The sequence below is a fragment of the Tamandua tetradactyla genome, chromosome 1, assembly GCF_023851605.1.
Source record: "Tamandua tetradactyla isolate mTamTet1 chromosome 1, mTamTet1.pri, whole genome shotgun sequence".
Taxonomy (NCBI): Eukaryota; Metazoa; Chordata; class Mammalia; order Pilosa; family Myrmecophagidae; genus Tamandua; species Tamandua tetradactyla.
Genome location: NC_135327.1, coordinates 74,262,466 through 74,334,554, shown reverse-complemented (window position 1 = coordinate 74,334,554; position 72,089 = coordinate 74,262,466).

The following is a 72,089-nucleotide window of genomic DNA, read 5'->3' as shown; positions in this document are numbered from 1 at the left end:
TTCAGAATCTCTGTCATTTTTCATCTGCTTCTATTGTTGCATTCCTAGTTAAATAAAATATTAGCCAGAAAATTTTGGATGCAATATTTTCTAGAATTTAGACTTTGTTGTATGTCATTAGAATTTGTTGATTGTTTTCGTGGAAGGCAGCTTATTTCTACAGAGCAGCTTGATATTTTTAAGCTTGATTTTAGAATTTAGAAAGACAAGTTTAAATAGGCTTGAAAACTTGCATGTTCAGGATGCCTGCAATCCACACTGGCTATTTGCAGCTTCTCTATTTCTCTGAGTTCCTATTGGCTGTATATCTATTCATCTCACTGATCCCCTCATGTCTCATCTCCCTCTGACTTCACCATACTCTTTTTCATATGCAGCTAAGAATATGGTCAAAGAATTCTGGAAAATTTCATGCACATTCCTGAAGGTTTTTCTCCATTCTGCCCCTTCCCCATCATTCCGGATGCACAAATTCCAGCCAACTCAGCCTCCCAGCACTCATCTCTTCCTCTTCAGCTTAGAATGAAGAGGAGACACTATTTTTTTTTTTGGTTTTACTATTTTTAGGCAACTTCTTCCTTATGTGCCCATATGAAAAGTGCTTACCATCAGAGAGTCATCTTGATATCTTGTTGATTTCTCATATCCAAGGAGATCACATTATCCAATATCTGAAAAGGGTTGCTTCATACACTCTCTCTAGGTGCACAGTCATTGAAGCAGAGAACTAGTCTGGTAGCAGGTAATCTATTTTGGCCAGAATCAGATATCCTTCTTCAGTCGGTTTTTAAAATAAGAGTATAAAGGAATGACCCATTTTCTTCTATTGTCCAGCAGAGTTTATGTAATAATTATTTTTTCTTCTTAAAAGTCTAGTGGAATTCACTGATAAAGTGAGATCAGCTTGGAATTTCCTGAGTAGTAATTTTTCATTACAAATTAAAAAACTACAGAACAAATCATTAACAAAAAAAAAATCAAAGAACTCTGAAAAGCAGATTTTTTACAAAGGAAAAAAAAGTGACTTTAGACTTTCACAAATCCTGATATTTCCTCTGCTTCAAAACAGTTCCTATCGTGAGCCAGATATTCTATGCTCAGACAATCATTTATGTGCAGGAATAAAAGGATTCAGGCAATCAAGGACTGAGGAAGTATAACACCCACATATCCTTAAAAAAAATTATGTGAAATATTCTAGCACTTTGAGAGATGAATGAATCTACCAAATCAATGTGGGTTTTTTTGTGTGTGTGTTTCACTTAGTGAAAACTTTTAATCTTGATAAAAATAGTACAAGTATGAGGTTGCTGGGGAATATGGGAATAAGGGATCAGATCAAAGAAAATAGCACATTTATCAGGAGATAAGGTCTTAATAGTCTCCTACCCATCCTGGTCTGATGTCTGGGAAGAACTTGGATGGATAATATCTCAGCTGGGGCTATCAGGAGGTGACCAGGTAGAGAACAGTAGCATAGTCACTGACCCTAACCCCTCCCTCAATCAGAAGGTAAAATGAAGATGGCTGGGCACAAACTCAAATGTTCCCCGATACAGCCCCACCTTGTCAGTCGGTCCTAGATACCAGCCGTATCATGAAGACCTAGCACAAGGCATCATAAACTCCTTTCTCCATGTGCCTGGTCCCTGGCACAAGGTGGGTGTTTGGGCTTGTGCTCTAGCATAGAGCCCAGATTTGCCATCTTAATCAATGCTGCTCAGTGGCTTCAAATAAACTTTCACATAATAAATTAAACAGTCAGTGTATTAGTGCTGGAACCTGGAATAAGTTCCTTGGTGCCTGGAAGTCAGAAGAAATATTTCTCTTTCTCCCAGCCTTTGGTTGAGTTACTCTCCATTTTGAGGATGGTGCTGGGCTCGCCCTCTGCAGGTTCATAGGTGATGTAGCTACCTTTGTTCTTTTTTTTTTTTTTAAACTTATTTTATTGTATAATATAACATATGTACAAAGGAAAGAAAGAAAAAAAGCAATAGTTTTCAAAGCACTCTTCAACAAGTGGTTGTAAGACACAGCCCACAGTTTGTCATGGGCTACCATGCCATCATCTCAGATTTTTCCTTCTACCTACTCCAGAACATTGTAGGCTAGAAGAAATATATATTTTTATCATCACTTTTTTTTGTGAAAAAATAACATATATACAAAAAATCAAAGAATTTCGAACCACAGCATAGTAGAATAGATTTCAGAGATTGGATGGATTATAATTCCACAATTTTAGGTTTTTTACTCCTAGCTGCTCTAAGATACTGGAGACTAAAACAAGTATCAACATAATGATTCAGCAATCATACTCATATGTTGAACTCTACCTTCTCAGTATAACTCCATCATCACCCCTGATCTTTCTCCCATCCTTTAGGGGTATTTGGGCTATGCCCACTCTACTTTTCTAATATTGGAACAGCTTTCAATAATAAGGGGTCAGGAGATGGAACTAGCTGATGTTCTGGAAAGGCTGACCCTCTAGATTACAGGAATCATCTGGTCCATGGGCCCCTCTGAAGGTTGTAGTTTCTGGAAAGTTACCCTAGTGCATGTAACCTTTGTAGAATGTTATATATTGCCCTAGGTGTTCTTTAGGGTTGGCTGGAATGGTTTTAGTTGGAATTTACAAGTTATGATAGGTAGCAATGTCTAACTGAAGCTTCTATACCTGCACCTCCAGACTAATCTCTTGACTCTAATTGAAATTTCTCAGCCACTGATACCTTATTTGTTACACTTCTTTCCCAACTTTTGGTCAAGATGGCATTGATGATTATATAGTGCCATCCCTGGGAATCATCTCCAATGCTACCAGGGAGATTTTCATCCCTGGATGTTATGTTCCACATAGAAGGGAGGACAATGATTTCACTTGTAGAGTTGGGCTTAGAGAGAGTGAGGCCACACCTGAGCAACAAAAGAGGTCCCCCAGAGATGACTCTTAGGCACATCTATAGATAGGCTAAGCTTCTCTGCTACACACATAAGCTTCACAAGAGCAAGCCTCAAGATCAAGGGCTTGGCCTATTGATTTGGGTGTCCCAAATGTTTGACACAGTATCAGTGGTTTCCCCGGTGGTAAAGTTTAATAGTTTCATATTTTTCCACCCATAAGTCAAGGTACTTGACCAATACTTTTTCATTACCTACTTAAAATATTCTGGGATATATCCAGGCATTACATTAAGCTGTACATGATTAATGTAGCTGTACATTCCTCATTTTTATTGGGGGATCCATGTTTCAGTTGTTTAATGAGCTATCTAGACAGGCTGTGTTAGATTATGTGCCACAGAAAATTTAGGTCCTGGACAAAATAAATCTTTCTTCCTTTGGTCTCAAAGGGTATATGAGGTCCTAAAATAAAGATAATGTCTTTCTTGCCCCTGTGTTCTGAATTGCCTTAATTCTGACCTGATTACCTTCATTCTTATCTTTGAATACCAGGTTATACATATATAAAACAGCCTCTAAAAATCCAGGAATATTCTGGACAAAATCCAGAAATATTCTGTATAAAACATAACTGCTACAAGAGGTTACAATCTAGGGCCTTGTTTTTTTTCATAAGCATTTTCTAAATGAAACCATACAATAATTGCTCTTTTGTTTCTGGCTTATTTTGCCTTACCAAATGTCCCACAGGTTCATTTACGCTGTTGCATGCCTCAAAATTTTGTTCGTTTTTGTAGCAGCACAATATTCAATCATATGTATACACCATAATTTGCCATTCTACTTCTTCTCAGTCATTACATCCTTCAGCCACTTTACCATGGCCATAAAAATGGAGTCACACAGTATCTATCCTTTTGTGTCTGGCTTTTTCACTCAGCATTGTCCTCAAAGCTCATCCATCTTCTCATGTGCTTCAAGATGTCATTTCATCTTACTGCTGCATTATACTCCATCATATGTATATATCACCTTTTATTAATCCACTCATCTGTTGATGGGCACTTGGTTGTTTCCATCTTTTCATGATTGTGAATAATGCATCTATGAACATCAGTTTGCGAATGTCTGTTTGTGTCACTGCTTTCAGCTCTCCTGGGTATATACTGAGTAGTACTATTGCCGGGTCATAGGACAACTTGATATTTAGTTTCCTAAGGAACCACAAAACTGCCATTCATAATGGCTGTACCATTAATACATTCTCATCAGCAGTGGATAAGTGTCTCAAATTCTCCACATCCTCTCCAACATTTGTAGTTTCCTGTTTGTTTAATTGCAGCCATTCTTATAGGTGTAATGTGGTATATCATTGTAGTCTTGATCTGCATTTCTCTTATAGGTAGTGAAAATGAACATCTCTTCATGTACTTTTGAGCCATCTGTATTTGCTCTTCAGAAAAAACAGCTATTCATATCTTTAGCCCATTTTATGATTGAGTTGTTTGTTCTTCTGTTGTTGAGTTGTATGATTTCTTTATATATACAGGATAACAAACCTTTGTCTATTTATCTATTTTTTTTTTTTTTTGCTGCTTGTGCTTTAAGTGTAAAGTTTAAGAAGCTACCTCCTATTATTATGTCTTGGATATGTATCTCTATATTTTCTTTTAGATGCTTTATGGTGTTGGTTCCTATATTTGGGTATTTGATCCACTTTGAGTTAGTTTTTATGTGGGTTGTGAAGCAAGGATCATCTTTCATTATTTTGACTATTGATACCCAGTTCTCCCATGCCCATTTATTGAAAAGACTATTTTGTCCCTGTTCAGTGGCTTTGGGGACCTTGTTAAAAATCAGTTGACCATAGATTTGGTGGTCTATTTCTGTACTCTCAATGCAACTCCATTGGTTAATACTTCTATCTTTGTGCCAGTACCATGCTGTTTTGAACACTGTGGCTTTACAATATGTTTTAAAATCAGGAAGTGTTAATCCACCCACTCTATTCTTCTTTTTTTAGGATGCTTTTAGCTTTTTGGGTTCTATTTCCCTCTCAGATGAACTTTGTAACTAGATTTTACAAGTCTTCAATGTAGGTTTTTGGAATTTTGATTGGTACAATATTGAATCTGTAAATCATTTTGGGTAGAATTGACCTCTTAACTATATTTAACCTACCTATCCAAGAGCAGAAATGCCTTTAATCTATTAAGATCTCCTTTTTTTTTTTTTTAGCAATATCGTGTAGTTTTCCACTTACTAGTCCTTTACATATCTAGTTAAATTCATTCTTTGGTACTTCATTCTTTAGTTGCTATTTTGAATGGAATTTTTTCCTTAACTGACTATTCAGTTAAGTCATTGTTTGTGTGTAGAAACATTATTGATTTTTGCACATTAATTTTATATCCCATCACCTTGCTGAATTTGTTTATTAGCTCAAGTATCTTTGTTGTAGATTTCTCTGGATTTTCCAAGTATAGTATCATGTCATCTATAAATAATGAAAGTTTTACCCTTCCTTTCCAATTTGGATGTCATTTATTTCTTTGTCCTGCCTAATTGCTCTATCTAGAACTTCTAGTACAATATAGGATAGCACTGGGGGCAGAAGACATCCTTGTCTCATTTATAATCCTATGTGGAAAACTTTCAGTCTCTCTGGCCATGGATTTTTCATATATACCCTTTTCATATTGAGGACCATAACTTTGATTCCTATCTTTTGAAGTGTTTTTATCAGAAAATGATGTTGAATTTTGTCAGATGCTTTTTCAACATCAATTGAGATGATCATGTGATTTTTCCCTTTCAATTTGTTAATGTGCTGTATTACTTTAATTGATTTCTTGTGTTCAACCATCCTTGCATTTCTGGTTTAAACCTTGCTTTGTTTTGGTGCATAGTTCTCTCAATGTGTTGTTCAATTCGATTTGCTAGTATTTTGTAGAACTGTGACATCTATATTCATTAGGGAGATTGGCCTGTAGTTTTCCTTTCTTGCAGCATCTTTATACGGTTTTGGAATTAAGATGATGTTAGCTTCATAAAATAAGTTAGATAAGGTTTTTTTTTCCTAAATTTTTTGAAAAAGTTTGAGCAGGATTAGTGTTAGTACTTTTTGGAATATTTGAAAATTCCCCTGTGTAGCCATTTTGCCCTGAGCTTTTCTTTGTAGGAAGATTTTTTGATGACTGATTGAATCTCTCTACTTGTGATCACTTTGTTGAGACCTTCTATTTCTTCCTGAGTCAGTGTAGCTTGTTTGTGTGTTTCCAAGAATTTCTCCATTTCATCTAAATTGTCTAGTTTATTGGCATATATTTGTTCATAGTATTCTCTTATGATTTCTTTCATTTCTTCAGGGTCTATGCTAATGACCCCTCTCTCATTTCTGATCTTCTTTATTTGCATCTTCTCTTTTTTTGTTTTTCTGTCTTGCTGTTAACCCATCAATTTGATTGGTTTTCTCAAAGAACCAACTTTTGGTTTTATTGATTCTTTGTATTGCTCCTGTGTTCTCCCATTCATTTATCTCTGCTTTAATCTTTGTTATTTATCTTCTTATATTTGCTTTGGGGTTACTTTGTTGTTCTTTCTCAAGTTCCTCCTCAACTTCCAAGGTGAGAAGTTAAGTCCTCAAATTTTGCCCTTTCTTTTTTTTTAATACAGGCATTTAAGGCAATAAATTTCCCTCTCAACACAAATTTTACTGCATCCCGCAAGTTCTGAAATGTTGTATTCTCATTTTCATTTGTCTCCAGATAAATACTGACTTCTCTAGTAATTTTTTCTTTAACTCACTGGTTCTTTAAGAGGTTAAGAGTTATTTAACCTCCATATATTTATATTTGTGAAAGTTCTTGTTCTTTGATGGTTGTTGATATCTGGCTTCATTCTATTATGAACAGAGAAGGGGCTTTCAATAATTTCAATGTTTTAAAATTCATGAAGACCTATTTTGTGCCCAAAAATATGCTCTATCCTGTAGAATGTTCCATGAGCACTAGAGAAAAAGATGTACCCTGGTATTTTGGGGTATAATGAACTATATATGTCTGTTAAGTCTAATTCACTTCTCAAGTTGTTTAGCTTCTTTATTTCCCTTTTGATTCTTTGTCTGGTTGTGTGCTTTGTTTTGTCCAACATTTCCCATGTTGGACAAAGAGATCCAATTCAAATTTTTCCATCTTTTTTACCATTTGCTGTTGTTGTCCTATCCTCTAGTTTGCTTATTCTTTCTTCTGCCTCTTCAAATCTGCTTGTTGTGTTTCTTGAGTGTATTTTTTATTTGGTGTACAGCATCTTTAATCTGTGATATCTGCTATTTTTCTATTTATTCTTTCAAATTCCTCTTTATGTTCTTTTAGTGTCTTCTTGAGCTCTTTTATGTCCTTAGCCATCCCATTAATTTTATTTAGTCGAGTTATATGAACATCTTTGATTAGTTGTTTCAAAGTCTGTATCTCCTCCACTGTTTTAATTTGGTCATTAGGCTGAGCTGTATCTGTCTGCATCTTGACATGCTTAGGGATTTTGTGTTGTCTTCCTGGTGTGTAAATATCTTGTTTGGTTCACTTTGTAAGTTAATTTCCTTCAGTAATCTAAAGCTTTGTATTTGCAAATGGGTATGGAGCAGGATGCAGGGTGCAGGTGGGGCGTAATATGCAGTGATGTGTTGCTGCACAGGTATAGGCACAGATTGGGGATGCTATGTGGTACCTTTTGAGCTTGGGGTGTGTGTCGTGGGTTGTAGTGGTACAGTGTGGGGGCTATGTGTATGTGGTGCAGCTCAGGCAGACCTTGGAGTACAGGAGTAGTGTGCAGCATGACAGACACATAGGTAGAGGATTCCTACTCTTGGGCTCCTTATTCGTTCATTCCCGAGGGCTCCAGGCTTCTATTTGGAAAGGGCTGCACTAGGCTGTCTGCGCCAGACAGTCCATGGTTCTCTGCCTCTCAATTCTTCAGCTTTTGTAACCAGGGCCTCCTTGTGTGATGTAGAAGACGCCCCCACCCAGGTCGCTTACACCCTAGAATTGCCATCTCAGTTGACTTCCTGCCACGTCTCCAGCTGTTCTTTGGAGCAGGGGTGAAATATACCTATCTTATTCGGCTATCTTTCCGGCTGCCATTTTGCAGAGACGCTGGGTCTGGCCCTTTTGCAGTATTTTTTGCTATCCTACTCAAAAAGCTTTGGGTTTGATTTTTTTTCCTTTTTCTGTCAGCCCTGCCCCCTCCCTGCCTTTGTCCTTGTACAAGTAAAAGAAGATCAAGATCATGACCTAAAGCAGCGTAAGGAAGGCCACATTGATCTAACTGCAATAAGTACTGTGCTGGCTTCAGCTTCAGGTACAGGGCTTAGTGGCCGGCAGGATTGGAGAGGTCAGTAGTTCTTCCACTCCTGATGATGGCATGCTTAGGAGACTGGTTGTATTGGCCAGTGGATGAGCACTCTGAGAAAGAGCAGACACTTCCAGTCTGATGGGCTGCTGGAGAAGTGCCCGGAACCACTTAGTACTTCATTTTTAATTTGATGGGGTGGGATCCACAGAGATTCATAGAGGCCAGGGGAGTAGACAGTGCTCAGACTGAGAGACACGAAGCTGTAGAAAAATGCAGAGAGGCATGCAGCACACAGCGCTGGCTCTAACAAATCAATGTTTCTATAAAAAGGAGATAAAGAACAAACACAGGAAAAATGTAGCAAAATTGAACCTGAGGGAACAAACTACACAGATGCTCAAAGAATGAAGTGTAAAATGACATGATTGAATTAATCCTTCTTTAGAATTGTTGCGTATGGATCAACTGTTTAATCTCAGATTGGACCTAAATGTCAATAAGAAACATATCTAAAACGAAATGCTGCTGATAAACTTAAATAAAAGAGGTGGGAAGAAAATCCTCTAGTTGCAAATGGCACAAAGGTTATACTTCACTGATTTCATACGGGTAGAGACTGAAACCTGCATGAGACACAGCTAACGCAGTAGTTCAGAGAAAGTGGATGGGAATTTTTGTCCCTTTTTCCATTTCTACAATCTGAATATTTTTGACTGACCTCATTCTTCATAGCAAGGATGTTGACTGCTGGAGCCTCAGATGCACAGTTAAGCAATCACTACACAGAAGGATCGTCTCTCTGGGACCTCTCAAGAAGCCCTGAGTCAATCGGCTCAGCTCATATGCTCCTTCCCAAAACAATCCCAGGGACAAGAATGCTTCTTCATTCTTGGTTTGTGGCCCTACCTTGAGGACTGGAAATGAGTGGAGCCATCCTAATTCACACAGACGATGTTCACCACAAGAGAGGAGGTTGCTCGATTCAGAAAATGCGGAAAATCCTTTAAGACTGACAATATAACAAAACCAGAAAAAATATAAGGGAAATTAACAAAACTTTGATCATAATGATTCATAATTCAATCAATTTCTATTTATATTAAATAGTTTCTATGTTATAAACACACAATAAATTGTAGATTTTAATATCCATAATGAATTATAACACTTATAACACAATATAGAGAACACAGAAAATTTGAACCTGTAAGTTAAAGCATCTTGAAAACTAATAACCAGCAATAAACAGTTACTATTCGTCAACTTATTTCAGGAAATAAAAGTACATCAAAAAATAAGTTGCATTATCATTTTAATAACCCCTTAGTATTTTATTTTATATATAACATTTACTTATCTAATTACCTGATGAACATTTAGATATTTCTACCTTTATGTTTCTGTGTGTGTGTGTGTGTGTGTGTGTGCGTGCACACGCATATGTATATGTATGTATGTGGGTGTATGGGGAGAGAGACAGAAACACAGATACGCAGACCTCTGGCCTATGTGGAAGGACATGAAGATAAAATCCTATTTCCCTTTCTCATGGATTCATAATTACAAATAGGTTCGCAATAAGAATTGTAAAAGAATTGTCCTCTGGATGCATTTCTCATAAGAGTGGTACTAAACCTGAGGACTAGCTAGATGACTAAATTGGAATCACTGAATTATATTTGGTGGAAATGAATTCTGAATTATTCAGAGAAACTCCAGTTTTCTTTTCAGAACAACAACAAAAAAGATACACTTTGGTTAGACAGCCAAAAGATCCCACACAGTTCTGCAGATTATTTTTATGAAACGTAGATAATCATGCACTTATTTTTTTCTATTATATTAAGGCAACTATTTGTTTTGTCTTCCAACTTTGTCTTTTTTGCGTTCATCAGACGAGATGGGTTGTGCTCTGGGGCTACTTTGTGTGTCCACATGAATGCAAGAAACCAGGAGATTTCCACCCTGCGTGGGAGGCGGGGTAGCGTGGGGAGCTGTCACATGTCTAAGTTTAGACCTAGAATTATGCCCAACGTGGGACATCCCAAAGCATACACGAAAGCATCTGAAATGATTCATCTTTAAGGTTTTTGTTAAGTCCAAAGAACTCAGTAATAGTTGAAAAAAGATTGCAGACTACATATTGTTTGACTTTAGAAAGAAAACAAGAGAAGTTTTGTAAATGTGGTATTTTGAATATGTGGGAGTTTTTTCCCCTTACACTGGGTGCCATAGATTTTAGGGGCACTACATGATGGGATGAATCTAGATAATGAAAGATAATTAGGATGTGAGGGAGTGAAATTGTGTTATGATATACAGCGTGTGGGTGGAGGTGAACAGTGACCAAAGGGACTGAAAAGATAGGTTGAAATTGCAGGTTACATTAGTTTTTGTGAGAGACCTGGAAATCTGGTTTAAAGAAAATGGATTTCATTTATAATCAGTGAAGGAAAAAGAAGGGAATAATATGCCTAAATTTTTTCTTTAGGTAGAGACTTTACTAAAATAGGTAAAACCTGCTTTATAATATTATATGTAGCCAAAGAGTATAAGTATTTATTATTTAAGATCAATGTACACTATTCTCCTAGTTTTCTTTGCAGAGATATAGTTCAATTTCCTATTTCCTTCAGTTCTGTACAATTAATTCTGGTAGTTTCAGCTAAATTCTAAAGGTAAAAATGTCTGTAAATGTAGCCTATATTCTAAATTTCAACTTCAAGTACTTTGCAAGTAGCTTTATTTTACAATTCTCATGACTTGTATCTTTTACTGCCATATATTCTCTTAATCTTGTAGATACACTGTAGGTTTTGTATTTCTTGTAAGTAAATTATAAGTAAAGTATAAGCCAACAGTATACCTTCAAGCTGTAACTCTTTGTTAAATGACCCTGCATAACAACATTACCGAAAACGTACTATAAATTTAAGCTATTTCTTTTTTGTTGGGTTTGCAGCAGGAATACTGTAAACAATTTCTGTACAGACCTTGAGCAGTTTGGTTGATTTATACTGTTTGTCGTTTGTGCATTATATCTCCTCTATATGTTACATTCTCAGTCTATCCTCCAAGTTTCTTCTTTCCCCAAGGCCTTATTCACTGTTGCAAGTGTATCAAATTTAAGAAAGCACTTTTGAATGTTGGCCAGTGAAACATTATTTTTCTATTACTTCCCAGGGTACCAGCTCACCTTATGATTGAGTTGATGGTAAAATTTACATGTTTATTCTAAAGCTGTGAGAATTGTAGAAAAGCTGCAGGCACTAGACACATCTAGACCCATCAATCCTATGCTTTTTTTTTTTTTTTTGGTTTATTCTAAAATTTGTTTCAAAGTCACTATTTACTTTTCTGTGTTAAAGCTATTTTTAAAAACTTTAGTTTGAATAAGAAGGTCATAAAAATTAAATGAACAGACTGTGCAAAATGGGAAACTGAATAATAACTATGTGTAGATTCTCATAGCAATAGAACCTGAGCTTCAGATTCCGTCAAAGGAGAAAGAGCCATAAGCAGGCCCTTCTGACTCTCTGAGGACAAAGTGTATATCATAGATGACAATTGTTTCTGCCCACCCCACAGAGGTGACCAGGCGGGGCTATAAGTAAAGTGGAGGAGTCTGCTAGAAAAGTGGGGGAAAAAAAATCATAGTAAAGACCAAGGCACAAAGTCATTGCCAACAGATAAAAATAACAAAATGTGCATGAATCCCAGGAATGAGCCTAGCCCTAGCACTGTGAGATTGACAATGTTTTCCAGATCAAAATGGAAACAAAATGTAACAGAATAAGGTATCAGTAGTTAAGAGAGTCCAAGTAGAGTTGAGAGGCTATTCAGGGACTACTCCTATGCAAGGTTCAGCTGGATATTGCTAATTAACCATGGTTTGCCAAACCCCTGTTGACTCTAAAGAATACCCAAGATTCTATCTGAGGGTCCACAAATGTTTCACACACTAAGTCTATTTTTCAGAAACCTAAAACCTTTAGATGGTTCCTAGGCCAGATAAGCCCTGAAACATACATGCCATCTCTCCAAGAACATCAACCGGTTCCATTCCCCTATCCCACATCGTCGACCCCCCTTTTCAACATGAAAAAGTTAGAACGGGCAGCCCAAATATCCCTAAAGATTGGCAGAAGGATTAAAGGAGAAGGAGGAGTTATAACAGAGAAGGTAGGATTTAACAAACAAGTATGATTACTGAATCATTATACTGACTATTTCTTTTTCTTCTCTAATATCTCAGAGCAGCTAGAAGGAAAAACCTGAAATTTTGAAACTGTAACCCATACCAAACTTTGAAATTTGTTCTATAACTACTTGCTAAAATGTACTTCAAAATTTATTGTTTTTTTGTATCTATATCTCACAATAAAAATGTTAAAAAAATAAGTTAAAAAGTGACTATTTGCCTCAATCTGTGGAATATTTTTAACGAGAACTGTTTAACCAATAAATGGTCCTCATAAGAAGTAAGTTAATTTCCTATCATTTTTAAAAGTCAAAAAGAAGTTGTGACAACTTGCAGAATAAGTTTCTGTTATAGAAAGAAGCAAGGTTTTGCTTTGTTCAGTTGAACCAGAACTGAAGAGTACTGAAAGATACAGTTTGTGTCACTATATATTTCTTCTTTATTGAACTCTGTTATCAGTGTTATTTTGCTTTTAAATAAAACACTCCCAATAAAATACATTTTGGTTTTTCCAGAGCTTGCTGAACTTCAATATCATCCTCAAGCCTAACACTTGCTTTTTATTCATCAGAAGATGACTGTCTCCTAAATCAAAAAACTTAAAATTGCTAAGTGAGCTCCTCATGATAAGATGATGAATCAACATTTATTATTAGCATTATTTATTAGTGTCATTTTTATGTTTTTAATATTCATGACAGTACTATTTTCTAATGTTTTTTTTAATTTTTTTTTATTTTTAGAGAAACTGATAAAGGACTCTTGATCCAAAACCAAGAAACTCCTCCCATTTCTCCCCTGCAGCCTGAATTACCTCCCTAGAGCTGGTTTAGCTTGGCCATTACCTGCTTGAAATAATGTGAATCTGAGGAAGATTTTCATATTAATGTACCAACTTTCTCCTCTTAGCTCAACTGCTTGTTTAGGAAAATTGTTCATCTACTTCAGGTGTAGCTTGTAAATATAGAGAATCAGTCACTAGAGGAAGAACTTGCCAGAGTGAATCAATAATCTATCCTACTGTACTGAACTTAATAGTAGGGTGGAAGGTTGAGTGAAGAGCCAGGCATATATCTCAATATGCTAACAAATCCTTCTCAGGAGAAAGAATGGGGCCCCACAATAGGAACATACCAGTAATGAAAACTTGTCCAGAGTTCCCCACTAAATATGCAGAAGTACATTTATCAGAAGCCCCTGTCAACCTGGCATATTGAGTTTGTTGACAAGCATAAAGTGAACAGTTAATTGTTAATAACATTAAAAATAGCATGCATCCTTTCCAAAACGTTGATGAGAATCAAAGCAAAGACATCAATTAATGCAGAAAAAAGTGAATTAAAAATAACTACTGAAACATAAATCATAACAGAAATTGGCAAAAGTAAGAAAAAATGTTTGAGTCTTAATAATGAGGATTAATAGGTTACTTTTATCTATGAAAAGACAGAGATAAATTCAGTGAATGGTTCATTTCTCAGAGCCTACCCATGTAAAAAAAACAAACAAACAAAAAAATTCAGTGAATGGGAAATCAGTAGAAGATGCAAGAAAAAAATATATAATTGGATGGGAAAAAAGCCTTAATCTCTAATACCATATACAATAAATTTTAGATGGATTGCACAGTTGAATGTATTCAAAAAGTAAGGAATTACCTTGTTTCATTATTTCCAGCTGTATATTTTTATATTTTAACATCTTTGAAATAGTGATGAATCTTATGAATGATGTCATATATTTCCTCTTTCTTAATAATATGCAAAATAATCATGTATCTTACAATTAAAGTATCTTGAATTTAATTAAGAATGGAATATATCAAGGTGTATGATTATCTTTATGGTTTTGGGAGGGAGAAGAACTTCTCAAACAAGACAAATAAAAAGAAAAGGAAAGGAAAAGATAAATAAAGTAATTTAAAATTTATTTTTCAAAAAGTGAGAAGCAAACTTAGTCAACAAAAAATATAGTAATTGCTCTGTAAGCATAATAGCTAAGCAAAAAGTCTATAAAGTAATACTCGTAACCAATTTCTAGCATAAATAATATTAAAGTTTGGAAAAAAAATTGGGAAAAACTCTCCTATACCAGTGACATGTTTTAGGTCACCACCCATGTGCTAGTCAGGGTTCTCTAGAGAAACAGAACCAACAAGAGAGACTGGTAATTATGAGATTTATAAAAGTGTCTCACGCAACCATGGGAATGGAGGAGTCCAAAATCTGTAGGTCAGGCTGTAGAGCTGGCAGTTCAATGAAGGGTCTGGAAGAACTCCACAGGAGAGGCTGAAGAAGCAGTGAAAATGTCTCTGTTCTCCCTTAAAAGCCTTCAACTGATTGGATTATCTTGCTGTGGGAGGCAAGCCTTAGTTGATTGCCAATGTAATGAACTACAGACGCAATCAACTGATTTATGACTTAATAGACCAGTCCTCTGGTTTATCAACCAGTCACAAAATATTCTTGCAGCAATGGTCAGGCCAGTGCTTGCTTGACCAGACAATTGGGCATCATCACTTGGCCAACTTGACACCAGAATCTAACTATCACAACCCATAATTTACTTTTTCCATTTTGATATAATTTTATTCTTACAGAAAGCTGGAAGATTAGTATAAAGAATTCCAGAGTGCTCTTCCCACAGATTTCACAGATGTTACCATTTTATCATATTTGCTTTAGCCTTATCTATTTCTATAGAAAATATAAATGTAGATATGTATGAATAATATACATATGTATACTCTTTGAAAATAATTTGTAGATATGATACCCCTTAACTAACAAATATTTCAATGTTTCTTTCCTGAAAACAAGAAAAATTCTCTGACACAATCACAAGTATAAAAATAATGCAATTAATGTTGATAAAATTACCAATAGCTAATCTACAAACTGTTCTAGTTTGCTGGCTGCTGGAATGCAATATACCAGAAACAGAATGGCTTTTAAAAGGGGAATTTAATGAGTTGTTAGTTTACAGATCTAAGGCTGAGAAAATGTCCCAATTAAAACAAGTCTATAGGAATGTCCAATCTAAGGCATCCAAGGAAAGATACCTTGGTTCAAGAAGGCCAATGAAGTTCAGGATTTCTCTCCCAAGTGAGAAGGTACATGGCGAACACAGTCAGAGTTTCTCTCTCATCTGGAAAGGCACATGGTAAACATAGTCAGGGGTCCTCTCTCATTTGGAAGGGGACATGGTGAACATGGTGTCATCAGCTAGCTTCTTCTCCTGGCTTCCCGTTTGATGAAACTCTTCGGGAGACATTTTCGTTCTTCATCTCTAAAGGTCATTGGCTGCCAGACTCTGCTTCTCATGGCTATTTCATTCTGCTCTGCTCTCTCTGAATCTCTTTCATTTTCCAAAATGTTTCCTTTTTTATAGGACTCCAGAAACTTATCAAGACCCACCCAAATGGGTGGAGACATGTCATCACCTAATCCAGTTTAACAACCACTCTTGATTAAGTCACATCTCAAGGAGATGATCTGATTACAGTTTCAAACATGCAGTATTGAATAGGGATTGTTCTGCCTTTATGAAATGAGATTTAGATTAAAACATGGCTTTTCTAAGAGACATACATCCTTCCAAACCAGCACACAAACCTTATTAAAATTCCACTAATTCTTCCTATAATGTTCTTTTGAAGAAAGAAAATCCCAGCATTCATTTGTCACGCTTCCTTCATTTTATTTGATTGGGAATATTTCCTTCATTTTACTTTTTCTTTAATGACCTGACATAGTTTACATGATACAAGAAGTCTCCACTGATGAGAACATGCTGAAGATTCAGTAGCTTCACTTTTCTTTTCACATAGGATCTAGAAAGGATTTTATTACATACAGGAAAAACAGCAAACAAGCCTGTATAGAACAATCTCTCCTTTCAATATTGAAAACTACCACTACAGTTCCAGTGTATGTATTCTTTAAATTTCTTTTTAGTTGTCTTAAAAAAAACAACGAACAAAATCTGGGTTTCACAAAATCTGAAGCTCACAAATATACCATCTATTTGCTGCTGGAATAGATCACTCGACTTATTAGAAACAACGGTCTATAATTAACTCTGTTTTTTTTTTTTTCAGAAAAGTTATTTTCAAGCATGTCCCTCAGTTTGGATTTATCTGACATTTCCTCAAGATCAGATGGACATCATATCAGAAATACACAAAAAGTGTTTTTCTCATTGCAAGGAATGTCAAGTTGTCCCAGCACTGGTGTTTTTGATCACTTGATTAAGTTGATGCCTGTCATATTTCTTCAATTTAAAATTATGTTTTTCCTTTTATAATAAAGAAGTATACTTGTGGGTAGATACTTTGAGACTATGTACATATCCTGTTACTCATCAAACTTTCCCTCACTTATTTTAGCATCCATTGCCTGAAACAACTACTATTTTGATGGATGTTAGGTTATAGTTTCCTAAATCCATCAGTCTTCTTATAAATCTAAGATGGAAATTCATTGAAAGGAAAAGTTCTACCCCATTTTAAAAATATTTAGCTACTTTCCTGTTTTATTTTTACCTTTTATTTGTTTGTATCAATGTGGCTGTTGGTTTCTTCCTTTATTTAATAGGTTATAATAGATTATTATCACTTGTTTTCATGATAAAATTTCTCAGATTTGTCCAGTGGGAGAATCTTAAATCTAGTTTTGTGGTGCATGTTTTGTGTGGGTTTTGTCATATTTCTTTATTCTGAAAGCTCATTCCTCTGTTTCTGGCAAAATAGGATGTTCCAGGCTTATCCTGCATTCCCATTGCCCCAACTTTGGCACCAGCTGCTCTCCAAGGAACTCTGGTTAATTTAAGTGGATATGGGCATTAAATTTATGAATTGCTTCTAAATTTTCATTCTTCTATCCATTCTCAGAGGACAGTACAAGAATAAATTATATATATATATATATACAGTGTATTTTAACATTTATTTATATATATTAATTTATAGATATAGTTAAATGTACACACATATATACTTACATAGTTCAAATCATGTATATAACCAGATATTTTATATCCATAAATGATTATATCCATTTATAGATATAGCTATAGATCCATATGGTTCATTCTATCTATATATCCTATGTTTATTTTCTCATATATATATACACATATGCACTTTAGATATAGTTATATCAGTATATCTATAAAGAGAGAATGAGATATATAACTATATCTATGTTTATCAATATATGGCTATATTTGTCTCTATATATTTAACTGTGTGTGTGTACATATATATGCATATGTCTTTATATCTAGATGTATTTTTTTAAATGAGACAATCACTTATTTTTGTATGCTGTATCATGGAAAATAATGTTTCATTCTTTTTCCGTGTGACTATCCTGTTATTGCACCACCATTTGTTGAATTTTTTTGGGGGCAGGGTGGGTTGGATGGGCCGGGAATCAAACCCAGGTCTCCACCATGGAAGGCAAAAATTCTGTCACTGAACTACCCTTGCACCCCCTATAAATAGATATTTATCCATATATTATCTATCCATATATATTTATCTATCCATATATATATATATATATATATATATATATATGCATTATTGCTGGTGCCTTTGACCTAAATGGTTTTCCCCGTCCATGTTTCCTTTTCTGATAGTGAGAAACTTGGCTCCAGTTTTCCACAATATACCCAATCATTCAAACATAGAATACTCAAAATTAATTTTAGAATACCAATCTATACTTCTGTGAAATTGAAGATGACCTACATTATAATATTTTTATTTTTTGTTTGCATTTGTCTCAAGAAGTAGAGTCAAAAGAACTGTGCAAATAGCAGTACTATTTTTCACCTCTCCCTAGGGAGGTTATGTGATTAATTTTAAATACAGTAAGTACTTTTATTTCTGTTTACATTGTTTTCTTAACCCCATTCTTGCTGATTGTGCATGTATATGTGTAGACTATGAAACACTAATACCGTTCTAAATGTCAGAACTATTCAAGAAGATATATTCACAGAAGTAACCCTCCTTACCCACCTTTCTTCATTCTTTCCAGTCTACCATTTTTCCCCCCATTCATACCAAGCCCCTGTAGGTTACTCCAATTACTAAAAGATAAGAAACTGAAATTTGGTTCTGTTTGCAAAGTAAATACACACACACACACATGCAGAAGTATACATTCATGATATCTTAGTTTCATTTCTCCAGAAGCAGAGATTAAGTTAAGGACATGTGTCCAAGCTATATTATTAAAGACGTGAGGGTATGTTTTCAGAAAGTCATAGAGGAAGTTGAGCAGAGAAGGGCAAGATACCAAGCATGTTTTTACCTCAAGCAAAGTGAAATCCTGAGTGTCTAGGACTAATGAGTGATTCTCTGAAGAAGGCTGAAGTTTCAAGAAGTTATGAGTTTAGAAAGTAGAAGTTGGAGCACGGGTATGCAGAATGGAAAGTGCAACTGAGTGACCACCAAAAGCATCTGTTGCAGCATGCCTAATAAAACAGTCACTTACTTAATTGAAAGGTTACTCAAATGAAACAAAGGAAAACAAGAGTGAGGCTGTTAGATACAGCCGAGAATTAGATTAAACCTGCCTGCTATGTTCATTCACACATTTGGTATACCTGAACCTCAAGTTTACCTCTAAGCCTTCTAATAATCAATTTGAAAGAAACAAATTTAGTCAGTTACACAATTCACAATGATGATAAGCTAACATATAAGGGCGATAGAAGAGATACCACTTCTCTTAATAGTATGATGGAAAAGAAATGCCATCTTGTTGACTTCACAAATATAACTTGGAGATATCCTGAACAAATTCTTTGGCAACACCCTTGTTATAAATGTGCCTGCTTCACATCGTACTCTTTTGCACTTCTGGCAACAGATAAGCTTTCAGTTGGCGAAGAGAAGTTCCTATAAGTTTTTGCTACATTCTCATGCATGTATTCATGTTAGAGGAATGGAAGGAATGCTCAGAAAGAAATAAATTCTATGATGGACTATGGTCTATATGCCATCTCCTGCTATTTACATGCAAGTTCTTGAGCATGCTACAGTTATTAATTTATAATGCAGTTATAAATGTCCACATTTGAGTAATTGGCTGCTGTCATTGTTGATTGTGCATTTTATTTTTTAAGCATATTTGTGCTAGAAAAGGCAGTTAGATGGAGTCTTTATTGGGGTTCACATGAACCTTCTGGAAACATCTTAAGAAACCATAAATGAAGGGATATAGTAATAGTGGTCAGATATGAGAAACTTGGCAAGAAAGACTTAATCATACAAATATAGAGGCTATCAACAAAGAATAGGCTGGAAACTTATAAAATTGACAAAGCTTATTAAATATGGTTCATCAACTATAATGACTGCTCCAAATTCTGTATATAGTCAAGGCTAGTGCTAAAAGTCAGATGCTATTAGTCCTTATATTGGTCAACAACTTACACTTATTTTATCAGTTTTCAATCATACACCTGCTGTGGATGCTGCATGCAGTGCCTGCAAGTTTCTTTTTACTCATCAAATATAAAATATTTTATAATGCTGCATAAGAAATTGCAAATTGAGATTCTACAGTGGGTGTTTTTAAAAAAAAGATTTATGATGCTCTTATTCAATCCACTTGCTGTCAGCTGTTTCACCCTTTTGACCTTACACATTCTATTACAATGAATTTTGCAGTTTTGCACATTTTTAAATGCATTAACTGCTAGAGTACTTTACTTAAATCCAGAATACTTAATGCATTTAATGTTTATACTAAGTAAGGACATTATTTGCATTATAGAGGAAATTAGAATAGCAGAGAATATTCAAAACTGCACAAACAATAAGGCATTTACTTTTTCATAGAGACTAACCCACACACAATTTGTCAATTTGCTACTAAAAGAATAGATATCTTTAATGTGCAGTGCTGAAAATCATTTCTTCATAGTTCTAGAGGTGGAATCAGGGTTTCAATTTCACTTCTTAAATATCATCATATAGTTGATATGCCCAGACTGCATAAGATTGTAAGTGCAACCTCTATTGTAAAGCTTATGTGAAGACACTATTAAAATGGATAATTTTCCCAGAATTTTTTTCAAAGAACACCAGTCTGTGTGCATGCTTTTACACTAAAGCATGATTCAGTAAAAGGTTATAAAAACATACATTTCTTGAAGACATTTCTTTCCGACTGCCTTTATTATTCCTAAGTTCTTTTCTTAATTTATGAGTGGAAGGTCTATTGAACCACAATTTGCCTTTTGTATCATAAAGTGAATCCTAGCATCTTTCTCTGTCTTGAAGGGATCCCCTGTCAGGTATGTAGGACTAAAGATACAGTCAAAATGGCAAATTAATATGAAATCTTTTTCCTGTTAAAGGGTTCCTTTGCAAAGTCTTATCAGGTTCTTGAGAAACTCAAGTTCATATGGGTTCCCAAGTCAAAAAATAAGATGTTATTGTAAATATTTCCTCATTGTCTTCCAAAGTATATCAGGAAGATAGCACACAAGTGTGTGACACATGGCAAGAGACCCGTTATCACACTGGATCAGATCCAGAGGACAGCTTTCCCATGGGGAGGAGATTTGAAACTGAGTCAGGCACAGATGAAGGAACTGGAATACACACCCTGTAGGAGAAAAGAATTGAAGGAACACAGGGAACCTTTTCCAATTTCTGAATACTATTCCATGTGCTGGTATTTATGTGTTGCTCTGGGGAGATAGGGGGTATGCAGAATAAAAGTTGAACCAATTTATGGAAGTCAAAGAATTAATTTGAGTGGGCAAACTTTAAGTAATTAAAGTGCCCTCAAAACTAAGAGAAATGCCATGAGATAAAATTACTTCTCAGTAGGTGTTTCAACTAGATCTTGAATACGGTTGGGACTTTAATCAGCAGGGCCCTGAGGGCCTTTCAAACTATCCAATAGTATGGTTTCAGGAAACTACCACTATAAAGATTATGACTTTGGGAACAAAAGGATGCGATTTCAAAAGTTGTGAGAAATTGAAAAGTTACTAAACATCTGTAACCCCAGTAAACTCCTTTGCAGAATGTGGATAAGATTTCTATCTTCATATCAAGGTTCTGATATGGAAATAAGATACACTACCTAACAGTTTTTTGTGTGTTTGTTTTTGCATGGGCAGGCACCGGGAATCAAACCCAAGTGTCCGGCATGGCAGGCAAGAACTCTTGCCACTGCACCATCATCACCCACCCTCCCTGCACTACCTAATTTAACAAAAAAAAAAGGACCTGAAACATATGGCATAAGCAATGCATGTTACTTTAGGCCCTTCTTCTTCCTCTCAGCCTAAGTTGCAGAATTTGTAGAAGATCTGTTGAGAAAATGAGGTAAAAACACTTAGTTTGATATTTGGCAGAAATATAAGAATAGTACCATACTGCATAAGAATTTATGGTTTTGTAAAAAGGCCACTAAACAAAAAGTCTAAATATTAGACTTTCATTCCATCCCTGTTTCTTGCTCATGTGGTGTGATTATTTTCTTTGTAACTCCATTTCCACCTTGCAAACTGGAGATTCGACTTCCCTGTTTGCCTCATAGGTTTATTGTGAAAATCAAATGATAGCATGTATATGAAAATAACTTGATAAGTCATAAAGTAATATAAAAGCAATGGGTTATAGTAATATCATTCAGCCATGTTATTACCTCAACCAAATTCTAAATAAGAAGTGTAGCTGTAAAACTAGGCATAGGAAAATATCAGAGTTATTTTCTTGAGTATTTCCCTATTTCAATTAATAAAAACATGTTCTTTTGATAAGAGTATGTCACCTATTAATGTTTGTATTTGAGCAATTAAGGTAATTATCATATGTGGGCCATGTGTCTTCCCCTTGATTGTTAGGTCTGCTGAGGCTGTGTAAGTGCCTAAGGCACATTGCAAGAATCCATGGGAGCAGAAGCAATGCTGCCCCAAGTATTCTCATTAACAGTGTTTTTAAGTCAGGATGAACATTCTTTTTTTTCAGTAGGCTTCATAGAGATATGGGCAAATCTCTAAAAATATAATTCCTACCCATCATCAACTACCCTTCATAGAGCAATTACTTTAGAAAAACTAGCTGTTTGCAGTGTTAATATATTGGTGAATAACTGAAAGGACTCATAAGACTAGAGAGGCAAGTACATAGGATCAGGGCCACATCTGGCCAAGTAGAATTTTATGAATGTCTTAGGGGCTGCCTATAGTGACAGCAAACTTTGTTTCAGCAGGATGTTAGATTGCAGTATAACTATAAGAACCGAAAGGGACCCATTCACTTATATACTCATTATTAATAAATATTTATTGGGTCTCTATTTGCCTGCACTAGATGCTGGGAATATGTTGGTGACAAACAAAGCAAAACAATAGAGCAAAATTTTTGTAAAATTGTGGAGTTTCTGAACAATGGGTCTCCCCATTGGAGCTCAATCCATGACATGTCCTGGCCTCCACATAATTCTCCATGGAATGATGTCAACTCAGAGGACCATGTGCCTCCTCTTATATACCCTCTACATTTAAGGTTCCCTGTGCCAAAGAAATATAAAATTCAAAAAAATCCTGGTACTCAAAATACAGATTATTCAAGAAAAAGATGACCAGTTGAATTGCTAGAAATAAATTCCATGGATGGCTCTCAATGGACTATAGAACAGAATGAGGTTCACACAACCCTAAAAGGATCATTTTCTTTAAACCTCATCTAAAGATATTACTAGCACATGAGAGGATTAAAATATCACTAAAAGCATTGTTTACCAATCACTAATGGCCAAATGGAATTTTGCTTCCTTTGCATTTATAGCCATCTTCTAAGTGAATGGATGTGAACTTTGGTAAATGAGTTTGACCTTTCACAGACAGAGAAAAAAGAGGATTTTCATTTAGTCTCTCTCCTAAAATGCTGATGTTAAAATGAAACCTCTGGAGCCATTGGGGTTTTATGTACAATTCATTATACAATTTTATAATACTTATTGTAATTTTATACTTATATTTTACTAAGTATATCATTACTATGCCAAAATTTCCTAAATGAATAGAGGTCAAACCTATTATTTTATTCATGACAATGAGACATAATTCTCTGAAAAAGACAAATTATTACTTAGCCTATCAATGTTGATATTCACAAATATTTTTTTCACAGAAAATTTAAATTTATAAAAAAATCATTGTTGTAGGTATATATATTTAACAGCACAATCCAAAGCAGCATATCATAAAACTCTGGTCTATTTGAAATCCATGAAAAATACAAACTGACTAATACTACATGAGACTTAGTTTGAAGAATTAAGGAATAAAAAGAAAGCAGAAAGGTCCAAATATTTTCTGTTTCCTTCCTGTCTTAATGGACACAATCCCTGTGAAACTGGCTCTTGCCAATGGGATGTTAATAGATGTAAAACATGTTACTGAGCTTGGTCTTGTTAAAGCCCTGATTCATAGGAGAAAGACCAGCGTGTTTCTTTTGGCAATCTTGGACAAGTCATGAACAATGACAGTGCAGTTGGCTCATTGATGGTTCTCAGTAAAATACCAGCAATGGTTTCAATATTGATGAAAACCTGACAATGGAGTAGCTACTAAAGTAAGCTAATGCTATGATGATGCTTTTGGCAACAGTCCTCTTTGTCAGAACCATGGGAAAAGTTAAAAACAGAACCTCCCCTCTTTGAAGCTATTAGTCCCTGCCTTATACTTCATGTAGACTTTCATCTGTCTACATCTTTTCCCTCCAGGAAAGGCCAATGCTTCATGCCAGACTGGACAACAGCATCATCATACATGAATAATATCAGACTCTCAACAATAGCAATGAAATCCATCTGATGGTTTCTATTACAATTTGATCATTTGTAGTTTCAGCAGCCAAACTCCCAAGGCCAAAAAAACCTTATAATTTAGATAGTTCTATTTCCCTAATTCCAGGCAAAGAACTGCACTTTGATGTAGAGTGGGCAACCCATACAGGAGTATGGAGTGCCAAGGACAATGCACCCTTCATCATGAAACTGAGTCCATTGAAGGAAGATATGGAAGCTAATACCAAAGAAATGGATGTGCATTCAATGAACTGAGGTATTTTAATATAATTTTTATTACATATCATAATATCTATTAATATATAAATAAATATGTATCAATATATAGTTTTTATAATAAGTCTAGCTCTGTCTTTCCCTCTGAATTTGTGCTTTTAAGCTTCTATATTGAATCTTGTCTATTTTATTTTTGCTTATAAGGACTTGTAATCCATTTAATTTTTTATTAGGTATAGGGATCTGCAAGGTAAATACACATTTAAAATATGCAAAATATATCAAGTTATTAACTTTGGACAAATATGTAAAATACTTATTTAAAAATAAGATCTTTTCACTTTTTTAAAGATATGGGGATTCTGTAGTTTATACTCTCTTCTGCTTTTGTCTTTGGTCATCTTTCTCAATTCTATTAAATTAATCTGTGATTCTATGCATTCATACTTCACTTAACTAACCTTCTTTGTCATTCTTCCAAGATATTATATTTTCAGGCACATTAGATCAAACATACAGGTTTTTCGATCAGATTCATTCTTCCATGATTTGATATATTGAAATTTCTGTTCAGCTCTGCACTGATTTTAATGTTGAGTTTATTTTATCTAGTGCAACTTTTCTTGGGATACAATATGTTTTCTATAGGTTTTTTTCCCCTCTTTGGTTAAATTATCTTATGCCTTATTTGGTATCATTAACAAGAATAACATTAAAATATCATTTTATTTCTTTATGTAGATGTAGATGAGAAAAATTGAATTTCACTTACTTTTAATGGTCAAAGATAACCTCCACATTATTCTCAAGAGTTAGTATAAAAATTGCATTTAATTAATCTAAAAGAGAGTTAATGTATTTGGAAACTGTGATTAAACTAGTGCATTGATGATGGAAATTTTGAAAATGGGCATTGACTGAATTATGTACCCCAGGTACACACATGTTCTTATTCTTTTTTTTTTTTTTTTTTTTTAGAAAGACAGAGAAGGAAGGAAGGATAGAAGGAAGGAAGGGAGGAAGAAAGGGAAACATCTTTAAACATTTTCTTATTTTTATTATATTTTGTTTGTTTGTTTGTTTTTTACATGGGCTGGGGCCGGGAATCGAACCGGGGTCCTCCGGCATGGCAGGCAAGCACTCTTGCCCGCTGAGCCACCGCGGCCCGCCCAATGTTCTTATTCTTAATCTTCATTTTTGGAAGTGTGAACCCATTTATAAATATAACCTTCTGAAGGCCTTATTTTCAGTTGAGGTCTGGTTTAACTGAAACAGGGTGGGCCTTAATCCATACTGCTGAAGACCTTATAAGGAAAAGAGACCAGAAAACAGAAATTGGAGAAGTCCATACAGGAAGAAACCAGAAGTCGGTGGAAACCAAAACAAAAGCAGACAGAAGGAGAGACATTCCCATGTGCTAGGAGGCAGAGATGCAAGCCAAGGAACCCCAAGGATTGTGACTAGTGAACACGACAGATTTCATGGAGAAAGGATAATGTTACTGACATCCAGAGTTTGGACTTTTAGTCCCTGAAACCATGATCCAATAAATGCTTGTTATTTATCCAAATTCATTCTGTAGCATTTGTCATAATAGCCTGGCAAACTAAATCCAGGGTTGAGACTTGAGTTCCAAAGACTTGAAGGGAGAATTTTGGGGACGATGGTAGAATAGGAAGTTCAAGGATTCAGTCCTACCATCCAAACAGCTATCAAATAGGCAGGAACTGTATGAAACAACCATTTTGTTACCACAGAGGTCAGAATAATATTTGCAGCATCCAAGAAGGAGTGTCAGGAAGAGGCAGATAAACTACAGTAAAAGATAGTAAATTGCTCTTTCCATTCAGTGTCTACCAATTCCCACCCCCCAGTCTCATCGCAGGACACCTTGAGGACCAGTCCCTTACTAGCTCGCTGGTGACAGTAAGGGACATCAAGAGCCCTCTTCAATGACCAGATCACAGCTTTTGATTAAGAAATTCAGAATGCTGGCAGCCCAGCTCTGAGGGTACCTAGTGTTTCAATCTGTTCTGCATAAAGGCAGTAGCAGCCATTGTTTCAGCCATGACCTGTCCGCGACTTCTCGCTCGGCTTCTGGTCCCCGGCCGGCGGAGGGAACAGGAGGGAGAGAGAGACAGACGCAGACAAATCCGCGCTGGTGAGAAACACAGATCCAAGACACGCAGCAGTTGTGAGCACAGACCTTTACTGGAGTTAAGCTTGCATTCTCTGTTACAGGTTCCGCGCGGGACTGAATATCCCGCGGGGGAGCGACCTCTATGCGGCCGTCAGGCACGGCTCCCTGTGGGTCGTCTCCGCCCACCCCGTCCGGGTAACCTCTTATATACTGTGCCCAAACCCAATAGGTTAGTGCCACGTATACAGAGGTGATTGGAAGATAGGGTTGGTGGGCGTGTGCGTCATTTGCGGAAGCAGGATGTGAGCGCCATCTTGGCTCACTCGATGGGCGGGGGGAACTCTAGAGCAGGCTGCAGCGTGTCCACTAGGCCAAACCCGGAAAGCGGCTCTCTACATCTCCCCCTTTTTGTTTTTATAAGAGGCATGGTCCGTAGACCGTATTCTTGTACCCAGTGTCTCTATTGATGATGGTGCTCCCGTGAGCTTGATTAGCCCACTACTTGTTTTGGTGCTTTGGGGAGTCTGGACTAGGCTCCAGCCATCTTGCGGCTGAACCTCTGGCACCGACCAGAATGCTCACCTCATATAGAGACCGGAGAGTCCGTGAACTGGATACCACGTGACTCCTCCCTGCAGTGCTTCGCCTCGCAACTGGGTCAAGCGGGGATTATGAGAGCGACAGCCAGGGCATAGGAAACGCTGCGGAGGCCTCGGTGCAATGGCTAGAGCCAAGCCCAGTCTGGCCAGGACTGCGGCCGCAGCTCCACCGTCGAGGCGGCTAGGCGCGCAAAATTAACAGCCTCTGGTGCCTAGCTAAACACGGGTAGTGGCCAGGGAGCCTGCAACAAACCTTGCTGACAAGAGCTTTGCCCCAGGTGAGTCAGACGGGCTATCTATCGAGGAGGGACGCACACCCACATTTGACTGGGAAGACATAGCTAACATGGTAGAAACACGTAGTTGCTGCTGTGTCTGGAACAAGCGTTCTAACAAACATTTAACAGTGACTAAGCCCACTAATAGTCCCACTGCCACGAGAATCCAAGTAGTCAAATTGGGCCAAGAGAACCATGAGGTGACTCGGTTCCACAGACTTTGTACAGTCTCGCCCAGTTTGGAAAGGTCGAAGGCAACGGGGGTTATTAAAACTGGTCCCCCTTCTAAACAATCGAAGGGTGACCGGCGCTTTTGTTGCTATCTCGTCAGTCGCCGCCGTCATCAGCAGAGTTGGAGGCCTGATCTGATGGTTCAGGTTGAAGGCTTGTTGGTTTTTTAGGCAACAGCTCCGTGGCCTCCTCGGGCGATGTCACGGTTCTCACCAGTCTTTCCGGAACCCACACTGGTTGACGTCCTGGTTCCTAGGGAAAAACACAAACAGAGCCTCTGGCCCAGCTGAGCACTGGGTCAGGGCCTTGCCATTGTCCTGACAGGACATCCTTCCAACGGACTAGACCTCTATGTGGAGGACTCGGAGTAGTGTGCTGAAGAGCAGGTGTCATTCCTAGTGAATTTTCATTTAAAAAATTGTACGTAAACAAGGCTTTAGACAGTTGAGCCTTTGGGGACAGGCCGTGACCTATTCCCCCTTTCTGTTTCTTTAGTAAGTCTTTGATGTCTAAGATGAAAATAGACCAATGCTCTGGCAGAGCTGAGAGAAGGGGCAACCCCATCTGAACAGGTCCTAAGGACTCCATGCAATTATTAAAGGCTCTTAAATCATGTAACAATCTCCATCTGCCTGATTTTTTCTTTATGACAAATACGGGTGTGTTCCAAGGCGATGTGGAGGGAATGATATGGCTCTTTTTTAACTGATCTGACACTAGAGTGTGTAATGCTGAGAGTTTTTCCTGTGATAATGGCCACTGAGGCACCCACACCGGGGTACTGGTCTTCCACTTTAGTTTTATAGGTGTGGGTGGGAATCTCCCCTCAGTGGCCCCTAGGAAAAACCCAGGCCTCGTCTGTCAGAATTGGAGACAGCTTGTATAGGCCTTGCGCGCCCGTGCAATGAGGCTCCTAAGCCTTTGCCGGGGACATATCCCATTCCTTTTAACAAGCGCTTAGAAGTTGGAGAGCAGCCACTGTAATTACCTGATTCGGCCACCAGAGGGAGCCCGTGGTGAGGGTTTTTGGCGAGATCACCAAAACCATTCACCGGAAGCCACCGCGCCCCTGCAGCAGGCGCTGGCGGAGCGGAAGGCTGCGTGGGTGAGACAGGGGGCCTCCCCCAATCGATCAGCGGAGGCGCGTCTGCACCCTCGGTCTCATTACTATCTGACTCCGAGTCAGAGTCGTCCGAACTGGCGTTTGACTCCGGCGGCTTGCCCTTACAGGAGCCGTCCGCAGACGAAGCTGACTGAGTTTCTTGGAGCGCGCGCCGTGCCTGTAGCAGGGCGGGAGACGGACTTAGGCCTGCAGCATTCTCCGCCTCAGGGCAAGCACGGACGGTTTCCCAGATAGGGACCAGGATCGGGTCCATACAAAGGCCCGTCCGGCGCGCCCGTTCTATGTCATTACCAAGTTTCAGCCAAGAAGGCAGGCTGAGGCTACCGGAATGGGCGAACCAAAGGGCAAAGGTAACAACATCGTCAAGGAACCGCAGGAGGGAACTCTTCTTAACTGAGATGCCCCGCTGCTTCAAAAGGGTTTTTAAAGGGGGTAATAAAGGTGAACTTCCTGACTGCCCCATGCTTGCAGTCGGCACTGTACTTTAATCAATCGGGGAGCTCTCCCGATTCACTGGGGCTACCTGAACGCCCACAGCCCTTAACTCTCACGTAATAAGAAGCACTCACCTTCCCACGGTGATCAGGCGTGGAAAGTCCGCCGCGAACTCAGGATGCGCGTCCTCACCAGCTCGGGGAAAGGCAGCAGAAGGGTCCCCGTACGGGCCACCACTTGTCCGCGACTTCTCGCTCGGCTTCTGGTCCCCGGCCGGCGGAGGGAACAGGAGGGAGAGAGAGACAGACGCAGACAAATCCGCGCTGGTGAGAAACACAGATCCAAGACACGCAGCAGTTGTGAGCACAGACCTTTACTGGAGTTAAGCTTGCATTCTCTGTTACAGGTTCCGCGCGGGACTGAATATCCCGCGGGGGAGCGACCTCTATGCGGCCGTCAGGCACGGCTCCCTGTGGGTCGTCTCCGCCCACCCCGTCCGGGTAACCTCTTATATACTGTGCCCAAACCCAATAGGTTAGTGCCACGTATACAGAGGTGATTGGAAGATAGGGTTGGTGGGCGTGTGCGTCATTTGCGGAAGCAGGATGTGAGCGCCATCTTGGCTCACTCGATGGGCGGGGGGAACTCTAGAGCAGGCTGCAGCGTGTCCACTAGGCCAAACCCGGAAAGCGGCTCTCTACAATGACCCAGGCAGGGGCAGAGGCAATGGAGATTTAAAAGAGCAATGCTGACAGTGGCAGTTAGCTAAAGGGCTGCATTTGCTGGACAGGACAGGAAAGCTCAGCTTTGGAAAGTCATCAGAAAGGCATTTAACATTCTTCTTTATCCCCTCTCTAGGGTATTTTAGAGCAAGTCTGCACCCTCTTTGTGGGTTCCTGGCCCTGAGAAAGATTAACTCGGAAAAGTCCTCTCTTGAGTGACACTCATCTAAGAATTTGCACTATAGGCAAAAGCAGCTTGCAACAATGAAAGGAGTGTAAAAACTATAGAGGTGGGCAGTCTCAGACAAAGCTCTGCTGGTTTCAAACACCTATGAGAGAGATGTCTGTCTCCTGGAAAGCAGACAGGACAACCAAACACCTATAATACAGGGACTCTGAAAGTTACATGTAAAGCCCAGGAAAAGATAGAGGCCAGGTAGACAGGGCAAACTCTGTAAATCACATTTGCTTTGAGCAGACCTTCCTGATAGGAGGGCTGAAGCTTAAAGAAATCTCTGTCTTACCACCAGTAGTTACAAAGCTGTGAAACAGATTTTACAGAGACTACATCCAGAGTTAACATTTTAAAATATTAAAATGCACATTTTACAATGTACAGTGAAAGAGTTCAAGACAATGAAACAGGAAATGATGCCTCACCCAAATGAAGAGGATAAAAATAAAGAAAAATCATAAATGAAGACAATGAGAATGTAGACATATTGAAAAAAACATTTAAAAATTATCTTTGCTCAAGGAGCTGAAGGAAAGTTCAGAGAAAGAACTAAAAGATATCAGGTAAACGATGAATGAGCAATATGAGAATTTAAGTGATTGAAATTTTAAACAGGAACCAAATTTTAAAATGGAACTACTGGAATTAAAGACCACAATAACTGAAATGAAAAATGCCCAGTAGGGTTTCAGAAGCAGAATGGAACTTGCTGAAGGAAGAAATAGTGAGCTTGAAGAAGAGACAATTGAGATGAGCTGAGCTAGGGAGCAGAAAGGAAAACAAAATACTAAAAGCAAAAATAGCTTAAGTCAGAAGTAGGACACCATCAAGCACACAAATATATGCATTATTGAAGCCCCAGAAGGAGAAGAGAGAAAGGAGCAAAAGGAATATTTAAAGAAATAATGACAGAGAACTTCCCAAACTTAGCAAAAAACATGAATATGCACATGCAAGATGTCCAGACAGCATCAAATAGGATAAATGTGAAGAAAAATATAACTCCGCTATATATTGATTACATTATCAAATGCAAAGGACAAGATGAGAATTGTAAAAGATGCAAGAGAAAACTAGTGTGTTACAAAGCAGTCTCAATTAGATTGAGTTTTGATTTCCAGCAGAAACTATGCAGGCAAGAAGACAGTGAGTTAAAATACTGAAAGTACTGAAAGAAAACAACAGCCAGCACAGAGTTTGTTTTTTACAGCCCAGAATTTTATATCCAGGGAGATTTTCTTTCAAAAAGCAGGGAAAGGTTAAGACATTTTCCAGTACACAAAAGCTGAGGGATGATCACCACTGGATCTGCTCTGCAAGCAATGCTAAAGGCAGTTCTTCAGAATGAAAGGAAAGGACACTAGACAATGGTTCTAAGAGGAATGAAGAAATAAAGCTCTGTGGTAAAAGTAACCATTTCAATAATTACAAATGTAATACTATTGTATTGCATTGTATTGTTTCATATGAAACTCTACTTTTTTGCATCTGTGGTAGTTAGATTCAGTTGTCAACTTGGCCAGGTGAAGGAACCTAGCTCTGTTGCTGTGGACATGAGCCAATGGTACGTGAACCTCATCTGTTGCTCATTACATCTGCAGTCAGCTAAGAGGCGTGCCTGCTGTAATGAGTGATGCTTGATTTAATTGGCTGGTGCTTAAATGAGAGAGTTCAATGCAGCACAGCCCAAGCAGCTCAGCATACTTCATCTCCGCACTAGCAGCTCAGCCCAGGCCTTTGGAGATGCAGAAAGAAATCACCCCGGGGAAAGTTGTTGGAACCCAGGGACCTGGAGAGAAGGCCACCAGAGACACCCTGTACCTTCCCACATGAGAAAGAACCTCAGTTGAAAATTAGCTGCCTTTCCTCTGAAGAACTAACGAAATAAAACCCCTTTTATTAAAAGGCAATCTGTCTCTGGTGTGTTGCATTCCAGCAGATAGCAAACTAGAACAACATCCTAAAGGTGTTAAAATGAAAATGCACGGTGGTGCAATGGTGACTCAGCAGGCAGAATTCTCCCCTGCCATGTCAGAGACCTGGGTTCGATTCCCAGTGCTTCCCCATGCAAAAAAACACAAAAACAAAACAAAAAATAAAAATTCAGAAAAAGTAATGATGGGGAGGCAAGTGGTATAGTGAAGTGTGGAATTTAGTTTTTCCTCCAGAGCTACTAGAAATAGCCAGGAACATTACAGAACAACTGCTGGGGAGTCATCAGTGACCAGACACAAAGCATATACCAGCCTGGAATAGGTGGGATGGCTGAGATCCCACAAAGACCTGGAAGTCCCCCAAGCCACAGAGGCTGGTGCCTCTCTCCCATGGGCATGGCAGGATGACTGGCTGAGGGGAAAGGAAAAAGTTTTTACCAGTAGCAGGGGCTTAGCTCAACCAAGCTCCAATTGTGAAATTAGGTAACAAATTCTGACTACTGAAAACAAGCCCCCAGCACAGATAAATCTGCAATAAGCACTAAAGGAAGCAGGATTTTTTGCCCCAGAAGAGAGAAGGTGGGGCTAATGGGAAAAAAAGAGAGATTTTTTGAGTTGGACAGCACAAAATATTAGAAAAGGGGGCACACAGAGCCTAGAGATACATATAGTCAAATACCAACACAAGCTTTTGACTGACATATGTAAGGAATGCGGGTCTGGCTCTGAAAATGCTTTCTGCTTTTTTTTTTTTCTTAATAGTTCATTAGATAGACCTGCAAACACTCTCAGGTGCCAGCACTGCCCCTGGCAAGGGCAGAACTAGTGTATGTCTGAGAGACAAAGTAACTAGTCAGGTGAAAGGGGTTTATTCCCTAAGTGGCATATCTTCCCCAGGAAAAGGGGGGGGGGGCAGGGTCAGCTCAAGTGGAATCTCTCCTTCAAGGAATTTAGGCTCAAGTGGAATCTCTCCTTCAAGGAATTTAGGCTCCAGGGCCTGGGAAACAGAAGCATTCAAAGCCTGCCTACTGCCTCATCTCTATCTCAACCACATCCCTGGCAGGGAGAGTTTACTGAAATTAAAGGCACTGCATCACTTTAAGCTGGTGGGTAGCCATGGGCAGACAAGTACCACATGCTGGGCAGGATAGGAAAAGCATAGAGTCTAGAGACTTCATAGGAAAGTCTGACAACCTGCTGGGTCTCTCTCTCGGAAAACTGATGCTGGCTACTCTCTCATCCTGAGATGTGGTCCTGTCTGTTCTAGAAAAATCTGACTGGGGTCTATAGCATCTGAGGATGCCCTCCTCAGAAAGAAGGGGGGAGGGCTCCATAAAGGTAAGGCAAGAAACAGAAAAACAAGAACTGAAAAATTCTGATCAGTTAAATGGAACCTATGCTAGAGATCTTGAATAAGTTGAACTGAATGTCAAAGAACAGATAGGAAACAGTCATCCAGCAAGAAAACCAAAGTAAAAGAGTGAAACAACCTCCAGAATAAGCTAATTAAGGAAATCAAATGCCTAGACACCAGCAAACATTAATCAGTCATACTAGTAAGATCAAAGATACGGCCCAGTCAAAGAAACAAACCAAAGCTTCAAATGAGATACATGAGTTGAAACACCTAATTCAGGATGTTCAAACAGACATGCAAATGTCACCAAAAATCAAATCAATAATTTGAGGGGGGATATAAAGAATACATTTGTTGAGTATAAAGAAGAACTCAAAGATTGAAAAAAACAAATCACAAACCTAAAGGACTGAAAGGCACAATAGAAAAGATGAAAAAACAATGGAAACCTGCAACAATAGATTTGAAAGGACAGAAGAAAGGATCAGTGAACTAGAGGACTAGATATCTGAAATCCAACACATACACAAAAGTATCAGGAAAAGAATGGAAAAATATGAACAGGGTCTAACAGCACTGAATGACAACATGAAACACATGGATATACATGTTTTAGGTGTCCCAGAAGGAGAAGAGAGGAGAAAAAGTGGAGAAAGATTAATGGAGGAAATATGCACTGAATATTTCCTATCTCTTGTGAAAGACATAAAATTACAGATCCAAGAAAGGCAACATACCCCAAACAGAAGAAATCCAAATAGACATTCTCCAAGACACTTACTAAGCAGATTGTCAAATGTCAAAGACAAAGAGAAAATTTTGAAAGGAGCAAGAGAAAAGCAATCCATCACGTACAAAGGAAGCTCAATAAGACTATGTATGGATTTCTTAGCAGAAACCATGGAGGCAGGAAGGCAGTAGTATGGTATATTTAAGATTCCGAAAGAGAAAAACTTCCAACCAAGAATTTTACGCCTGGCAAAACTACCCTTCAAAAATGAGGTAGAGATTAAAATATTTTTAGACAGCACTGAGGCAATTTGTGACTAAGGAACTGACTCTACAAGAAATACTAAAGGGAACAGTACAGGCAGATAGGAAAAGACAGGAGAAAGAAGTCTGTAGAAGACTGTAGAAATGAAGGCTATCCACCCCCAGAGAACTTCTTATGTTGCTCAAATGTGGCCTCTCTTTCTAAGCCAAGTCAGCAGGTGAGCTACTGCCCTCCCTCCCACATGGGACATGACTCCCAGAAGTGTAAATCTCCCTGGCAACATGGGGCAGAAAGCCTTGGATAAGCTGGTACCCAGCATCATGAGATTGAGAAATCTTTCTTGACCAAGAGGGGGAGGAGAGAAATGAGACAAAACAAAATTTCAATGGCTGAAAGATTTCAAATAGAGTTATTCCTATGCATTATATAGATAAACCTTTTTAGTTTGGGTTTATTGGAGTTAGAGGGAAGTATCTGAAACTGTTGAGCTGTGTTCTGGTAGCTCTTGAAGTTCTAGTTCTTGAAGATGATTGTGAAAGATATAATATTCACAATGTGACTGGGTGATTGTGAAAATTTTGTATCTGATGCTCCTTGTATCCAGGGTATGGAGAGATGAGTAAAAAATATGGATAAATAAATAAATAATAAAGGGGACAAATGGTAAAATAAATTGGGTAGATGGAAGCACTAGTGGTCAATAAAAGGGAGGGGTAAGGTGTATGGTATGTATGATTTTTTTCTTTTTTCTTTTTATTTTTTTTTCTGGAGTGATGCAAATGTTCTAAAAAATGACCATGGTAATGAATACACAACTGTGTGATGGTATTGTGAGCCATCAGTTGTACATCATGTATAGAATGTATATGTGTGAATATTTCTCAATTTAGAAAAAAATTTAAAATGAAAATTATCAGTAAAGGTAAAAATAAAAGTTAGATATGACATATAAAACCCAAAAGACAAAATGGTAGGAAAGAAAGTACTGCCTTTACAATAACAATATTAAATGTTAATGGATAAAACACCCCAATCAAAAAAATAGACTGAAGAATGGATTACAAAACAGGACCCATCTATATGCTGTCTACAGGAGACTCACTTTAGACAAGGGCAACAATAAGTTGAAAGTGAAAGGTTGGGGAAACATATCTCATTCAATAATAACCAAGAAAAAGTAGGGATAGCTATACTAATAACCAACAAATTAAGCTTCAGTGTAAAACAATTAAATGACACAAAGAAGGACACTGTGTATTAAGAAAAGGAACAATTCAACAAGACATAATAATCATAAATATTTATGCACCAAGCCAGAGTTCTCCAAAATACATGAGGCAAATACTGGCAAAACAGAATGGAGAAGTAGACAGCTCTACCATAATAATAGGAGGCTTCAATTCCCTGTTCATCAATGTATAGAACATCTAGAAGAGTATCAATAAGGAAACAGAGATTTTAAATAATATGATACATGAACTAGATTAAGAGACACTTACAGAACAATATACCTCACAACAGCAGGATACATCTTTTTCTCAAGTGCTCATGGATGATTCTCAAAGATAGACTATATGCTGCATCAAAACCAAGTTTCAATAAATTTACAAAGATTGAAATTATACAAAACACTTTCTTGGAACGTAATGGCATGAAGTTGGAAATGAATAACAGGTAGCAGAGCCAGAAAATTCACAAATATATGGAGGCTAAACAACACACTCTTAAACAACCAGTGGGTCAAGGAAGAAATTATAACAGAAATCAGTAAATATCTCGAGGCAAATGAAAATGAAAACACAACATATAAGAATGTATGGGATGCAGCAAAGGCAGTGCTGAGAAGGAAATTTATTGCCTTAACTGCCTATATTAAGAAAGAAGAAAGAGCAAAAGCTGAGGAGTTAACTATTCAATTGGAAGAAATAGAGAAAGAACAGTGAACTCCAAAACAAAAGGAAAGACATTACAAAGATAAGAACATAAATAAATAAATTTAGAATATGAAAACAATTAAGAAAATAAAACCAGAAGTTGGTTCTTTGAGAGAATCCATAACATCAATGAACCCTTAGCTAAGCCGACAAAAGAGAAGAGAGGATGCAAATAAATAATCAGTAAAGGAAAGGGAACATAAATACTGACCCTGCAGAAATAAAGGAGGTTATGAGAGAATACTATGAGCAACTATATGTTGATAAACTAGACAATGTAGATGAAATGGACAACCTCCTAGAAAGGCATGAAGAATCAACACTGACTCAAGAAGAAATAGACAACTTCAACAAGGCAATCACAAGTAAAGAGATTATCAGTCATCAAGAAACTCCCAAAAGAGAAAAGGCCGGGACAAGAAGGCTTCACATGTGAATTCTACCAAGCATTCAAGAAAGAATTAGCACCAATCCTGCTCAAACTCTCAAAAATCTTGAAGAGGAGAGAAAGCTACCTAACTCATTCTATAAAGCCAACATCATCCTAATACCAAAACCACTGCAAAGATACTACAAGAAAAGAAAATTGCAGACAAATCTCCTTAATAAATATAGATGCAAAAATCCTCAAAAAAATTTTGCAAGTTAAATCCAACAGCACATTAAAAAAAAATTATACACCATGACCAAGTAGGATTTATTCCAGGTATGCAAGGTTGATTCAATATAAGAATACCAATTAATGTAATACACTATATCAGTAAGTCAACATGGAAAAAACACATAATCATCTTGATTGATGTAGAAAAGGCATTTGACAAAATTCATCACCTTTTCTTGATGTAAACACTTAAAAGGACAGGTAAAGAAGGGAACTTCCTCAACATTTTAAAGGAAATAAATGAAAAACGTACAGCTAACATTATCCACAATGAGGAAAGACTGAAAGCTTTCCCTTCAAGATTAGGAACAAGACAAGGATGCTCACTGTCATCACTGTTATGCAACAATTTGCAGGAGGTTCTAGATAGACCACTTAGACAAGAAATATAAATAATAGACTTCCAAATTGGAAAAGAAGAAGAAAAACCCTTACCATTTGCAGACAGCATGGTACTATATGCCAAAATTTCTGAAAAATCTACAGCAAAGCTATTAGAGCTAATGAATTAGTACAGCAAAGTGGCAGAGTACAAGATCAATGCCCCCAAATCAGTAGTGTTTCTGTATACTAGTGATGAGCAATCTTAGGAGGAAATCAAGAAAATAAATACCGTTTATAATAGCAACCAAAAGAATCAAATATTTAGGAATAAATTTAACTAAGGATACAAAATAAATATTTGCAGAAAACTATGAGAAATTGCTAAAAGAAATCATGGGAGACCTAAATAAATGAAAAGGTACACCGTGTTCATGGATTGGAAGACTAAATATAGTTAAGACTAAATATAGTTAAAATCAACCAAAATTGATTTATAGATTCAATGCAATACCGATTAAAATACCAACAGTTTACTTTGTAGAAACAGAAAAACAAGTAATCAAATTTATTTGAAAGTGCAGGGTGCCCTGAATAGCTAAAAAATATATTGAGAAAGAAAAGTGAAGTGGGAGGTCTTATACTACCTGACTTTAAAGCATATTCTGAAGCTACAGTTGTCAAGACAGCATGGTACTGTAAAGATAGATATATTGATGAATAGAATATAATTGGGTATTCAGAAATAGACCTTCTCATCTATGTACAATTGATCTTTGATAGGGCAGTCAAGCCAAACCACCTGGGATAGAGCAGCCTCTTTCATAAATGGTGCTTGGAGAACTAGAGATCCATATGCCAAAGAATGAAAGAGGATCCATATCTCACAACTTACAGAAAAAATTAACTCAAAATGGATCAAAGACTTAAACATTGAGCTAAGATGATAAAACTCTTAGGAGAAACCATAGGGAAATATCTTATAAGTCTTTTAATAGGAGGTGGTTACCTAGACCTTACATGAGCATTGAGAAAAGAAATAGATGGCAGACCATGGTGGTTCAGCAGGCAGAGTTCTCACCTGCCATGCCAGAGACCCAGGTTCAATTCCCAGTGCCTGCCAATGCAAAAAAAAAAAAAAAAGAGAGAAATAGACAAATGGGATCTTCTCAAAATTAAACACTTTTGTGCATCAAAGAAGTTTGTCAGAGGGTAAAACAGCAGCCTATGCAATGAAGCACAATATTTGGAGACTACATATCAGATAAGTTTTTTGTATTCAGAATACATTAAGAGATTCTTCAACTCAACAACAAAAAGACAAACAAACCCATTAAAAACTTAGCAAAAGGGGTGGGCCGCGGTGGCTCAGCGGGCAAAGTGCTTGCCTGCTATGCCGGAGGACCTCGGTTCGATTCCCGGCCCCAGCCCATGTAACAAAAACGGAAAAACAAAAATACAATAAAGCAAGAAAATGTTTGGAAATGTTTCCCTTTCTTCCTTCCTTCCTTCCTTCTATCCTTCCTTCCTTCTCTCTGTCTTTCCTTTAAAAAAAAAAAAAAAAAAAAAAAACTTAGCAAAAGACATGAACAGACACCTTTCAGAAGAAGAAATGCAAACAGCTAATGGGCAAATGAAAAGATGCTGAACTTCACTGGCTATTAGGGAAATGCAAATCAAAATCACAATGAGATATCATCTCACACCCACTAGAATGGCCATTATCAAAAACAGAAAATGACAAGTGCTGGAGAGGATGTGGAGAAAGAGGCACACTTATCCACTGTTGGTGGAAATGTAAAATGGTATAACCGCTCTGGAAGGCAGTTTAGTGGCTCCTCAAGAAGCTAAATATAGAATTGCCATATGATCCAGCAATCCCATTCTTAGGTATATAGCCAGAGGAACTGAAGGTATGGACACAAATGGGCTTTTTCACACCAATATTTACAGCAGCATTATTTGTGATTGCCAAGAGATGGAACCAGCCTAAATGTCCATCAACAGATGAGTGGCTAAAAAAGCTGTGGTATATACATATGATGGAATATTAAACAGTTTAAGACAAAATGAAGTCATGAAGCATGTAACAAATGTGAATAAATCTTGAGGACATTATGCTGAGTGAAATTAGCCAGAAACAAAAAGACAAATACTGTGTGGTCTCACTAATATGAACTAATAATTGAGTGAACTTTGAGAGTTGAAGCTAAGAACACAGGTTATCAGGGGATAGAAAGAGGATTGAGATTGGACATTGGTGCTGAAGGAGTACAGATTGTGCAACAAGACTCATTGCAAAAATTCAGAAATGGATAGCACAATACTACCTGATGGAAGTACAATAATAAAAGTACACTGAATGAGGCTGAATGTGAAAATAGTTGAGGAAGAAGGGCTGGGGACACGTATGACCCCAAAAGGAAAGGCAGAGGATAAAGATGAGGAATATCTAGAGTGGACAATGATGGTGAGTAAATGCACAAATATAAAAATGTTTTTGCATGAGGGAGAATAAATTGTGAACATTGCAAGGGGTTGAAAATGGGATGGTATATAGGAAAGGATACAATCAATGTAAGGTAGGGTCTACAGCCAACAGTAACTTATGCTTCCATTGAATATAACAAAGGTATTATTCCAAAACTAAATGTCAACAAGCGGGGATATGGGAGGGGGGGTGTAAATCCTATGCAGTAGAAAAGGAAATGTCTTCGTGTAGATTATGGTGATGAAGGCATGTTTATTTACTTAGGTTGGATTGTATAATGTGTAAATAAAATTGTTTAAAAATTAACAGAAAGCAACAAGTCTTAGAGAAAATGTGGAGAAAGAGAAGTACCTATTAACTGTTGGTAGGAAAGCTGAGAGTTGCAACCACTGCAGAGTGGGGTGTGATGGTTCCACAGGAGACTAGAGGTGGGGTTGCCATAAGATCCTGCAACCCTGTTGTTAGGTATATACCTGGATGAACTGATAGTGGGGACACGTATGGAAATTTGCACACTGATGTTTGTGGTGGCAGTGTTCACCATTCACACTTAAGGGTACAATGACTGAGGAATGGAAGGGAGAATGGTGGTGTTTATATACAATGGATTACTGAGTGGCTGCAAGAAGGAATGAAGTTGTGAGACATGCAACTAGGTGAATGAACATTAAGAATAGTGTGTTGAATAAAACATCTGAAACAAAAAGTCAAATATTATCATGCTTCAGTCATACGGATTTACTATAATATACAAACTCAGAGAACTGAAATTGAGAGCATAGGTTATCAGGTTGGGGCCTATCGTAAGGGTTCTTAGATTGTAAGCTCTTACAGAAGTCACATATATTTAGGAGTTGTAACTGATATTTCTAAATTCTGAGATACTGAGCTATTTGTGTATAACCTGGTCATTCCCTGAAACTTCAGGTACTTATGTGACACCTAAGACTTAGTTAGAGCACTGAAGCTATGAAAGTAAGCATTACCCTATTCAACAAATGTTTAAAAAGCTGAAAAAGTGATCAGACTTCATCCAAAGATATGAATAAGGCTGATCTGGATAGGGCTAAGGTAAATCAAAATACTGGGTAAAGGATGATATGGCCTATATTTTCAAACTTCAACCTCTGTGCAAGACCAAAGGGAGAGATGTTTATCTGATGCAAAATGTATATTTCGGATAGCACATTATCTAATCTAACTTGCATGGTCAGTTTACTTGAACACCATAATTACATGGAATCTTGGATAAAGCATGAGATCTTGTTGGTTTGTACAGGTCAGTGTGATGCCCCAATATATTCCAGAGTAATTTGAGCAGAGAATAAAAAATTATTTTCAAAGTTTCCTTGGGGTCTGTGAGGAAAGGAGGAAATATTCAACTTCCCCATCTGGAGACTTCCTGATTTTCTTGCAAGCAGTAGGGACAACAAATTCAATAGGCTGAGCCCTTGATCTTGAGGCTTGCTCCTTTGAAGCATATTCTTGTAAAGGAGAAGCTAAGCCTGTTTACAATTATGCCTAAGGGTCACTCTCAGAGAAACTCTTTTGTTGCTCAGATGTGGCCTCTCTCTCTAACCCCATGTGTCAGGTGAACTCACTGCCCTGCCCCCTAGGTGGGACATGACTCCCACGGGTATAAACCTCCCTGGCAATGTGGAACCTGACTCCCAGGAATGAACCAACACCCGGCATCATAGGAATGAGAAAGCCTCCTTGACCAAAACAGGGAAGAAAGAAATGAGACAAAATAAAATCTCAGTGCCTGAGAGATTTCAAGGCAAGTTAAGAGTTTATCCTGTAAGTTATTCTTATGCATTATATAGATATCCCTTTTTGTTTTATGGTGCATTGGAGTGGCTAGAGGAAAGTGCCTGAAACTGTTGAACTGTGTTTTAGTAGCCTTGATTCTTGAAAAAGACTGTATAGCTACATGACTTTTACAATGTGACTATGTGATTGTGAAAACCTTGTGTCTGATGCTCCTTTCATTCAGGCTTATGAACAGATAAGTAAAAAAATTAAGGATAAAAAAATAAATAATAGGAGGAGATAAAGGCTAAAAATTGGACAGACTGAAATTTCGTGGGTCAGTAACTAGAAGGGGTAAGGGGTATGGGATACATAATTTCTATTCTTTTCTTTTTATTTGTTTTTCTGGAATGATGCAAATGTTCTACAAATGATCATGGTGAAGAAAACACAACTAAGTGATTATTCTGTGAGCCATTGATTGTATAGTATGGTTGGACTGTACATGTGTGAATATTTCTCAATAAAAATATTTTTTAAAAAGTAATGATAGATCTGTTCTTGGATATACAATGTACAAAGATATGTTGTAATTAGTACGAAAAGTGGTGAGGGAGAAATACATGTGCATGCTATTGAAATTAAGCTGATATCAAACCAAATATGATTATCATATATTTAGGTTGTTAAATTTAATCCCATGGTTACAAAAAGAAAATAGATGAAAAATATTTCCAGATGTTAATGAGAAGCCACTCAATATGGTACGACATAAAAGAGCAGATAAATATAAAATTAAGCATTATGGGAATTGAGGGACAAAAGTATAAAACTTATGAACTCTAAATTGCAAATCGTCAGAAGAGAGTCCTGTATTTTCAGTAATGGTTTTAATGTAAATGAATTAAACTCTTCACTCAAAAGACTGGATAAAGAAGCATGACCCAACTATATGCTATCACAAATGAACTCATCCTAAATTCAAAGATACAGGAAGCTTGAGGGTGAAAGGATGGGAAAAATATATGCTGTACAAATAGTACTAAAACAGAGCTGGAGTTGCTATACCAGTATCAGACAAATTAAACTTTAAGTAAAAAAGTTACAGGGACAAAGACAGTCATTATATACTATTAAAGGGGACAATTCAACAGGAAGATGCAACAATTATAAATATATATGCACATAACAACGAAGCCCAAAAATATATGAAGCAAATACTGATAAATTTGAAGGTTCTACATTAATTGCTGGAGACTTTAACACACCATTTTCAATAATGAATAGAACATTTATTCAAAATATCAATAAGAAAACACAAGACTTTAATGATACACTAAACCAACCAGACATAACAGAAAAAAAGAGAACACTTCACCCAACAAAAACAGAATACTTATTCTTCTCATGTGCACATGGATCATTCTCCAAGGTAGACCACAGATTGAGACATAAAACAAGTCTCAATAAAATAAAAAAAGTCTCAATAAATTAATAATTTTTTTTTAAATATTTAAACCATACAATGTAAATTCTTCAACCACACAGAATAAAGCTAGAAATCAATAACAGAAGGGGAAACAGAAAATTTATAGATATGTGGAAATTAACCCACTGTTTTAGTTTGAAAGCTGCTGGAATGCTATATACCAGAAACAGAACAGCTTCAAAGGAAAGGGGATTTGTTATATAGCATGTTAATAGTTCTAAGTCCATGAAAATGTCCAAATTAAGACAAGGCTATGAAAGTGTCCAAATTAAGTCATCCAGGAAAAGATACCTTGGTTCAAGAAGGTTGATAATATTTTGGGTTTCTCTCTCAGCTGGAAAGGCCATGGTGCTATCTGCTGTCTTTCTCTCCAGGCTTCTTTAAAGACTTCCCCAGGGCTCTATCCATTCCATTGGCTCTGTCAGTTCTCGTGGCTATCTAGCTTTTTTTCAAAATGATTCCCTCTTGGGCAATGCAACGGTGGCTCAGTGGCAGAATTCTTACCTGCCATACCAGAGACCCAGGTTCAATTCCTGGTGCCTGCCCATGCCAAAAAATAATAATAATAATAATAAAAAGTTTCCCTCTTCTAGGGTTCCAGTAAGCAACCTCACCTTGAATAAGTGGAGACACATCTCTATGGAAATCATCTAATTAAAAGTTAACTCCACAATTAGGTGGGTCACATCTCCATGAAAACAATCAAAAAGTTCCCATCCACCAATACTGAATGATGATTGAATGACTTGGCTTTCATGGGATACACAACAGATTCAAACTGGCACACCAAGTACTATTAAATGACTGAATTTAAAGAGGATGCATGAAGCAAAATTAGGAAATATCCTGAGGTGAGTGAAAATGAAAATACAGTATACCAAACTTATTAAATGCAGCAAAGGCAGTATTGAGAAGGAAATGTATAGCTCAAAATATTTATATTAAATAAAAGAAGAAAGACATTAAATCAGAGACCCAACCTCAAAACTGGAATAACTAGAAAAAAGAAAAGCAAATTCAACCCATATAGAATAGAAGGAAGAGAATCACAGCAACAACAAAAAAGTTTAGAACAGGGAAAAATGAAATAGTAAACAAAATAACAGTAGAGAAAACCAGCAAAACCAAATTCTACCAAACATTCCAAGAAGACAACTCCAATTCTGCTCAACCTGTTACCAAGAATTTAAGGGGAGGGAAAACTCCCTAACCAATTCTACAAGGACAACCTCACTCTCATACCAAAGCCAGATAAAGATATTTCAAGAAAAGAAAACTAAAGAGCAATATCTGTTATGACTATAGTTGGAAAAAGCCTCAACAAAATAATAGCAAACTGAATCCAAACAGCATATTAAAACTATTATACACCATCATCAAGTGGTAACTACCCCTAGTATTAAAATTGGTTCAGTGTAATAAAATCAATTAATGTAATATGTTGCATTGACACATGAAGGGGAAAAAAAAAACACAAAATCATTTCAATTGATGTAGAAAAGGCATTTGACAAAACAGACACCCTTTCTTCATAAAAATACTGAGAATACTAGGAATAAAAGGAAACTTCCTCATCATGATGAAAGGTATATATGGAAAGCCAACAGCTAACATCCCACTTCATGGTGAAAGACTGAAAGTATTCCTTCCAAGTTTAGGAACAATAGAAAGATGCCCATTATCTTCACTGTTATTCAACATTGTTCTGGAAGTTCTTACCAGAGCAATTAGACAAAAAGAAATAAAGGACATTCAAATTGAAAAGAATTATGCAAAACTTTCCCTATTTATGGACGATATGGCCCTATATACAGAAAATGTTGACGATCCCCCAAGAAAGCTATTAGAGATAATAATAAATTCAATAAAATGGCAGGTACAAGATCAACACTCAAAATTCAGTAGTGGTTCTATATACAAGCAGTGAACAATAATAAGAAGAAATCATGAAAAAAAATCTATTCACAACAGCAACTAAAAGAATCGAATATCTAGGAATAAATCTAACCAAGGGTGCAAAGTATTTATACACAGAAAACTAAAAAGAATTATTAAAATAAAGAAGGCCTGAAAAAATGAAAGGACTTTCCATATAAATGTACTGGAAATATCATTAAGATACCAATACTACCCAAACTAATTTATTAATGCAATGCAATCCCAATAAAAAATTCTAATGACCTCCTTTTCAGAAATGGAAAAAATAATCATCAAATTTTTATGTAAGGTTAAGGAATCTTGAATTACTAAAAACATTTTGCAAAAGAAGAATGTAGCTAGAGGACTCACATTCCCGACCTATTGAAAGTCACTGTAATCAAAACAAGTACTGGCATAAGGACAGAAATATAGACCAGTGGAATAGATTTGAGAGCACAAAAATCCACCCTCACTTTTATGATCAATTGACTTTGACAAGGTGACTAAGATGACTCAATTGGGAAAGAATAGTCTCTTTAACAAATGGAACCAGGAAAACTGTATCTCCATTTGCAAAAACAATAAAATAAGGAGGCATCCCCTACCTAATACTGTATAAAAAATCAATTCAAAATGTATCAAAAAATTAAAATAAGAGTTAGAACTATCAAACTCCAAGAAGAAAATGCAGGGAAGAGTTCACAGGAATTTTCTTAGACAATGGATTCTTAGACTTTACACCTGAATCACCTTTTGTTCCTCAAAGGACTTTATCATGAAAGCAAAATGATAACCTACACAATGGGATAAAATATTTGGAAACCACATATTTGATAAAGTATTAATTTCAAGTATATATAAAGAAATTCTTCAACATAGCAACAATAAGACAAATAATCCAATTAAAATGTGGAAAAAGACTTTACCAGACATATCTCCAAAGAGGAAATGCAAATAACTAGAAAGCACATGAAGAGATACTCATCATCATTAGCTGTGAGGGACATGCAAATCAAAGCTACAATGAGATACCATTTCACAGTCATTAGAATGGCTTTTAATAAAAAAAAGATAGAAAGAGCAAGTGTTGGAGAGGATGAAGAGAAATAGGAGCATACATTCATTACTGATGACAATGTAAAATGGTGCAGCCACTGTGAAAGTTTGGCAGTTCCTCAGAAAGCTAAAATAGATCTACCATATCACCTGGCAAGTCCCACTACTAAGGATATACCCAAAATAATTAAAGCAAGGACACGAACAGATATTTTTACATGGATGAGCATAGAGGCATTATTCACAATTGCCAAAAGATGGCTGCAGCCCAAGTGTCCATCAAACAATGAATGGATAAATAAAATGTAATATAAACATACATTGGAATATTATTCAGCCATAAAAAGAAATGCAATCCAGATACCTAGAATCCATCATGTTGAGTGAAGTAAGCCAGACACAAAAATGCAAATATTCTATTATCTCACTGATTTGAATAATTAGAATAAGCAAACTCATAGAGTCAGAATCTAGAATATAGGTAGTCAGGGGATGGGGCGGGAATAGGAAATAGGAAATTAAGGTCTAAAATTTATAAGATTTCTATTTGGAATGATGGAAATGTTTTGGCAACAGATGGTGGTGATGGTAGTAAATCATTGTGAATGCAACTTTGAGCAACACTGAAATATATATCTGAATATGATTAAAGGGGAAATGTTAGATTGAATATATGGTAACAGAATAAAATTTTTTAAAAATCCGTGGGAGTACTCCACCCAAAGAGTGAACCCTAAGTGAAACTATGGACTTTAATTAATAGTATAATCACTAAAATGTGCTGCTATTAATAGTAAAAAATGTTCCACACCAATGCAAGATACCGTATTTTGTGCATGATTGTTCTGCAAACCCACAATTTCTCCTAAAAAGAAAGAGAAGAAAAGATTGGAGGTTAGAAACAGTAAGGTGATAGCATGAAGTGGGGCTTAGGAGTATAGAAATCATAAATAATGGGGAAAGTGATGAAGTTCAGTTTCCTAAAGTAAACTTTCTCCATTAATACCTGTTTAGATAAGTCCGAAAGCTACCTGTTTATATCCTCATATCGTCACATGTCTCTTGAGCCACAATGCCAGGACACAGTAAGCACTTAAAACTATCTGCAAAAAAATAAATAAATGCATAGATTCATATAGTACAAAAGATAGAAAAAAGGAAAAATGGAAAGATAAAATCGTTCAGTGAGTTCAGTAATTTCTCCCTTTCTCCTTCATCTCTAAGCACTCACAGGATTTCCCACATCACAGCTGCTCAGAACCAATTTCTTTTAAATTATCAAGGTTTGTTACAGTCGTGGGTTAAAATAGGAGCTTATATGCTCACTTTATCATCATAGCACTTTGCATTATATTTCCTTTTAAAGTTAACATAGTGCTTTTAAAAATGCATTATTCCATTTAAATTCATCTTAATGTATGATTTCCATATTGTCCAGATAAGTGTCAATACACTGTAAGAAAAATTTTAAATGCTAAATGGTCACACAGCATGATAAATATAGATTGACATATGATAGCTTTTCAAAATGGATAGGAGAGCACACTGTTTTTTGTGTTTAAGCTTGTAAATAAGAAAGTGATATCTAGAAATTCACTCACCTGGTAAATGAGATACTGCTCTGCTTAAATCCATTATTGGCTGCTTTGAATATAGGAACAATTTCCTTCCTATCCTGTGAGCAGGAAAGCTTGTTGAAGGCTAGAAAACTGCACTCTGATTTTAAATGAGAGAATAAGTGTCTTATGAGAAATATTCTTCTACCAAGCTCTGGGGTCACAATGGAGGCTGGGAATTGGCACAGCCTGGCATATCCATGTGGGATGGGACAGGTGGTAGGAATGGTGCATCCTAATGCAGGAAATTAGGGCTTAAGTGACTAGACAGAACCCAACAACAATAATGAAGCCAACCAAAAGTCAAATCTGTTTTTATAACCAAGACGTACCATTCATTTTGAACATAAGTCAGTAGCAGTTTTCCTTCCAACCAGCAGACCACAGCTCCCCACAGAAGATTTGGAGTCAGGGGAGGTTCAAACTAAAAATTTCAAAATAAGAGATGGTTGTCCTATATAATCTTTTTGCACAATCTAGTCAGCCTTTTCCTTCTACCCCCACTTCCACCCTATTGGAGATCCAGACCAACATAGCCTTAAACTCCTTGGATATAGCAATGCTGATTTCCATTAAGAATGGAAAGTCCCGCCTTCACAACATGTACCATAACTGTGTATCTGTACAATGAATGAGGCTTTAGATCACCTAGATAATTGGCTTATTATCATAATAATAAAAATATTATGAAATGGCAGCTAATTTCTCCTGAAGACTAAAATGATGTGATTTCAAATGCCATGGTTTGGGTATTTGCATTTCAGTCCTCTTATTAATCACCCACAACTGATTCATTACAGGTATGAATTTGATCCTGTCTCTAGCTGTCAGATTTTTAATGCCAGAAGCATAAAGTATGTCATTATAGGACTTACTGTTGGTATAAAATTTCTGCAAAATTTATGGATAGTTGGCCTGATAAGAGGAGAATAAGGCAAAAGTGATGGGAATAATTACAGAAATTGATTAAATTAAACAATTAATCATTTGAGTTGGAAATGAAGCCGCATTATCAGTCCCAGTGTATCTTTCGGAGAAGGCAGATTCACCTGAGAGTGCTTTCTAAGCTAGGAAGCAGGTTTGGTTCTAGGAGAGTAATGTGGGAAACTTCAGGTTTGCAGAATCTGAGGCTGCACTCTGCCATCTCACCAAAATTACCCCTCCTGGACAACTTCTGTCATCTGCTTGTTTAGAGGAAGCAGCACACTCATACAGATACTTTTCAGATGTCTTTGAAATCAAAGGAGGCACTCTCTGATTTATTTTCCTCTTTTCCCCTTAAATATCATTCAACTGTTGCAGGAATCAAGTGGTGCATGATTTTGCCTGCTGAATTTTAGAATACGTGGAATTAATTGCTCTATAAAACACGGTCTTAGTGTTTATAACTGTTCTACTTTAGCCCAAACTTTAAGCTGCTCAAGGATGAAAATGAATTATTGATGACAAAGCAATTACTTCAAATCTTGTAGTTCACAATCTGGAATAAAAATAATTTCATTGCAATGATATAAATAAATCATTAGGTAATAGGCATAGAAGAGATCTGGGTAGAAACTTCTGTTGTATAGGTATTTGTATTTTTATATACATGAATGCAGCTTTCTCTTTATTTCAAAAACGAGAAGAACTAGGAGAATAGAAAACTACCCTCTAATGAAACTCTCTGTGTTCCGGGCTTGGTACTTGTTCTAGTTTGCTAGCTGCTGGAAAGCAACACACCAGAGATGGATTGGCTTTTAATAAAAGGGGATTTATTTCATTAGTTCTTCAGAGGAAAGGCAGCTAACTTTCAACCGAGGTTCTTTCTCATGTGGGAAGATACAGGGTGTCTCTGGTGGCCTTCTCTCCAGGCCTCTGGGTTCCGACAACTTTCCCCAGGGTGATTTCTTTCTGCATCTCCAAAGGCCTGGGCTGAGCTGCGAGTGCTGAGATGAGGTATGCTGAGCTGCTTGGGCTGTGCTATGTTGAGTCTCTCATTTACGCACCAGCCAGTTAAATCAAGCATCATTCATTGCAGCAGGCACGCCTCCTAGTTGACTGCAGATGTGATGAGCAACAGATGAGATTCATGTGCTATTGGCTCATGTCCACAGCAACAGAACTAGGTACCTTTACCTGGCCAAGTTGACAACTGACTCTAACTACCAAAGTACTCAAGAAAAGATTCTCTTTGGCCATTGATCAGAGATACAGGCCCAATCTAAGGAGCACACTTTTCTTGAGAGATTCAGCCAGTACTGCCAAATACCTCTTTGGGTCACTTACCCTAATCCTGGTATTTTAACATCAGGGAGTAGGGACATTCCAGGTAGCCAGGATATCAGTTCAAATATTTTCCTCATTAAGATAAAGTTGGAGAATCCTGGCCATCCTGTGTCCTCTGAGGAAGCACTCGTATGCTTGACCTTCCTTCCAGAGTAAACTGCACTGCACTTTCTAGGAGATCATGATCTAGAGACAAATCTATCCCATTGTCACACTTGTTTCATTTGAAGTTGAATTACATCCTTCCATATGTCCTCTGATGGTAGCTTAGGGTGGTCTTGTTTGTTTTCTGAAACCCTTAAAATGTAATGTGGGCTTGAACAGATTGGGAGGAGGAGAGAAATGGCTCAGACAATAGGGTAGGCTATCTATGCTCTAACAACCGTGGGTTGGAAAGAGCAACAGACATTGGGCCTGTGTGCATTAATCGTACAAAGACATAACTGCTCAAGTGGTAGCCTTAGAGACCACATAGACCCCACTAGTCCCTTGAGAAATCTTAGTATGCAAACTGACCATTTTCATTCTGGGACATGGCCAAGCTTCTCCCTTGGAGCCTGGAGAACCTCAGGATGATGCCCAGTCTGTAGGGAACATCTCAGTGTCTGAGAAGACACTGAGGAATTTTAACATAGCAGAGAAAAGAAATATGCTGTATTTAATAGTGACCATGTGCCTTTCCTCCATGCAACAAGAGTACTACAGGGGCTGATTGACTGAGTTCACAAACTTTAGGTAGTCACTGGTCATTCTCATCCAAAGCAGACTATGGCAAATCTCCCTTATGTGCAAGTATAGACAGAAAGGGTCAATATATTTCAGGATTAATTTGCGTGGGGTTTTAAATTAGACTCATTACATTTTAACATCCGAATTATCAACCTCCCCCCAACACCATTAAATCCAAATTTTCCCCCAAATTCTAATTCCAGATATCACTAATGATTTTCAAATTGATTCAAATGGCTATGGGAATATCTCCTAGGGTAAAAATTTATTTTAACTTTTGCCAGGTGTACCAGGGCAGAAAGTGGGTGCTCAGAAAAAGCTTTGTGTCACATAAAACAGTACAGTGACCCTCTTCTGTGACTCCTTTGGCCTTGGCTTTTTTCTCTACACCCACATATGCGTACCACCGAACACCTCTGTACAACTCCCTTCACAGTGTGACCTGGTGTTCCTAATGACCAGCTCTCCTAGAAAGAGACTTGCTTGGAGTGCCTCTAACCCTTACTGACATGGTTAGTGCCTTGCCTTTATATCACTTTTCTCCTTCCCGGATTTCCCTGAAACTTTGTTAAAGAATACCAGTGAGGAAGGACAAAATAACCTCAAGTGGATGCAGAATGATTTCTCCATCCAAAATCCAGGCCCCCCGACCCTGAACTCTGTATTGCACATGGTAAATTCTCTCTTGAAATTCTAATTATATCTCCCTGAAGTACAATCTCCAGCGTCCTTAAGGCTATGTGACAGTTAATATGAGTGGGATACTTTGGCGAGAAAATGGTTAGCAGGCACTCAAAGTCCCTGCTCAACACTTAAGGAAGATGACAGACAGAAGTAAGTAAAAATATAAGTAGGTAGAATAATTTGAAATAAAAAGCTTTCCAATACATGAATAATGGTGGGAAGAGTAATTGAATGGGGTTTGGGAGGAGTGGAGAAGAAGGTTTTTCTGAGGAGATGGCCTAAATAATTAAAGGCAAATGCCATTATAAATATATGGAAAGATCTGAGAAGGGAATGAGATTTATACATCAAGAGACACAAAGAAGGGAGGAAAGTTGGATCACAGGGAACAGGAAGAAAGTCAGAATGAAGAGGTAAGACAGGCAGGCACTCCATGGGTCATGCAGGGCTCTGAAGACACGGTAAGGAATTTGGACTTTTTTGACTGCAAAGGAATCATTGGAAGATTTTAAACAGAGAGTTACTTCACCTTATTTTGTTTTTAAAAGATCACTTCAGATACAGTTTTGAGAATGGACTATAAGAAAACCAGTAGAACTAGTCTGAGTCAAGAAAATGATGCTTTGGGGAATGACGACGGCTTGGATCATGACCACCAGGAACATTTATTAAGTTCCGAAGACAGATCAAGTGAAGGTGCCCAGGATGTACCATTTTCACCTTTGCTCTTTCCTGTTCCATGAAAGATCATTCATTCACATTTTGGAACCCACAAGTCCTCTTGGCTAAGCTCCATCTGTACCCACACCTCCCAAGCTAAACATATTCATACCACGGTACAGTCTGCCCACTGTGCAAACCTGAAAATGAGATGGACACCAACTGGGTAAGAAACTCTGCTGTCTCAGGTGCTCAAGAGTGATCTGGAAGGATTTTCTAGATTATTTCTTGGCAGTACAGAAGCTTCATAACTCATGGGAGGGCACAACCAGAGGAAGGTGGATCTAGGCCTTCTAGAGCATATAGCCTCACACAGAGATCTTTTTTGCCCACCTAAGAGCAGTACTGTCACAAACTAGGGAAGTTGCAATTCAGATGGCCATTTGCAGAAAATATTTTGTGGTTGAATTATTCATTCTTGCTGCAGGTCTAAATACCATTTGAGTAGCTACAACTCTGAATGGCAATAGAAGAAAGAGCTCAGTACTCTGCCCCCTCCCCCATAGAGACCTTATATTGCATGGAAACCAATGGATATGCATGGATATCTGGTTTAAGTGCATTTGAATACTTCATGGCATTAAAAATGTTTCCTGAATATCCTGCATTGGGAACCTTGCCTTTCCAAAGCTAATGGATTCAACAGACATTCTCATATCATCTGCCCAATTACAAGACTTTCCCCCTGAATTGCCATAGCAAGAGACATAGCACTGTCTCTTTGTTTTTGCCCAAGAAATAAGTGGCAATAAAACAAACTAAGTAATATAAGAACGTAATATTTAAGTCCTTTCTCTAGCCCTCTGAAGCCTGAAAAATAAAGACAAAAAAGCTAAGAAATCTTCTTTCTGACCCTGTCCTATACCCCAAATCAGAGCCCCAGGGACTAAGGGAATTAATGTCAAATCCATAATTTGAGAATAGTTCTTACCCTGCAGCTCAATCTTCAGCTCCTTTTCTGTCTATGCCCTTCCCCAACCCAGGACACTGCTTAACAAGGGTGGCTTCTTTATAATTTGTTTCTTCGTGTGAAACCTTATTCTTATTATGTTTTCCAGGCTCAAGGAGGCTATGTAAAGGCACACTCTGCATCCCATACTGATCAGATTTGAAGGCTAGGTTAGAAATAGGGGTTAAAGTACGTGTATTGCTGGAGGAAAATCCTATTTTTATGTTCCCTTTTTCTACTTGGCAAGCAGATGGTTGGGAGCTTAGATGAGTGCCAGGAAGAAACAGCTGGCAAATCAAAATGCACTGAAAGTGATTCAAAGGGCTTCTGAGCATTTGGAAGAAACAACATTTTTGATAGAAGGGGAAAAGTTCAAGCCATACTTAACATGCAGAGATGAGCTCAATGCAGGGAGCTGGAATGTCAAAGCGACTGTGGCTTGGGAGGATTCTGCACTGATTTCCAGCCCTCCTTTAAAGGCATCTGCTGGGGTAGGATGTGCTGACTAAAGTGCAGCTAAAAGGGAAGCTAATTCAGAGAAAATGAGAATGGGTGAGGGAGACAAAGAGGAAATAGGATAAAGGAAATAGGACAAAGGAGCAAGGAGTAGAGGTTTAATACAAAAGGGCAGAGAAAGAAAGAGTGAGGGGAAGAGGAGAGAGGAGGAGGAGGAAAAATGAAGTAAAGGGAAATTTAAATGACCTTTCACAGGGTCTTCTCATCTCAGAATCCCAGAGAATCCTGGGACATGGCTCTTTGGACATGATGCTCCCTTGGAGCATTTAAAGTGAAAGACTAGGTCTGCAGGACTTTGCTTCTTCTTGCACAGGAAAGGAACTAGATGGCTGCAAGCAAGACTGAATGCAATGATTCACAAAGCCTTTTCTAAGTGTGTTGGACTTTACTAATATCAAACTGGGAGCAATGCTGTCGATACCTTCCGCATGATGTCATTCAGACCCACGGGCAGGCCAGTGGGAAGGCACCCAAGGATGAAGGGATCTTAGGACCATTTAGAAATGAAGAGTGCTTGATTTCCCTCAATAAATTTCATAGAGATGTCATAAAAGAGAATAGTGACTGGTGTCAGATCATTCTGTATCCTTGCCCTTCATCTCTGTTTAACACAATCAGTGAAGGTCCTTCACACACTCTGAGTCTTGGTGACTTCATTTGGAAAACAGGGATAATAATGCCTACCTGTTAAGCTTGACAAAGGAAGTAGATGAAATAAAATACCCAAATAGTCAGCAAAATTATCTGAACATTTGATTGTGTTCAATCAGTGTAAAGGAATAGGTATTTCACTGATGATTCAGTAACTTATAGTCATGGGCTATGATAAACCTCTAATATGTATTAATTGTTCCACATGAGCGCAGAGTAAACACATAGCATATATGGTCATTAATATTTAAAATTACTGCATTAGAGGTTTTTTATATAAAGATATATTTATTTTTCTGTACTATCTAAAGGATCTGGGAGTTGTGAGGATCATGGATTTCAAAGGGGCAGGTTGAACATCCAAAATGTTTATGTTTATGACTTTAAATAATAATATCACTTATTTGAACATTTATATGAAATTGATTCAAGGCAGACAAATTAGCTCAAATATCTAGTGCCTAATTGGTTTAATAGCCTTACACATAAAAATGGTGTAAAATAATGGAAACAAAATGTTAGAAGAACTGGATTCCACATAATCTTTGAGTAAGCTTGAGAAGTATAGTTAAGTTTTGAATCCTGAATACGCTCATTTGAATAATAAAGTGTATGGAATCATCGCCTCTAAGACCTCATCCAACTTATGAGATGCCTTCCTATAGATGAAATCTTGTGCTGTTTTGTTAAGTAGGCCCCAGGAAAATTTATGCAGGAGAATTTCTTCTCTTTCTCATCTTTGGCAGTTTTCTCCCTTGACACAGTTCCACTTATTAACTCTCTCAAACTGCAAGTAAAACCTAGATTTTTCAATTTAGCTCTCTTCCAAGATTTTTGTTTGTCAAGTAGGGGAATAATTTTATTATTCTTCTTTTTCTGACCTCATAAACTTTATTTTGGTCTCTATGCCATTTCTAAAATTTCTATAAAATAGGCCCTGTTCATATCAGAGATAAATTAATGGTTTGATTCCAAATGTAGTTTGACTGGTGCAGGAAAAAAGCAGATCATAAAGAGTCGGTCATCTAGTCTTATTTTAGTTTGCTAAAGCTGCCAGAATGCAGTATACCAGAAATGGATTGGCTTTTATAAAAAGGATTTATTAAATTACAAGTTTACTGTTCTAAGGCCATAAAAACGTCCAAACTAAGGCATCCAGGAAAAGATATCTTGACTCCGAAGAAAGGCTGAATGAAATCTGAGATTTCTCAGTCAGCTGCAAAGCACATGGCTCGTATCTGAATTCTTTGCCCTCAGTCCATCCCTTTGTGCTTCTGATTTCACTGGCTTCCTCTCAAGATGTCTGTGAGCCCTCACTTAGCTTCTCTGTATCATCTCTTTGCAGGCTATGACTTGCTAAGCCTCTCATGTGAAGCCATATGGCAATGTGCATTGGGCTCTTGTTTCTAATGGCTCTCTAAGCATCTGTGTTGGCACTCTAAGCATCTCCAAATGTCTACATCTGAGCTTTCTCCAAAATATTTCCCTGAGTTTAAAAGACCATGGCTGCCCCCACAAGATTGGATTAAATCAAGGGCACGTGGTCACAAGATTGGATTGGATTTTAAAAGCATGGCTTTTCTGGGATACCCAACAATTTCATAACAGCATAACTCTACTGAAGTGTAGTCCCAGTTCAGAGTGCCTTGGAGATAACTGGCCATCCTTCACAGCATTTTAGTTTGTAGGCAGCTTAAAGGACAATTTTCTAGATGTAAAAAATGGTTGGAAAAAGTATTCTCGGTCACCTAAAGATTCAGTGCCTAATTATTATGAAAAATAATGTAGGTGATTCTGAGTCATTAGCCAACTTCTTTCTCTTCATATCCAAAACTGTCTTCTCATCATTAGAAGACTTTTCTAACCGTAAACATTCAAACTTAACTTTAGAAATTTGTTTTGAAAGAAATGGAAATTTGACTCCCTACATTTTCCAACTATTAGCTCTAGCTCTACTTGCTGGAGCAGCTCTTCTAATTTATTTCCTGCTTCAACACATATCACATGTTCAACACATACTCATGGGGATAGAATTGCTGTGACTAGTAATGATATATCAGAAATAGTTGCTCACTTGAGCATTTAAAATGATCAGTAGTCATGTATGCAAGATTCATGTCATGATAACCTGTTTTACCATTTAAGAAAACATATTCATTCATTCATTTTTCCAACCATTCATCAGCAAAGTATTCATTTATTGTCTGCTACAGACAGGCACTAATAGTAAGTGCTAAAGATACGTCAGTGATAGAAACAAACAAGCAAGCATAAAGCTTTTGTTCCCATAAATGTGAAAGTGATATTTTAAAGATAGCATTGATTCTGTTCTACTTTATGAAAGGCATAAACAGCATGTCAAACAAATCTGTCGCTTATGGTTAAGAACTTCTTCTCTGGATGGGGCTGTATGGAGCAATGCTAAGCTCTTTTCTACATGATTCACCTTCCAAAGTAAACATGTTTCATGTTCACCTTTACTTTACCTAATTCCAAAAACTTCTTTGACTTCATTTATAGACCTTTCACTTTATCGATAGCTTACCTTAAACCCACATCCCAGAGACAGAAAGAAAGCCCAAGGGATTTGAAAGATGGGGAAAAATGAAAAAAACTAATTTCCAGATGTCTCAGGAAGTTGAAGAAAGCAGCAGGAATGAGAGTAAGAGAAGAGAAGTCAGTGTATTGTTTGGAGTGAGCTAAAAAAGGAAGTTAAAGATGTCTTATGGAGCTTTAGCCACTGAAAATCTAGCTTTGTGACCTAATTCTGCTGTGGAAAACTTTGAGACTACTATCTGACAGAGAATTGTGATGATTTGCAGCTGTATATACCCCAGAAAAAATATATTCTTAAACTTGATCCATGTTTAAGGACCTGAGGTTATGTCAATTAAGGGCCTCGATCAGGATGGGTTTTAATCTTTTTAAAGGAGTTCTTTTTATGCAGAATGAAATTCTGACAGAGAGTGAGAGAAAGCCATAGGAATCAAGAAACTGAAGGTCAATGGACCTGACAAGAGAAGGGAAAGGCCAGGAGAGGCCACCATCTGTATTGCCAAGTGACAAAGGAGCCAGGACCAAGGATCACCAGCAGCCAGCCCCAGAGCACCATTCTTCAACAAGAATGCATCACCTTTATGAGCCTTGATTTGAATTTTTTCCTATTCTCAAAACTATGAGCTAATAAATTCCCATTGATTAAACCAACTCATTCCATGGTATTTGCTCTGGCAGCCAGGGAATTGAAACAAGAGTCAAAGGTATTTAAACGGGGATTAAGCCATCTGCAAGGCAGAGGTGTCCAGATGGTTATCACCATAAGCACCAAAGTAATAAGTGGTGATGCTAGACTTAGTGTGGATAAATTGTGTCTTTAGGCAACAAAGTCTTCCCTAAATGGGGGAGGTCAATAGTTAGCAGGTGATGAAAAGTAAAGAGTGGTATATGCAGATGACATGAACCATAGAGCACATGGATTTTAATATTTTTATTAGGCATTAGGGAAGTAGAATGCTCACCTCATAACCAGCATTTTATAATTTTCAGGTCTTAGGGGAATAAAAAGCCTACCATAAATCTAGAAGACTTTGGGGAATTAGGTGTCTCTGGCAGGGAATGATTATGTATTTATTAAGACACAAATAAACTGAGTAATCTCTGAAGTGTTTGAAGAGGAAGAGTAATGGTCCTCAACCATTTCGCTATCCCCATGACAGTCATATTATATAGCCAGTAATATTGATGCTGGGGTTGCAGGAAGGATGAGAAGAGATACCATGTGGTATTGACTCAGGAGCATTTATAATTTTAACTATAGCCCCATCCTCTTTCTCCAGACTGGATTTCTCCGTGGGAGTGAAGCCCTTAAGAATCATTGATGTTAGGTAGTTTGTTTGTAGTAATATAGGGATTGCAGTAATATAGGGACTGCAGATGGCTCAATGGAAAGGGATGGGATGCAGATGGGTCACGGAAGAGATGAATGATGGCAGAGGTCAATTATGACAGAAAAATTAGATGCAGGGAGATTAACAGATCTCAGTGGGTTCAAATTCAACTTTTATGGCAATTCCAAACAAAATTACAGTAGACACAGCATTACAGAGCAGTGTCCCTTTTATTACTGAACAAAAATGTTGCAGTGGAAGATCTTGCATGAAATATTAGAATTTTGCATAGCATAAGGAACATTATTTATATCTCAACATTTAAACAATTCCAAAATTAAACAGATGAAATACCCCATCACCTCCAACCCCACCCCCACACCCCATCCCACCAAGAACCCTGAGCTTAATGTGGAGCATTTTCTCTTCTAGGAAAAAAAATCAAAGTTTGAGAGCTCAAATACAATGCCTAGGTGAAAAGAATCTGTGTCTCAAGGGTCTAAGCCTAATTTGAGGGGCCAAATTAGGAAATCAGGTACGCACACCCACTTCCCAAATCTGAACAAGTTCACAGACACAGAAACATTTGACTGAACAAGCAGCTACAACCCTTTGGCAAGTTAACGACCAAAAAACACCAACAACTGCCTGTGAATCATTTTTAAAGTCTTGTCTTCTGCCCTGAGGAAAGAAAATACCCAGAGCCTCTGCAGCATAATATAGTTCTGACATTGGTCCTCTGAGACCTGAAATCACACCGTGGTTCTCCACACAGGGTGGGCTCCTAAGAGATCAGAAAAATTGATGGGGTTAAAACAGTCTCAAAGTGCATGCAATGGGTCCACAGATGGATCTTGTGATTCTTTCTTGAGTCTCAGATTTAGCTGTAGGTATTAAATGTCTATTAACTTGAAGAACTGCCACATTGTTTCTTAATTGGTGGAGGGAGGCTTTTATAGAGAAAAGGGTCCAGTGAAAACATTGGAATGTCTCTTAATCCTCCCATCAAGATAGTAAAACAAAAACAATATAACAATATTTGGCAAAATTCAAATATCAGTGCTACCATGAAAAATGGAGAATTGGTGATTTCCATAGGATCCCAATTTATCTTACCCATTGGACCGGTGCAAAACTCATATGGTTGTAGAGAATGGCAGTAGATTCACAAATATTATATATATTATAACCGCTATCATGAACCATTACTTTATACAACTTCAATTAACAATGAACCTTACATACTTTGTGCCTGCATTTATCATGATTACCAAGTACATAAAAACTGTTTCAAGGCTACACCCCCCAGAAAAAAACTCAGATTTTAAGTGTTATTAAAGATTATGGATCAACTACCTTGACCAAAATGAAGCAAACCAACAAATGCTTAAGTGATTAAAATGAATCCAGTGTAAGATTTCAGAGATATCGTCACATGCAAAAATGCACTTACTGCAACATTTATGGTTCTATTAAGTAATGCTGACTGATAATAAACACCAACACTTCAGTGACAACACAATAGCAGTTTATTGTTTATTCATTCATGAATCATTGTAGGTCATTGTATATGTTATAGTCAACCTAATATAGAGTAATTGCAGGATTCAATGTACTTCCATCTGGAGGATATGCCTTCTTCTATAAGTGATAGCCAAGACTACTGTGCTCTGTAACATCAAGTCATAAAGCAAAAAAGAAACATGGCAATTTTATCACAGCATTACCCCTGACCACACCTAACAGCAAAGGATTTGGGACACATAGATTGGTCACCCAGGAGAAAAAGAATAAATGGTTTGGCAAGCAGCTAGCTAATCTCAATAGCAATCTGCCCTATTGTTCACAAAATATCTATTTCAGCCTTCTTCCCATGCATTGAACTCTTGCATTCTCTCCCCATGGGAGCCCGTAATTACATTCAGTCATTGCATGGAGTCTAAAATCTAGAATATCTAGGGGTTTCATAATCTTATCCACTAGCTCCAAATGTGGCTTTTCATGTTCAATGCTCTGCAAACTAACAAATATGAAAACTTTGGTGGAGCAGGAACAGATAACAAAATAAAAAAAATCATATTGTAAAAGGAAAAAAATAGGAAATTCAACAGTATGTAGTATTTAGAGATTACAGAATTGTAATTTCCTCTGGGGTAGATATTATGAAGTCCCCTACCTTGCAAATGGGGAAATTCACTTCATACGATTTGGATTCTGGGAGAAATCCTCTTACACAATTGACATCAGCAGCATTTGGCTTCTTCCATTGGGAAGTTCTTTGTCCATAAGCCCCTCTGGCTTCATCTGAAGGGGACAGTGCAGAGTAAACCCTCCTTAGAGACTGCAAAACTTTCATAATCAATTTGTTGCAAGTGCCAAGAGTTGTTTTAAACCTAAACTATTCAAAGGGTTTTTTTTGTTGTTGTTGTTCTATATTCTTTAGCAATGCAATTAACTCCAAAACTTTGTAAGCTTCTGATTGATTTGCTTGCAGTCAGTTCCATACTGGCAAATATACCTATATTTTGCCTCTGTTTTTTTCTTTTTTCCTAAACTTATTCTCAAGTCTATGAGTTGGAAATCCTGACTGCTTCTGGAATCTATTAGTAAGAAATAGACTGAAGAAGACTTTGAGTTGCAAAGGAAGAAAACTTGGTTGAAAACACAAAACTCAGGCATCTGGCAAAAGCACAAATAGGAGTATTTTATTTTCTTCCAAGTCTATTCTTTTCTGTGATAAACGTCAAGTCACATAATATTTACCAGGCTTTTTTAAATTGAAAGAAAAATTAGCCTTTCTCATCAAGTTACGTAAAATGTGAGAAATAAACTGCCATAAAAAAAGTGATACAGATAGAGAGCAATTTGAAAAGTTACCTGAAAGTGTATTTGTTGCATGTGATTTTCTTGCCAAAATTGACAAAAAGAAAATCTGAAATACCTAATATTTCCACCCTAAATCATTAGGAAACAGCATTTTCCAACTGGTTTAAAATTGTCCCAATGTCTTAGTTTTCCAGAGTTGCTATCACTAATACCATTCAATGGGTTGGCTTCAGCAACAGGAATTTATTGGCTCACAGTTTTGATGCTAGAAGTCTAAAACTGAGGCATCAAGAAGGCAATGATTTCTCCCTGAAGACGGTAGCATTCTATTTCTGACTACTGGAAATCCTTGAGTTTCCTGTCACAAGGTGATGTCCTCTCCTTTCTCTTCTTTGCTGCTGCAGATTTGCAGCCTCTAGTTTCTTTCCCAACAGCTTTCTCTTTATGAAGCCTCAGATTAAGACCATCCTGGTGCAGTTCACCACACTTTAAAAGCACATCTTCAAGAGGTGCTATTTACAGTGGGATCACATCCATCCACAGAAATACAGATAAAGATTAAGAACAAATGTCTAGGGTTACAGAATTTAACCCACCACCCTCAAGTAAAGTAAATTATTGAAATTTGGCCTTGTTTGTTAAAAATATTTAAAAAAATATACCATTTTGATTAGTTTGCTACAGAGTGGCATCAGGAAAATTTACAAACCAATTTCATAAAAGTTTACAGAACAGATGAATGAGACTAAACACATCTTTTAAAGGACTGTATTTTGTTGAAGCATGATCAACGGAAAGACATATAGAAATTTTAGAATTGTTAAAATGTAAAAAAATGCAGTTCAAAATATAAATATGGTACTGCACAGAGTGAACCATGCTTGTCTTCCATTTATAGCTGCATATCATTGTAAGGTTTCTTCTCTGGATATGACAGCCACTAATTTTAATCAATAGAATAAAGCAAACTAACACCAAACCTACAATTTGCTGCAACACAATGTATTAAAGCACTATTTTAAAATATGAAGAAGAATGTTCAGTCATGCTGTGCTAGAATATAATACTAATAAATGTTAATAAGAGAAAAAAAGAGTCTGTACAATTAATTAAAATAAAAATTGTATCAGAATTGTGTTTATTTCACTTTTTAAAAATATTTCCATTTTTTTATTTCTATAAATATTCTAATAAATTAACATTGAATGTATGTGGCATGCATATTTTTAAATGAAAATAAATGTCAGAAAAACAGAACTGAGAGTTGTTTATTATAAAATAAATCCATTATATATATATTATTTATGGATTTATCTATAATATAGATTTATAACAACATATAGATTTATTATAAGGGTTAGCTCACATGACCATGGGGGTTCAGAGTTAGGAAATCCAAATTTCATAGGATAGGTCACAAGTTGGAAACTGTAGTGAAGATGAAGTCGAATTTCCAGGAGAAGCTGGATGGCTGAAACAGAGGCAGAAATTCTTCTTTATGTCTTTCGAAATACTCAGGTCTGGCTTTTAAGACCACCACTGATTGGATGAGGAGTCTTCCCTCATTGCTGAAAACAACTGCAGGTGAAATCCACCATGGATGTAATCTCTTGACTATAAATACAAATCCATTTTCAAAATACCCACAAGATCAGGCTGGTACTTACTTGACCAAACAACTGGATTCCAGGAACTAGGCCAGTTGACTCATGAAATTAACCATCACAATGACAAAAGAAAATATATAAATTCTTGAATGAATGAATAAGCACATGAAATATGTTAGGAGCTCATGTTCCAAAGGTTTCCTTTACTGAAATGGGTCTTAAAGTAAAAAATATTCTGATTTCATGTATTCACTCTCAAGGCTCCCATGGTTCATCTGTACCAAATATGTTTCTATTTATCTCTTACTCTACTTTGCTTGGGTCATTTGACTCCCCTGTATTAAACTGCTTCTAGTCTTCAAGTGTGCCATGCCTACAATTTTATTCCAGTCATTGCTCTGAATGGAATCACTTATCTCATCCCCATAGATCAAATCTTTATTTATAAAGACAATCAGTGCAGGTGACCACACATCCTCAGCCTCCTATGTAGAGGTTGCCATCATCTCACCTATAACTTTCCATGGCAATTACCACTTCAGATGTCTACTTCCCATCATGAGACTGTGAGCTCTTGTGGAACAGCAGACATTGCTTGTTTATCTTTACACCTTGTAATCTACCCAGCTTGTGATGCTTAAAAAATCATTAAAAGATTTCCTTAAATGAATAGAAGATAAATCAAAATAATAAAAGCAAGAAATTCCCATTTATTGACTGCTCTATTCCAGGAACTAAATTATGCTGCATAGATACCTACTCATCCATGTAATCTTCAACCTATCCTGTGCAGAAACATATAACTCATGTGAGATTATACAAAACCATCTCCATGTTCTTTCAAATGTTTTATACTGCTTCACAAAGGACTGGATATAGGAATAGATGATATAATCTTAAATGTCGTGTTTTGGGATATATTTTATTGAAGGCTGAGATCAGGTATCTCAGTTTTGTCTTTGTACAAATAACTTGGTCTTCTATAAAATTGTTATGGGCACTCATGCTTTAACAAAAATAGATTTTAATTTTATCATCCAGTTTCAAACACATGAAAGAAGTAAGTTGTTCTAATACATACAGTATCTTCTGAGATGTTTTTGTCTGGAGGTCTTAGCCAAACTAATAACTGATTTAGCACAGGAATTCAAAATCCATATAGGAATGGGGGCATCTCTTTCTTTGAGTTAAGGATTACCACTGTTGCTGGTCCTGGAAACAAAATGGTCTGATAATTTCTTTTAAGGTGTTTTTTTTTTTCATTTGAGGCTCTCATCTTATAAGTGAAAGGCTTCCCCAGAAATTGACCTTTGATCATTTGAGAATTGGCAGCTATTTCCAAATTTACAATCCCCTAAGGAAGACATCAAAAAGTGATATGCCTATCTATCTATGAATGAAGACAGTTTTAGAACTTTATCAGTAATTAGTTAATCAGAAACTTTGAACCAGCAACGATTTTCTCTTCCCATCTCCCCCAAGTTACAAATGTAAGTCTGACTCAACCTCCACTTCCCATGGGTGCTTGTTGGTTGACACCAAGCTGCAGAGGGACTCCCAATAGCTGTCATGCTTCACAATCTCTCCTCTCTCACGCAGAGTGAATGTGAGTAAGGACTCTTAATTTCATTACAGATTCTATTCTACACTCAAAAATTAAGCCAGCAGCATATTATCTTTAGACAAAGTTGCTTAAAGGATAATTCATCAATTATCCATTTATTAGATATCCATTATTTGCCAGTAGCTAGGGATAAATATATGAATTATGACAAAGACCCTACTTTTAAGGAGCTTCTAGACAAATAGAAACATGGTCAAGTGAACAAATAAGGCCACATAAAAGTGTAGCAGCAATCATAGGTGCGTGGGGTATGAATCAAGAAACTGTGTCAAGTTTCAAATGTCAAGAAAGAGCAAAAAAACAAAGGCTAAAGGATAAGATGTGGCCAAAATAGACAGAAGAAAGGGCATTTCATCAAAGCCCAAGGCTGAAAGAACATGGTGTGTTTAGCGCATGCTATTTGCTCCAATACAGAAGCTGCAGGATGTGTAAGATAGGGGCTAGTAGTAGGTAAACTAGGGGAAGTATGAAAGGTAAGGACATTAAGAGCATAGGATCTCATTTCTTAAAATATTGACTGTGTCTTTCTGGGTCATTGAAAAATGCAAAAACTTGGAATAATGCAATCATCTTCTCATTTAAACAGATGTCCTGTGGGGTAAGAGAGGTAGAGATGAATTCCAATAATTCAGCAGGGCAATATTTCAGACCTGCGTTGAGCAATATAGAGTGAGAAGACAGACCGAAGATGCATTGGCTGGATTGAATACTTTATTGCTATGGAATAGAATGTTTAAAAAGAAGGAATAAAAGATGTCCAAATTTCTATCTTGGATAAAATGATTGAATGGATTCACAGATGACAAAATAAGAAGAAAGGGGTGAATAGAATGGGGCAGAGTGGAAAAGAGGATGTTGAGTACAAATTTAGATATATGGATATGGTGTTTATGGAGCATTCATGTGGAAATGCTGAATTAAAGTTTGATATATGGGACTGGGGCTTCGGGGAAGTCACCTGGCCTGGATAGATGGATGGATGGATAGATAGAGAGAGAGAGAGAGAGAGAGATGCATTTGTGAACATAATCACTGGATTGTTTTCTACAAAGATGACTGATTATACTTCATTTCTCATGACAATTTAACACAACCTATTACAAATATTTATTAGGGCCACATCACTGCCCTTTCTTACTTCATCATGCTACTGCGGTACTTGAACCACTTGCCCTGAATCTTCTATGTAGCTGCTCTTTCTGTGCTCCCCAAAGCCCCTTCTCTTAGACAAGTCAAGCTGGTGAACAAACCTGCCTTATTATCTTTCCTCCTGCTATACTGGTCAAATGAGGCAGCTCAAGAAGCTTCATGAATAAATCTATTGCTTATCCTATTCTCTGTCTTTCTTTATATAAAAGTCTTAGGCATCTTCAAAAATTAGGACAATAATGAAAAGAATTTTAAAAGATGCTGTCTTTTGAATTTAACAATGCCAAGAGAGTGCAGAGGGTAAAAGAACACAAGGAAGCACACATCAGTCTTGACAACACCAGCAAGAGCTAGGGCCTATTACCTTAGAGAGTCAGACTTCAATTTCATCCAACTTGCAACCAATTATTCCTATAGAAGAGAACATCCAAGAAGTGATTCCCAGGGAGAGTCAGACTTTAATTTTACCCAACTTGGAAGCAATTATCCCTACAGAAGTGAGGATCCAAGCTTGAAGTGATTCCCAGAGAAGACAGGTTTGATTCAAAGCTGTCATGATGGAACTCTCGTACAGATACAATCAGCCCTGATTTTAAGTCTTTTGGACCAAGATGGTTACCCTGTGTGATTCACGGTAGGCATTAATCAACTTCTGCTTTATACTCATTCTTTGGACCACTCCAATTCAAAGTAATCGTCTAGTCTCCTCTTTGGCTCATCAATAATTAAAATTTCCTTTCAAAATATGCATGCAGTAAAGGCAATAATTATATACAAATCAAAGCAGAACTGTTCCCTTCAATATCATTCTGATTAAAGATTCCTCTTTGGGAGAACAAGGGAGAGAGAGAGAAAGAGAAAGATACAAGTTGATTGCTAAACTTAAAAGGAACATATATAGTTCAAGCATATAAGGAAGTTGAAAACAAAACACAAATTAAAAAAAAAAACGATGAAAAAGAAGGTAACTTTCAAATGAATTTGTTTACTCTGTAAAATGCTTAGCCACAACTTTTCTTAGTTATTCCATTTTTTAATGTACATACATTTATATTTGAGAATTAAAATCTCATGGAAAAGGGAATTTATAATTATGGGCAATGCAATTAAAATTGTTGCAACCACCTATCCTAAGATTAAATCTGTTAGGTTTAAAGAAGGCTCAGAGGCAAACTGATCAGGTATCAGTAAGGCGGGGGTCTGAAGTCAGACTTCAGCTGCCCAGGCAGAACAATGGAGGATCTTTTATATCTAAGGGACTGGGTGAGGAGATAGGAGATGTGAGCTTTTTGGTGGGCATGGGAAGTTGGGGAGTTGGCAATTCTTCATTGGTGGAGTTTAAACATTAAACTTTACTGCTGGTCAGGCAGGGCTGTAACTGCTGAAGGACAGATACCATAGAAATGCAGCTGTCAGAGGGTGGGTATAGGATCAATTATGGGGCTGCTGTGTGAGAATATACGTTAGGGGCCAGTCACATCATAGGTGAAGGAGTTTTGCTTAATAAAATTCACTCTACAGCCTTGCCAACCCTGTCCCCTACACACAACACAAGGAAATTGCCATTGCCCATCATTTATTTGTGTATATCTCATGCTGGTAAATGTATTACTTACGAGATCAATACCTCTTTAAAAACATTGACCTTTAGAAATATCTTCATTATACTTGGCCTAAATTTGCACATGTGCAATCCACATTATTAGTCTTATTTCAGTTTCTGCATGAGCATAAAACAAATTTGAGAAATTCAAACATGGTATTATGCATATTCTCAGGGAAATAGGCAAATAAATAACAAATTTTATGCTGGGTCAGGGAAAGTGAGGTGCCAAATGAATGAGAGAGGAAAATGAGTAGGTGGTTGGTAGATTGAACGCTTACTGAAAAACCTAGTGACTTTGTAATTACGTTTTTGTGGTGTTGTAAAGAAAAAGGTAAGATTTAAAACTCTTTCTTAATAAGGTGAGGTTAACAGGATTTAAATATTCCACTTAATATGCACCAATCATTGTTAAATGATTTGCATATGTTAACTCATTTAAACTTCACAATGATGCACTCAGGCAGTAGTATTGTTCCCTTTTACAGATCAGGGAAATGAGATAATTAGATGTTGATAATTTGTTCAAGGTTATACAGCAGCTGATTAACAAGGCAGTCTGAAACCCTGTCATTCTTTCTTAAAAGGCCATGGTTTTAATTACCGTGAGTCAATAAGATTGACTATTAAAGAGTCTGAAGCTATTGCACTCTGGATAGCTAGGAATCAAGGGAGCTGGGGAGAGATTCTTTCCCGTCTTTAGTTGCATTCAGGAACTCGAGAGATAGCTTTGTTAAAGAATTCTGAGTTCAAAAACCTTGGAAGATTAGATGGGGATTAGTTCATAATTAGGAAATTGGTATAATTTATTGTCTAAAACAGGACAGTTTTTGAGAGCAAAAAGGGCATTTTGAAGATTAAATTAAAACAAAAGTTCAAAGAACTTTTCACAGCAAGCCAGGATGAAGAAATATAAAACATTTTCTGATAATTCGTATACTATAGAGCAAGACCGCTTCAAATAAATAAAAGTTTTAGATGTCAAGAAAAATTATGATTAAGGGGAAGATACCTTTTTCATTAATGTGGATTCTTTTTTCTCTGTCATTTATTTTCTGTAAAACAGTAATATTTATGCTACATCAGCCTTTATATCACAAGAGAAGGCCATATCAAGATTGAAATACAGTAGGTTGGCAAAAAACCTGAAATGTCCCTGTCATCACGATGACTAGTGATTTTTCTCAGAAGCTGATTTTACACATTACCACAGCTGTATACTTGGGTCATTGATCTTTTCATGCCCTTCCTATTCATTTGAACGTCCATCCACCTATTCATTCACAGGCAATTTAAGTTTTGTCTCCTGCTACAGTCATAGTGAGACCAGACAAAGGCCGTAGAGTCTTTGCCCGATGCGCTCAAATGACCAATTCCTGAGACTCCGGGGTTTCCAAAAGAGAAAGGGCTCATTGCTAGCAACAAAGCAAGAGATCAAATATGACAAACTTTATGAATCACCCAAAAGTCTATGGAAAACCTGTGTTGAACTTTTTTCTATTATGTTAAAATTAATGAGAGACTTAAAAGAGACCATCAGATGGCCTTAATAATATTCCTGTTGTTCAATCACTACTGCTAAGGAAAAATTAAAAGGATTGTGTATAATGATGAAACTGTGCTTGCCAAAGAATCTTGCCAAAGCACAGTTTCTATGTAACTGAGAAGTTATAATTTAAGGGGTGATTATGATTACTGAATCATTATATAGATATTCCTTTTTACGTTTTGGTATACTAGAATCGGCAGAGGGAAATACCTCTGTTCAATATTTTTATGGATTCAAACATTTTGATAACAAGTATAAGCAGAAGGGAGGGGAGATGGGATTATTATCACTTCCATAGCAAGTATAGACAGAAACAATTTACAAATATAAAAGAGTGGAAGAGTGGAACTATGCTAGAACTAAGTTAATTATTAGTTCTGAGTGAATTCAAGTTCCTCCATTTACATTAGGGATGTTGCCCTTATGATTACAAGTTTCTAAAGTAAATAACAAAACAAAAGTGAGGGTCAGTCACAAGGATTTTTACAATCACGAGGTCACAGGACGAAAGTCACACAGTCATCATCAGAGATCAGGGCAGCCGGTTTCTAGTCCAGAGACTTCAGGTTTTTCTCTGTCTACTCTATCATTATGCACAATCCTTTTAGCTTTTCCTTAGCAGTAGTCATTGAACAACAGGAATATTATTAATGTCATCTCTTTTAAGTCTTTCATCATTTTTAGCATAATAGAAAAAAAGTTCAACACAGGTTTCCATAGATTTTTGGATGATTCATGAAGATGAACAATTAAGGGAATTTAGAATGATTAGGGTTATACACTGAATGTTAAGAAAAAACATTGTTTTCTCATATTTCCCTCAGTGATATGGTCAGATTGGTTATTGATTGATCATCAGTGATCCTTACGGTTTCGTGTTCTTATTGGGTTTGATTCTTTTTATTCAGGTACTTAATTTTTTTAAATTATCTCTATCAGCCATGCATGCTTTTGAGAGAAAGGGATGAAGTCCACAATGAACCTAAAATCCAAAGGATCAAAAGGTCTACAAGAGACCCCCATTTAGACGATAACAATGCCTTTTTTCCTTAGTATATGGAGAATATTCTTTATAGGGGTAAGAAGGGATTCTAATTAAGCATTTTCAACACACAACCTGCATCAGATAGGTAATTTGCAAATATTTTCTACCAGTCTATAGCTTCTAGAGTGTCTTTCCATTCTCCGAACTTTGCGTTTCATACAGAAAAAATGAAAAAAATATCTTTGATTTGATCATTGTTTATAAGGGATATGTGTCTATGATTTCTTGTAATTTATTTGTCTGAGTTTGCTTTCAGGTAATACCAGTCTCATAAAATGTAGCAAGGTGTATTACTACTTCTTTTACTTTCTAGAAGAGGTTTGTAGAACTGGTGCTATTCTTTAACTATATAATAAATACAAAGATTGCAACTATCTTCTCCTAGTGATTTTTCTTTTTCAGATAATTTTCTTTAACAGTCACAATTTCTTTAAAAGTTGTACAGTTATGTTGGTTGTCAACTACATTTTGCATGACGAGTGAATTTTTGTAGTTTATAGTTGCTCTAGTTTGCTAGCTGCTGGAATGCAATATACCAGAAACAGAATGGCTTTTAACAAGGGGAATTTAATAAGTTGCTTGTTTACAGTTCTAAGGCCGAGAAAATGTCCCAATTGAAACAAATTTATAGAACTGTCCAATCAAGGCATCCATCCAGGGAAAGATACCTTGGTTCAAGAAGGCGATGAAGTTCAAGGTTTCTCTTTCAAGTGAGAAGGCACATGACAAACTAAGTCAGGGCTTCTCTCTCAGTTGGAAGAGCACATGGTGAACACGGCGTCATCTGCTAGCTTTCTCTCCTGGCTTCCAGTTTCATGAAGCTCCCCAGAAGGCATCTTCCTTCCTCATCTCCAAAGCGCTGACTGAGGACTCTCTGCTTCGTGGTACTGCAGCATTCTCTGCTCTCTCCAAATCTGTCATACTCCAAAAATTCCTCTTTTATAGGACTCCAGAAACTTATTAAGACCCACCCAAATGGGTGGAGACATGTCGTCACTTAATCCAGTTTAACAACCAATCTTGTTTAAATCACATCTCTAGGGAGATGATCTAATTGCAGTTTCAAACATACAATACTGAATAGGGATTAGAAGAAACGGCTGCCTTTACAAAATGGGATCAGGATTAAAACATGGTTTTTCTAGGGTATATACATCAATTCAAACCAGCCAATACTTTTTAAGGAACCAATTCATGCAGTCTAAGTTGTCAAATATGTATGTGCAGAGATGTTCACAGTAATCCCTGATTATCCTTTTAACGTCTGGGTCTGCAGTGATATTCCCGCCATCATTCCTGATATTGGTAATTAGTGTCCTCTCTATTTTTCATTCTTTGTCAGTCTTGCTAAAATGTCAATTTTATTGATCATGTCAAGGAACCAGCTTTTGGTTTCATTGATTTTTAAGCACTCCCTTGGCATGTTAAGAGTTCTTTTCTAGACCTAAGCAGAACTGGGTGTTTCTCCTGGAGCTCTCTCTGTGCTGCAGTGTTCACTTTTGAATTTCCAGCTGTTCTGAATTTAAGTAGGGGATACCAAAGAGAGAGAAAATGGGAAATATCTTCAATTAAGGGGTACCTCAAATTCTGATATACTTGCTTAATCTGCTTGCTCCTTTTTAGTTTTCAACCATCAAATAGTATTTTCCTCTATAGTTGGGTCCAGTGGGAGTGAAAATGTAAAACATGTCTATTCTATTTTATGTGGTGCTTCTAGCCCCACATAAGTAAGTTTTCAATATCTATTTCCTAGTGTAAACACCCTGTATCTATTACCGAGCAAAAGAGGGCATCCCACCGGATGCCGGATATTGCTGGACTTCGGTTGACATTATGCTGTGACAACCATTGAAGATCAAGTCTTGAGAGAGGAGATCTCAAATACTGAGCTTCAATTCTTCAGTTACTGTTGAAATGACTTCCATTTCATATGCTTACTTTATGCTCCCTTTCATTTATATTTTGGTTTTTGAAGTACTTTGTAATATTTTTACTTTTATATAATTCCAATTTAAAGAAAAATTTCAAGGATGATATAAAGAACTCCCAAATATCCTTTACCTCAATTCATCAAGTGTTAACATTTAGTTCCATTTACTTTATCACTGCTTCTTTCTGTCTGGGTCTCTCTCTGCATCTGAGAATTCACTACTCTTATTATTCATTTTGATATTCACATTTTCCTAATCCAGCATTAACCCTATTATTCTGAATTATTTTTTCAATTTGACATCACCTCATATCTTTCAAGAATGCGCTTACTTTCAGACTCAATAAGATGTTCTAGTCTCTAGCACTAGAATCAATCATCTCTCCAAAGAACCAAGGTTTCTTTAAGTGATAAATGTTATCTAGAAACCAAGAGAAGGGTGCGAGCTGTACTTACTGTTACTGGGGTGACATTGTTTCTAGACCTTTTTAGCAAACAGCACAAGGGAAATTATACATGTTTACAGACATAGATACATT